Source organism: Typha angustifolia, chromosome 15, assembly GCF_048772165.1.
Source record: "Typha angustifolia cultivar Huaian chromosome 15, ASM4877216v1, whole genome shotgun sequence".
In the NCBI taxonomy this organism is placed as follows: domain Eukaryota; kingdom Viridiplantae; phylum Streptophyta; class Magnoliopsida; order Poales; family Typhaceae; genus Typha; species Typha angustifolia.
In genome coordinates, this window is record NC_133253.1 from 14169583 (window position 1) to 14241671 (window position 72089).

Sequence of the window (72089 nt, forward strand, 5' to 3'; positions counted from 1 at the left end):
ATTAAATGCTTGATTGTTGTCGGTTGGTGTTCTTTTTGCTAGTAGTGTATAGTTTGATACATACTTCCTGGTTTACTCGAAGAATAAAGTTAATTCTAAAATGGGTATTTCTTTATGTTTTCTTCAAAATAAAATTTTTATTATAAAAATAATTATTCTTATTTTTACTTATATTTTAAAATAAGAGTGTAATAATTATTTATGATATGATATAAAGTAAAGGATAAGATACCAATGGATTAGGTCTAATCCCAATGTTTTGTTAAGATACTGAGGGAAATGTAGTGGAGTGGATAAAGAAAGTTTCCTGGTTTGATGCGCAGAGAAGAATACGATAAAGAAAAGAGTGAATTAGCACGACTTTTAAAGTGGTAAACGGGGAAAGTAGTGGGAATCCGTTTCCTTAGATTTTGATCTATAAAATATGGATCCGGAAAATGCCCAGGGTGTAATAAAAGAGTTCTGTTTAAGATTCAATTGATTATCTTCAATTCGAGCATAACCTAAAATATTAAGCTTAAATTAATAATATTTAATTATAGTATATTTTGAGCTCGAGCAGGAGCTTATTTTTTGATAAGCAGATTCAAGACTATTTTAAATTAAGCCTAATTTAAGCATGAATAAGCTTGAGTTAAATCTAGCTTGACACTCTGTCGGACAGAATAAATTAGAAAATAACTTTTTCTTATTTGAATTGAAATTTTTGGCGAGAAAGGAAGTAAAAAGGAAATAAAAAATTCAAAGGAGAGTGATTACATATTAGATATTATAGCTTGTGCATGATATTATAGCTTATTTATTTTAAAGAGTAATCTTATCAATATTATAGGTTGTGTTGGTTTATTTTAATAATAAAATACTAGATAAAAGGGTATAATGGTAACTGTATTATGTTCACTATTTTTTATTTATTTTAAAACAAACAGAGAAAAATCCTCTCCTCTCCTCTTCATAATGTAAACCTAGTTTAAATTAACTTAGAAGGTCTATATTTTTAATAAAATAAATAAATAAATATGTAACCAATTAAATAATAATATAATAGAAAAATAAGAAATAAATATTACTTATATATAAACTTTAAAGACTAAAAAAAAAATTCACTCAAAACTATCATGAATTTTGACTTGAATTAGATCAATTTTATACTCGTAAATTATTATTGCAGAACAACATGAAGGGAGATCTCTCTCTTCACTATTATTTTATAGCAGTAAGTAAAAAGGAATTAAAAAGTGGTGAGAAAGAAGAAAAAAAACATCATCAGAGTTCACCAAAGTGTGGACTAGCCAAAAGAGCTCACCGAAACGACTACTAAATGAACTCAGTGAAGCGTGAGAGTGAGAGGAGAGTGTGTGTGAGAAATAGAAAGTAAAAACTGAAAATTTGAAAAGAAAACGGTTGATGATATTAATTATTAATATCTCCTAAGTTAGATACATTTTAGATTCAACCTGAATCTTAAAAAAATTAATTTCAGTCGATATTGTTGTTTTCAATCGATACGGCCGAGATGGATCAGCTGATATGGCTCGAACTGGCCGATGTCGACTGATATTGGCCGAAATCACTGTGATCAGGATCGATTATGGTCGATCTGACTCGAGATCGATCGATTTTAGGATTCATGATCCTGACCTTTGAGAGTTTTACCAAAGTCGCTCTCAGCTACACTTGACTGAGTTATTTTTCCCACCCTGAGAAAGTTAGTGCAGACACCAAATTTAGACACATATACTCGCACAAACGCAAGAGGGCAGCCCCACCCAATGACGCTTTGGTTGCACGATGAGTCCTAAGGGAGAGATTTCACATGAGGGTGTTTTAGTCTTTTGCTTGAGGGGCTTTTTGTTCTTTTGCCTTTATTAGGGTTTGCCTATATAAATGCGAGTTATCACTTGGGGATTTGATGATTATTATGATACTTTGAAATTTTTACTTTTCCTTTTCTTTGTTGTTGGATTCCAACACCTTGTAGGTGGATCCCATGGTTTGCTATTATATTCTTCTCCTTGTCTTCTTCATTCTCCATTGAAACCATGGTTCTCCATCAGTCACCAAGTGGCAAAAGAGCAAACTTGGATGAAAGAGAGAAAAAACATCTGGCTTGTAAGAGAAAATCAAAATGGGTTTAAGTGACAAAAATAAAAACCGTATGTTTTTCATGCAAATCACCCTTTACAAAATTAATCTAAGAATAAAAAGACTTTAATATATATATATATATATAAACTAAAAATTAAAGATCAACATATTAAGATCCAAAAATATATCTAAATACACTATTTTTTTTATTAAAAGTGTGTCAAGGGCGTGCCAACCAGGATCGACATAACCATTGTTGTTTAAAGGATCCTTGGTACTGAAACATGATTACAACTTTGTACTGGACTCATATAACAAAATGCCTTGTTTTCTTCTATCTCCTCACACACGACACACCACTACCTTTAGAATCACCATCATCTCCATTCTCCACTACAGCCTCCACCTCCATAATGTACTTTTCACCCTATCTCCTTTTACTCCCTTCTTTCCATGATCTGCTCTCTATTGCGGTCTAAGGGCCAGGAGCAAAACTACCTATGATCCAGATTGGAAGGGGGTGGCCATGTGGGTAGATGGCCAGCACAACATGATGAGTTGGTGCTTGCTAAAGTAAGGAATAAAGTTGTGCAAGAAAAGGGAAGGAATGAGTAGGGCTAAGAGGAACAAAAATAGAGGAAGACTTAAATGATAGAGATATGGAGAAGATTAATCTAACTCAATTCATTATTCCATACATACCTAAGATGCAAGCATAATGCCCTATTTATAAAGAAGTAAAGTAAAAAAAAATCTAACTAAAACAAACTAAGAATTAATCATATCTATCTAGCTCCTATCTTCCCTTTGATTAGACATAGTTATGCCCTAGATAGAGCCCAAATATATAAAATGTCTGAATACGAAAAGCATAGATCATATACTAGCCTTGAGCAAGACTAGGGCACACTCAATTTGGCCTGCCCATGGTTGCAAACTGGAGGGTGCCCATGTGCTAGGGCTATGGTTAGACTAAGCCACCAAAGGAAAAGGGCTCATCGAGGTAGGCTAGTGCTTATGGCCTAGGCCGATCCAGCAATAGGAGCGTCTTCAGCCTATGAGATTGCATCCAAGGTTGGCATCAGGTTGCGCACTAGCGTGGGCATCACAATCATGCTCGGCGATCCACTTTCGTTTTTTATCTCACAGAGAAGACAATTATTTTCCAAAATCATTGTTCTTCAACTCGGTAAGGGTAGAGCACATCCTGGCCATCAGAGACATAATATCAAGGTCTAATGTGATAGACATTCTTAAAAATGTCAGCTCTAATACCATTGATGCAAACCCAGATAGCAATGATATAAGTTGTAGACCAAAGGCCTCTACTCAGATCTAGACTGAAAGTGGGTGGCCGTGTAAGTAGATGGTCGGTGCAGCTTTAGCAGGGAAGAAAGTTATACAAGAGAAAGGGATGACTAAGACTAATAGAGACGACAAGGGAGGAGACTAACACGATAGAGTAGGAGAAGATTAATTTAACTCAATTTATCATTCCATATATACCTAAAATACAAGATATAAGGCCCTATTTATTGATAAATAAAATAGAGTTCTAAGGTAACTAAAACAAATCAAGATTTAATCCTATCCATCTAGCTCTCATCTTCTCTTAAATTAGATCATGGTTTTGTCCTAGATAAAATTCTAATACGAACCGGATTAGATCGGATTACATCAAAGGGAGATTAGGCTCAATGGATTGAGTCTAATTATCTTATTTGGTTATTTGGTTTAGTTAGAGGCTTAGTAGGTTAGGATTTTATTTAATTAGCTAAATCCAACTCTGCACATTTTTGGAAAAATATTTGTAGAATATTCTACACATATCCAAATGATATCAAACAAGTTGGATAAAGTCATCAACCTCCGGATCTACAACTTTGATATTCATGACTTCTCTAGATTCGGAATTTATCTGTGACAAAACGAAAACTTAATCCGAGAGTTAATTCGAGAAGATAAGGAAGACTGGTTTAGTTGGTTTGTTAGGGTTTTACTTAGTTGTTGATTTGTTAGGATTTGTTAGAGTTGTTTAATTTAGTTGATGAGTCCCTAGGGTGAGCCTCTATATATATGTGGAGGAAAATCTAATTGGAAGATGATGATTATATTGGAATTGGCTTTGGCCTTTATCTCCTTCTCTACTTGTCTCTAGCTATTTGCGCCCTCTTCCACCTCCCTTCTTCCACCGCCCAAGTCTTTGATTGGCCTCTTCTAGCTTTTAAACTCCCTCTTCTACAACAACTTCTCCCCCTTCACACTAAGAACTAAACTTAGCATCCATCTAGCCATTGGAAGGCTATCAAGGTAGGATCTAATTGAACTTTGGCTACTGTTTGGTTGATATCTTGAAATCTAATCGTCCGAATTTCATGATCTTAGATTTGTTAGAAATCTCTCTTCAAGAACAACAACATATCCAAAATTTAGGAAGATCCGTTGATTTAAGATCTAACCATCCGAATTATCTGATCTTAGATTCGTCGGAAATCTCTCTCTAAGAGCAACAACATATCCAAAATTCAGGAGAATCTGTTGGTTAGATTGTTCGCAGATTCCCTTGAAAGTTACGTGCTTTATTGAGTCCAAAATCATTGTGGATCGGATTAGGCCGGTTCATAACAAATTTAAATTTGTAAAATGTCTTAATATAAAAAACATAATCAATCACTCTGATTTAATACTTGGACCATATCACTCTTTCCATTTCCCTTCCCGGCATCACCGACAACAACATCACCATCTCCGGTATCACCCACCTCCCTTATCTCCCTATCTTGCTTCTTTATTTTCTTACCAATCTGCCTCCACTTTGTAGCTTCTAGAAGCCTTCATCATCGTCCCTCCACTATCACTAGCATTACAATTATTATCATTAGATTGCAGTCACCACATCTACATAGTTGACAACAAACTTCTTATTGTTTCTCTATGTAACAATTTTAGTTGTAGCAAAATGCTTGTTATATTCTAGTTAATTCTACAATTCACAATCCAAACTCTTTGAAATTTTATTCTTTCATCATTATAACTTCATGCTTGGCCCTTTTGATGTATCTCATTATTGTTTTGGAAGTTTCTAAGGTGAAGTAGACTTGAAGTTCAATTAATTTGTTTGTATTGACATTATGTTGTCTTGCCTTTTGATTCTTTCTTTCTTCTTCTCTGTTCTCTGAACATGTGTTTCATCTTCTTATCTCTAGTAATAGTCAAATAGGGCTGCTAAAAGGGCCACTGGCCCATGTTCTACTCATATTTTCTAGGCCAAAGATAGACTTGGGTTGGCATTAGGTTACACTGACTCAGATCAAAAATTCCTTATGGGCATGGCTCAGGTCAAGGCTTCTCAGCCTGATCTGTGGCCTGAACCTAGAATCCACTTACATAGACCAGCCCTCATTCGGTCCCCATATTTTTTCCTTTTTTGTTCTTCATTTTCTTTATTTTTTCCTTCTTCCTCCTTATATTAACCGTCATTCAAGCCTACTAACCATAATCATTAGAAATTGTTTGACAGAGTAGAAGGCACCAAAAGCTCAAAATATATCATCTGAAGTTATTAAAAGAAAAAGGAAATTAAGAGGTCATATAATAATTGCACCAGTTATTCAAGTTCAATTCCATATTGAAAAGTAGATTACATAATGGATTGATTATTAAATATCTGCACGAATAGATCAGCAGAAAGCTCTGAATATGTAAATGAGGGGCACCAATGGGCTTTGCTTGGTTTGATGCCTCATTTTGCTAAGTTAGTATATTGACAACATATATCATGTGTGGTGTTTAATAGCACATCACACACTAGCCTATGAACACTGTTCACTTGTTAGTAACTAAATAATAAGACTTATTAGTAACCAAACAATATCTTATTTTATTCTAGTATATCAATCCAATATTCTTGCTCATCTTATTTTATACAAATTTTTTAAAAACCATTTATTGATAATCTAAGATTATCATTTTATCCTTTGAGATGACAACACATAGTCACATTAGCTATAGTTGTTATCTCCTCCTTCTCTCTCCTCTCCAAAAACAGCACTGAATGCTCGCATAGTACGGGAGTGCATAGTTATAATTCTGTATTTTTTTTCACATATCAACGCAATGCAGAGTTATAACCTTTACATACTCGCATAATGCGAGAAAAATTTACAAAAAAATATCATTTCAAAAAATACGACTCTAACATATACTCAAAGATATTTTTGTTATTTGGTTTAAAACATCACAAATTACTAATACAATTTGTTATTTTTTAATACTTTAATATCAATTTTCTATCACATCAAATATAATTAGTACTTATTATAAAATATTAAAATAACTTATACTAGTATTATCTCTCTTCTTTGTGGAATTAAAAATTAGAATAGTTATATATATTCCACCCTTATTCCACAAATAAACAGGGGAGAGGCTAAATGATGTGATACAAGTTGATGCATCAATCCTTAGACGAGGAAAAATAGATGAAGGTCATTAATTTCATGTGCCTAATCTTCAAGTTTGAAACACTAACAGATTGAAGTTCTTACACAATTACCACAAAAGAACACTTAAAAGCCACTCATAGAAAACGTTTATTTATGTGAAATGCTTCTTGTGTTTGTCGCATCCTTCCTCCCAGTTTACACTTAACACTATGAATAATTTAAAACAGAAATAGAAAGCCAATTAAGTTGATGGAAATAGGGTTGATGCAAATACAATAATGAGTTAAATTTATAAGATACAAATTTTCCGGATACTATATTGATATATGATAGAAGACAAATGGACATTACTGTTGTGCTAAATGCCAAATGGGTGATGGAAGCGGAAGCAAAACCTTCACCCCCAAATATGACCAATGGAATAGTAATCACAAAACCAACCAAGTAGGGAAAAACTCTCATATGGTGTTATTAGTAGAAAAATAGCAATAAATAATTTCTAATAATGTATTAGATACCCTAATGAAAAAAATCTCAAAAATAGAAGCAATAGAAACAATAGAGAGAAAAGGAGAGACAAGATTTCTATATTTCGACAATATGCTTACATCCACAAGCGAAGCAATCTTTCTTTATTATGCAAATCTCCGATTACAAAGAGTTTCTCAACTCTAATCCTTCTTTATACAATGGTGGCTAACTCTCTTCATTTTTCTTCTTAAACATAAAAATCATAAAATCCCAATTTCAATATTTATAGGATTGATTTAAGCTAAGAAAATTCTACGAGGTGCTCGAACGCTCATAGGCCTATTCGAACGCCCTCGGAATTCAAATCTAGAATACAGAAGAGCATTCAAATGCCTATGGGGTCCATTCAAACATTTGTAAAGTGCAAATCCTCTCAGATTTTTGCATTCGGACGTCTCTAGGACTCGTTCGAACGCATTCGGCACAGCAAGATGAAACGCTTGATTTGAGTCAAACTTCAACAACCAGTTTAGAAAAGTGGTAACAATCCACGATGTTGCTGCGTTATAGCGTCATATCTTGCGTAGTTTTGACATCAACCCAGCCAAACGACCCCTAAAACAAAAATGATCGAGCGGTGTTTCAGACAATTACGAGGTCTAATCTTTTGAAAGAGAAAAAGTAGCAAAAGCATCACGAAGCTTGCCTTCGTAAGGTCAGCATTTCTATTTTCTGCTTCTGAAAGCTCTTGCTTAAGCTGGAGAGTCTGCAATTTTTCCTAGTTAATTGTGGCTTCTAATTTCTCTTTCTCAGTCTTAAAGAGCTTCCTCACGCACGTTTCATAAAGCATGTATAGTGTGGAAAGTCTGACAGAATAAGATCTTCGTCTCCCAACTAGAACTAGTTATACGAACAAATGTGTAGTCAAACTCTCTCTCCATATATAATAAACATACTTGTTCAGCAAGGTTAGAGAGAAAATTTCCTCTAGGAATTGAACCTATGACTAAATATATATTTCCAACGCTAGCAGAGAGAAACCTATGACCTTTGTCGTGGGCTATTATGATCTGACCATTAGGTGATAGTAGTAGCCTAGCTTATCTATTTTATTACTAGTTTTTAAAAATTAAGCTTATTTTACTGAAAAAAATGTCATAAATAACAATAACACCTCTTTTAAAATAAATTGCAGATGAAAGCATATGCACTGATAGGCTCTTGTATGCATCTCATATATAAATTACGTGCATCCATTCTATCATAGAAAAATATGCATCCAGGGAAAAAATATGAATTCATTTTTCAAGAGCCCAATTTTTAAATTACCAAACTTTAAATTTTTTATTTTTTTTGGTACAAATTACCTATTGCTGGTTAGGAGCGAAAGGAATAGTGTATATTTTGCCTTAGTTGAGCACCTTCTGTGATAATTTGCAAATTCTCAACTCCCTACAAAATTTACTACAAAGTTCCAGGGAAGCTAATAACCAAGGTTCGCATTGGCTAGCAAGCCCTTGCCTCCTCTCAATCTTTCCCTTTGGTCTACGAGGTACAATGCCACCAGACCTTACTTTTGTATCGGATGCCCTAAGGGCCATATTGGAATACCTGAGGATTTTGTCCTTTTTTGTGGTAATATATTTATTACCTAATTTACCATAAAAATGGAATAGTGTATTATATTTCTTTTTGATCAGATACTGTGCACACAAAAGACAAAAGAAAGAGAGAGAAGACGACAAGATAATATTTTCTTTTGGGGTTTACTTTATTTACTTAATTATAGAAAAATTCAGAGAGTTATAAGAGTTTTACGCTCAAAAAATTTGTGTAAAATATAATATTTTTATTATTATTTAAAAGCTTGAAAGCTAGATATCAGTTAGATAAAAGACTAATCTTATTTAGATACAGAGACATTTAGACTCTACTAAGTTCTAACCAACATATTAAGTCGTCTAGTCTAAGCTTTATGTCACGTGTATCATCAAGATATTGCTATAGACTAAATGCCGCTGAGATATCATTCTAAGTTCTCATACTCCTAAGCTGCTTTTTAAATCACGGCACTAGTTAAATCATTAAATCAAACTACTAAATCACTAAATAATTTTCTTCATGTATCTACTGGCTATACAAGAATCGTGTAAAATCTAATAATTTTAACAAAAGCATTATCCGGTACATATTCTCCTTTCTAATGCAACGGAAACGGCAAGAAACATGTAAGGCTTGACCACAGAATGATGTTACTTTAAATTTGATGATCAAAGCCTTCTCTTCTGCATCGTCATCTCACTGCCCTTCTAGTAGTTCCGTAACTAGATTTGATGTTTGATCGGATTAGGTCAACGATTGACAACATCCATGACGAAAGCTTGAAGTTTCTCTTCATTATCGGATTACCTCCTTGCAATCGTTCCATTGTCCTTCTAGTAGTTCCGTTACTAGATATCAGGTTTGACCCGATTAAGTCAACGATTCGACATATGACTGACCGACGACTTCCATTATCGAAAGATTGAAGGCGAGATCGAATTACGTGGACCCCAAGGAAATCCCCTAATAAGAAGAAGGAAATGAGAAGGGTCAAATAGTTATAATTATACATCTCCTAGGAACCGCCACGGGAAATTACTGAGGGGGGCTAAAAATGTCACATTTGTAGGTAATAACCTGTGATTTTCTGCGTGCTCCTTTTCCCTTCCTCCTCCTCCTCCTCCTCCTCATTAATTAAAACGTGGCTTCACGTTATTCACAAGGAAAACCCAGTCGCGTAGACCAGACAACGAAAGCGGTCGCGTTCACGCGGCTCTCCTCCTTTATAAACGCCGCCCAACATATCCCAATAAATTAAATCTCCCATCGATTTCAACCAAGATAGCTAGATTGGAGAACAGAGAAGAAGGGAGAAATCGAGAAATTCTCATGGAGGAGGAACGCCAAGAGGAGCAGAACACGTACCTTATCAACGACGACGATTTCGAGTTCGTCGTTGCGGATAACGGAGAGCCGTCCATCACAGCGGACGAGCTCTTCTTCGACGGCAGGATCCTCCCCCTCTTCAACGGCGACGACACGAGGAACGAGCGATCGGCGTCGACCTCGTCGTCGTCGGAGGCGGCAGAGGCTGGAGAGTACTGCGAATGGTCGCCGGAGAGGTGCCGGAAGAGCGCCTCCACTGGATCGGTGCCGCGGCTTCGGATCCGGGACTTTCTCGCGGAGATGCGGAACCACAGCGATGGAAAGAAGAAGTTTGGGTTCTTGGAGACGACGACGAACCCTAAACCTAAAGCTAACGCCGCCGACATTAATAAGAAGGCGTCTAATTCCAAAGATAAGAAGACGGTGACGGAGTTGGATATGGTCACCGCTCACCGGCTCTACTACGGGAAGCTAGGCGGAGGCGGCGGCGGCGGCGGCAAAGGGGCGAATGGAGCGAGGCGGTCCTTCTTACCGTATCGGCAAGAGCTCTTTGGCTTCAGCCGGACACACCAACCCTTCTAATGGAGCCATTTTTTTTTTCCCTAAACAAAAAATTTACACATTTGTTTGTTCTCATCTCAGTAGGTTGAAAGTAAATGGTAAAGAATTACTTGTTTAATACACATTACGAGCTTTTAGCCTTTTCTAATAATCAATCTATTTTACAAGAAAAGGTATGATTGATAGGGATAAAAAAGGACGAAGAAGAAGTCCTGATCGACGTCAGTAACCCAAAATGGACAAATGAAACTTGTTAGGATACTACTACTTATTGATGTTTGACCGGGGGGTTTCGCCGAAAATTCTCTCACTGGCAATTTATTTAGCTGACCTTTTCCAAAAGATTTGAGGCAAAGAATGTCAAAATGTTCAGCATCACTTACTTGGTTCCTACTCATGTGCAGAAGTATCTATCGTTGGGAGTTGCATGCTCCCTAAGAAATCTCATAGCCAGAAGAAGCAAATGGCAAGGGGCTGCTCTGATGATAATATATGATTTACTACCACTCTGTATTATAAAATGAGTCCAAATTGTGTATATGTATGCATAACTGCGAAAGATGAATAAGTTTATGTACTATAGGCATACAATGATAAGCACATAGGCTGCATACGTCTTAACGGCTAATTATATTATATAGGTTTAAATGTATTCTTTATATATATATATTTTACTTTAGATAAAATTACTTTTATCTCTTCTAGCTTTATTTTATATCACTATGTCTCTCTAAACATCAATAACAAATATAATGAAATAACTTAAAATGACACTGCATCTATTAAAGTACATATTCAAAGATAAATTTCAGAATAACTTAGTACTAGAAAAAACTTAACGTCTCGTTCGTTTTTATGAAATAAGGCTATAACTAGTGGTATAGTTATTATAATTTCTTATATTAGCATTTATTATATTTTAATATAAAATTAAAATAATAATTTGAAAATTGAGTAAAATATTAATTGTAATAAACGAGAAGAAAAGAAAGATGGTAGAGATAGGTTAAAATATTTGTTGATTGAAGCGATATTTTTTAAAGGTAAATTAGTAATTGATAAATATAAATATATTAGTTGATTAAAGTGATATTTTTTAAAGATAAAATAATAATTGATAAATATGATAATATTATATAAAAGAAGAAAAGAGACAATAAGTAAGTATTATTATACTAGTATACATCTAAGTGGTTGCTTACTTATTGTACTAATATAAAAAGATTTGCACTGTTTGGATGAAGAGAATAGGAGTGAAAGAAAGTTAAGAAAAGAAAATTTTTCTTTTGTTTGAATTTAATAGAAAGGAAGAGAAAAAAAAAATCTGGTTGTAAATATCACTTTTTCTTTCCAAAAGTAGAGAGAAAGGAGGAGAAAAGATCTCTTTTTATATTTTAATATTCCAGATATGTCCCTATATTATTATACTAGTTATCTAAATCTAGATAGATTGTATATGTTACTTTATTTGTATTTTTTATCATAACTTTATTTATTTAAAAGATAAATTTTATGAATACTATAGTTTGTGCTGATTTATTTTCAAGATTAAATATTAGATCAAGGGTATAATGGTAAACATATTATTTTCTCTTCTCTTCTCTTCTCTTCTCAAATTAAACAGAGTAAATTTATTTTTCTCTTCTATATATATCCAAATAAGATGAGAGAACATTATTTTCTCTTATATTCTCTCCTTTTCACTCTTTTTTATTCTCTCCTATTCTTTCCTTTCAAATAGGGTTATACCAAGAATAAGCCAATTCTTATGGAGGATTCTGTATATCATAATGGCCGATTATATATCTTCTTCCAATAGTATACCAAATATTATAGACAAACTTGACTGACCATAGAATCGTATAATAATTTAAAGGTGATTAATAATTCTTCGCTCCCTTTATCTAATCAGGTTACTAAAAATCTAGGTCTCAGTCTGCTACATTGATCTGAATTAATATCCACAATGCTGGTGATGAATATGATGCGAACCTACATCCAAATAAGGCACTAACTGGTCCACAAGATAAACATTTAAATATTTCACAATGTACCAATATTTGAATTTTAACAAGAGGTTCACTAACAAGTTCTGCAAGTTACTTTTAGGGTAGTATTTTGCATCACTTTGAAAAAGAAACAGAAGATATGCCTAGAAATTCAAGAATCTCATCCTATCACGGATTGTCTATCCAAATATATAAAGCGCCCATTGGTAAACATTTCTACGATATGCACACATAAATATATGATCACATTGACACTGGTCTATAGGCCAATATTTATCCCTTATTCTCATATAACTGAGTAATTCAGTCTCAAAAGTACATCCATATGAATTGGAAAGAGTGGACTCATACATAGAAGAAGATATTAGAACTATTTATGCAAGTTGTTAATGTAGCCTGATTGGATAGTGAAAGTAATATGACTGTTTAAAGCATAATAGATATCTATTTACTTCAGTGATGTCAGATTATTCTTCTTGGATCTCACCGTGATATGTATCCATGGCAGCACTACCAGAAGCTTCAGCCTCAACAAGAGAGTCGGAAGCTTTTAGCGCTCTCTTCTCCTCTCCGTCATCAGAGCTAACCACTGACAGCTCATCCCCAGATTGCTGCTGTGAAACAGATGGTTTTGGGCGTCGGATGGCGGCTGCAGCTTCTGGCACAGCAACTGTCGGTGGCTGCGGAGGGACCCATCTGCGCTGGCTCAGTCTTTCATTGGTGCCGGACCTGTAACTGAATTGCCTTATTTCCTCCTCTTCAGTTTCTATTTCATTGATCTTCGCTGTCTTTCCTTTCCAGAAAGCCTCTGAAAGATCATGAGCCTTCCCATTTGGCCGAAATAAAGGGCCATAGTTCTCTTGATTTTCAGGATTCAAACTTCCATCACTTGACTGTGACTGGGGACCATAGATGGACCTTTGCTGTAACTGCTGAGAAGCTTCCCATGGCTGTTCAATAAGGAGACATCAAATATAGATGAAAAATGTCCGTCATATTGAAGAAAAGAAATCCTTTTCTATAAACTGGCACACACTCGTCCTTTTTCTTGTAATACAGAAGATAGGAATTAAAACTTAAAATATGGTGTCAAATCACATAACGACATGGAAAGTAAGAAGCTATATAAGAAACATTAGTGTCACTCTGGAATCTGGAATATGAAAATTTTGTTAGAGAATGGGAAATTTAGAAGATGAAAGCTCATTCACCCTAAATGGCAGATAAGTAACTCTTACAATGGAAGAGGAAGGCATATAAAGTTGTCAAGGAGGAAAATTTAGCGGACAGAACTGGAAAAGAAGCCATATACCTTGATTCCAGGAGGCTTCTCCCCTCTTTGTCCCATACCCATGATCTGCAAATTACAGAAGTGCTATAAGGCAATTTCAGTCTCTAATCAACAGGTAAGGCTAGCACTTCATGTTCTAACATGAATATCATTTGGACATGTAGCTTAAGTACAATGTGTCCATAGCTAAGGGTTATACATGGCCTACAACTTAGACAACTGCTGGTCCATTCAATACAACGGTCTAATAATAAGAGATGTGGTGATTTACTTTTGCAACTTTTGAAGTCAAAAGTTCAACTTTGAACCATTTCCTGTATTCAAAGTTGATTTACCTGCAATTCACATATTCTGGTTAACTATTTATAATTTACATGCCAAAGAAATAAATGTCTTCAATGGATTGAATGAAGTTTGGAGATTGTGAAATAATATTGTATCCATAATTGCTATTACCCAAAGAAAGCAGACTCAGCATCTTACCTAACTTGAAGTTACCTATGCCTGCTAAAACAAATAAAAAATCATTTCTGAAAAAGAAACAGAAGTGATGCATATATACATAAGTTCTGACCCAATTTGGAATACTAGCCAAATGATAAGAAAATATATACAGTTCAAGAAACTCATATATAGAGATAATATTGGGCAACTGGAGCCCCATTCTCAGGAACTAGGGATGCATATGATGGACATCCAACTACCGAACTAACAAGAGGCAAACAGCATAAGACATTGCAGTCTAAACTAGATGAATTAACAACCTTCCACGCAATTGTGATACTGCGTAGGGATGCCAAACTTAACCTAAACTAACATAATCTCAACTCAATCTATTTGTCAGATCAAGATCATATCATAAATAATTGACCTGCTAGTAGGCTAGGTTTGGGTTGAAAACTTGAGCAGCATATCTTTAGGGTACTCAACCTAAACTAGCTATGCCTAAAGACCCAACTTAAATTTACTTTGAGACAGACCTCTCTAATTTATGAGAACTAACAGAACCTGTGTATCACCCAAACCCAACCCATTGTTAAAAAAATAATAAAGAAAAGTGCGACAAGCCCAATTCAGGGTAAAATGAGCTAGTCGAGTTTTAGTTCACTCATGTGTTACCTTGATAGTAGAGGTTAATTCAAGTTAAACTGGCTTAGTTCACTCATGTAAGTTCCTTCCCCTTCTTTTTCATCAGAATGAAGGGTTACTGAAACTCTGAAAGCAATCATTATGATTTTGGATGTGTGAATATATATATTCCCTTGATAGAGGTTTATATATAGACTTCACTGTTTACAGTACATGAAAAGCAGTAGTAAGGAAGGTGAATATGAATATGAAGGTCAAACTTGCAAAATCATATATGCAAGAAGAGAACCTTACAAAAATGGCATTTTACAAGCTCTAGCGGTTAGCTTGCTAAAGAAAGTAATCAAGTCAACCACAAAAAAAAACTAAAGATGGAAATCTTGGACTGATGTTCTAAACTATACAATTATCAGATTGCAAATTCAATGTCGATACCAGATAAGAGAGATTAGCATCTGATTTGTTTACCTGTGGATTTGCCAATGAATTGCTATAAGGACCTATAGAAAAGCAGAAAGAACAGTAATCAGTAGATGGATCTCAATGTTGTGTTAGCAATCAGAATCTTGACTTTAGATAAACTTTCAATAATAAGACATTACTATATGACATTATGACTCACTAAGACAGGGAGACTGGAACCACATACTAATTTGCTAACAGAGAAACTATAAAGACTAACTGTATAAGCAAAATCTATCAGAAATACATGCATCTAAGATCAGGAGTAAAATGATTTCGAGCATAAATTGACATGCACCCACATTTATTGAAATTGGAATTCAAGTAGGTATAACTTTATTGCAGTATACAGTTTCTTGTCTTGGTCTAGTTTTTTGCAAATAAAAACATGGAAAGCTACATGCACATGCTGGTTCGTATACACCCGAGTATCTTGCTAGCTAGATAATGACCAGAATAATGGCACAAATTTCAGCAGGATTGTTGAATCGTCTCAGCTTTTTCCAACACTACAAAGGTAACACCCATCAAACACAGAAGATGAGGCTCAAAACAAAGGTTGTAAACCTGTTTTATTTATGTTAAAAGGGTTGTCAGGTTTGTTTCAACATTCAGAGAGTTCAGTAAGAGAGGAGATCTTGTAACCTTACGTGAACTGCAAAACTGGCAAATATGTGGATACTGAAATTTGCAACAATTATTAATAAATCGACTCCCTGAAGCTTAAACTGCATTCTCGCTGAGACAAGATTCCATGACCAGTCAACTGCATGAAAGGACTGCTGCTTTTTGAAGGAGTATTTCAACTAGTAAGTGTCAACACACTTTAGAAAGACTTATTTTGTGAAGATTGGCTACCTTTTTGGCACAAGGCACTGACAACAAAGTTCTAGGGTCTTTTCAAGTTAACTTGCATAGCAAGCTGCTTTTCACTAATGTTCTAAGTATCAAAATTGAGATCGAGATTGGCCATCCTTAAAAAACAATATGTATTGGCAGTATCGATTGTCCATATCGACCTGTATTTTAAAATACAATTAAAAGTCTAAATATTTTAGAAAAAATAATAATAATATATAAATATGAATTTTTCATATATAAATTTCAAAACTAAAATGTACATATTATTTTCTCAATTTTTATCTCTCCCCCTTTCTACTATCATTCACACTCTCTCCTCCCACACAAATAAAGAAAATTCTTACTTTCTCTCCCACTAATTCTCTCTCTTATCAAACTCTCTCCTTTGTTAAACTTTCTCCTACTAACTCTCTCTTATCAAACTCTCTCACTAATTCTTTTTTATCAAACTCTCTCCCCCGCTAACTCTCTCTCCTCATCCTCATCCTCTCCATATGCCTCACCGATTACCACCTCTCTCTCTCTCTCTTCCAATATAATCTTTTTATTTCTTGTTTTTCTTTCCTCCACATCTCTCTTCTCTTCCCCTCTCTCTTCTTCCCTCTCCCTCTTACTGCCACAACCCAACTCTCTCTCTTCCTCCCTCTTTTCTCTTTTCCTCCCTCTCTTACCCTCTCTTTTGCTCCCTCTCTTTCTCTCTTATCCATGTCTCGGGTATCGGCCAATCCGGCCAAAAATCTGGATTAGGATCAGCTGAAACTACGAACCATATTTTTCACATTTATCACTGAGAGAAATAAATACTAATTAGTTGATTCTTTTGATCAAAAGGGGATGCTACTTAACCACTTGACTTTAAAGCATAATTGAACAACCAACAATGCATAAAATCCCTTAACATACCCTTTCATGTATGAGCATTATATATCACATGTGAACAAATGATAGATAACAGGATGTGCAACCCCTCTTTACAAAACCAAAACAGATAATAGAAATAGGGAATAAAAGTGGGTTGGTGAGGTTGGAACTTATGACCTCCAAGAAATTTGGCTCTAGTACTATGTCAGAAATTAATTGACCTCCAACAATGTTATCATGTCTTAACAAGGGGAGGATAAAAGAAAACAAAGTTCAAGCAACCTAAAACAACTACGTATATCTTTAGCTCAGGGAAACAGCCAGTGAAGATTTTGTAAATGTCATCAACCCTTCATCGTTCTACTACACTGTTTAAATAGCAATAGCCATACTGTTACACTACTTAAATAAAAACAACTTATAAAGGATTTTATACTCGCCATTAAGATTCACAATACAAAAGTCTAACCAAGTTTACAGATCTATGTAATGTGTGAAGACACCAGTGATTAGGATAAAAATCATCTAAGAAGAGGAGAAAGGTAATATGCATTTGATAACTAACCATTCCTTGTGGACTGAATGTGCTCTTCTGTCATCCTGTCTTGCTGGTAAGTATCCTCTCTTCTCCTCTCCAACTTACGTATAGTGTCAGTCATGGATTTCATCTCCTTCACTTGCACATCTAGGGCTTCCATGAAAGCCTCAAAGTACTTTCTCTCTAATAATAAGATGATGCTTTTGATTAGGATGACAAAAGTGAGGGACAAGAATAGCATGAAAAACTCAAAAGGACAAATTTTATGGAGCATTAATGGACCTTCATTCTTGGCACTTAACAACTCCTGGCTTGCGTTAGCAACAACAGCAGCAGCTGAGGCAGCTGCCTTTGCAGCTTCTGCTGCTTCCTCAGCAAGTCTGGAATTTGGTTCTTCTTCCTTGTCAGATTCTTTACCTTCAGATACAACTTTAAGAATCCAACCTTTCAGCCTAGGAACAACCACATTCTGTACAGTAGACGTGTAGGTAGGATTATATATGTATATTCAACTAAATGTTTTGACAATATAAGTCGGTAATATTAACAATCAGCAATAAAAGAATTATTTCACATATGCAAAGTTGATGAAGAGTGGAGAAAGCATCAAAAGGTACCTTGAAAAGAACAGCAGTACCAGCACCAGAAGCAGCAAGCAACCCTACAGCAGTAAGTGCATGATACCAGTGAAACCTTGACTGCGCTGTGCTTGGAACCATTGGAACACCACTAACAGGACCAATTCCTGACAGTGGTGCTTGCACTGAGCTTTGAGGCTGCAGGACAGAAGATGGTTTTGGCTCGGTGGCTGATGATGTCAAAACAAAATAACCATCAAAGATAAAACTAGAGAATAGAAATATCAGTTTCCAATATAAGTTCTTTCCAAATGTTTGCCGTTATAACTTTTCACTTTCATTAGCAACTATGAGCATAAGAAAGAGATATTAAATTGGTGATCACTCCAAACCACGTAATATCTGTTGCAACTTACCTTTAAATAGGGACAAACTTGCAACATGCCAATTGTGGGGGGCGTTAAAAACCTCCTAAGAGATTGTTTTTCCTCGGGTCCCTTTCTTCTACGAACTTTTAGAAATATTTTTCCATTAACTACTCTCTCTCTTTCTCTCAATCTTCTTTTTGAGATTTAAGCACACCATTTTTAGTCAATCGAGGACGGCGAGGAGAAACAGTTCATAGCCAATTCGATGCATCAGTCTACCACTTGGAAGTTGGATCACAAGGACTCGCCTGGGTTGAATCTTGGAGATATACCAGCAGTCGATCCTACATGAGAGGATGTCTAATACATTTAGGAGAGTGCAACACACACCTCACAAGCCAGGATACTATAATCCTAATTTTAATATCTCTTTATTGTTTAATATACGTGATTGTTGCATATTTTTCTGTATTAGAATTAGATTAGTTTAAATATGATATTCATTAGATAACTAATATAGTAATTAATGATTTTAATTGACTATTATACCTTGTAAACTATAATAGTTTAAATAGCAACCAGATAGTTAAATCTGCATAGCTCCTAAATTTGTTATGTCAGAGTTCATTCAATAAAAGTGGATTTATTTGTGAATGACGGATTTAAACACCAGCACAAGGATATATTACCTTGATTTGCAACAGCAGCTTCAACCTTTGTCACATCTGATACTGGATCCTTGAGACATGAAAAATTACTTGCATTTACTAGCAGGAAAAAACTTATAAAAGTTGCATTCCCACTTCCACAAATAACAAGAAATCTTCAAATTATAGCATCTGCTGAAAAACCAAACAAAATTCTTAACTGTTGAAAAACCAAAATAAATTCTTACAGGTACACGGCGGAATGCTTCATCAATTTCCTCCTTTGTCAGACCTTTCTTTTCCAGAAAAGAGCGCCTATAAATGATTGGGGAACCCCTTACTCTTGGATGTGATAGAAAATTGACAGCATTCTGTACTTGGTCCTCCCTCAGTGGCTCAGGGCTTTCAAATTTAAATTGTTCTGCAGATTCATTGGCAGCATCTCCATTGAAACCTTTTTTATCCCCTTCAGATTGTTTCGACAACTCAGCCACTGTTATCATTACAAGCAATGAGAAAATGTTGTAAGTTTGGCTAACCCTTCAAAGGATAGGAGGGGAAAGATGAATAAATTGCATGCTCTTCACAAATTATAACACAAAGTTCCTATATTAATTATTAAGTACCAGCCTACTCTGTACAGGTGCATGGTCAATATGGTGTCACACGAGTAGCATCGTCAAGAGCAACCATTGTTATCTCAATCATCACAGGGAATGCCGAGTATATCCCTTGCCCTTTTGGGTATTGAACTTAATAAAGAAGAATTAAGAGAAAACAGTGGGAGATCATCAAACTCGAGCTTAATAGTTGGTATATCTACTCCATGTGGGTTGCTCTTGTAATTTTGTTAACATTTCAGCTATAAATAAAAGGCTAGGGTATTCACAATTTTTGAGAAGTGTTGGAATATAATCTATAAATAACACCATACTTAACAGCTTAAACTTTTAGAGCTATTGGTGAGTTAACATATTATCAAAGCAGAAGTCCTTAGTTTGAATCCTTATCTAGCCTACAATGTCAATTAAATTAAAAAAATATTAATTCCACTTAGAACCCTTAAACTATTACCATTTTCTACATACAACTCTTGATTTTTTTTTAATCAACATAGACCCTCTGAACAAAATTCTTTGTTCAGCAAGTACATGTAGTTACTTTTCTTCTTAGCTCAGGGGTCTATGTGGATTGAAATTTTTTTTTTCAAATGGTGTATGTGAAAAAACGGTAATAGTTTGGGTGGTCTATATGAAATTATCCCTAGAAAACCCCACTTATTTAAATCAAGTTCACTTCTTAGGCCTACCAAAAATGTCTCAAGCCCTATAAGTGGGAGTGTTAGAAACTTATAATTTATCAAAATCATTGTTCTTTAACCACTTAAGGTTTTAGAGCAATTTGTGAGCTAATAGTGACAAAGTAAGAATTCTTTAAATTGGAGTCTACTTGGTGTAGTATCCAAGTAAATCTACTCCACATGAGTAGATCTTAATTTCTTAACCCTAATTATACCATTTTTTAGTTGAAATTTCGGCTAATTGTTGTCTCCAATCTTTTGTGTATATATATATCATGGAGTGATGTAATGACCGATCCCGATTTATATTGCCAAAATAGATCAGTTGATATGGCCGATCCTCAACCCGAATCATCCGAAATGAAAAGCCGATACATCGATATCGATATAGTCGATACATATTATTTTCAAGCTCTGAAGCACCGACACCTCTCCTAGGAAGAGGTGTCCGTGTCGGACACGGACACGCGTCGGACACACATGGGACACGTGTCCAGAGTTTCCTAAAAAAAAAAACAAAAAGAAAATCGGACACTGTCGGGACACTGGCGGGGACACGGGCGGTATTTTAGATATTGTTTAACGGGTCGGGTCGGGTTCGATCGAATGTTATTAACCCAGATCCAAACCCGATAATAAAACCTTACCTTCACTGTTGAGCGATGGAATCGTTCGATTCGATCGAAGCCCTAAAACCCTCGAGCAGCTGCCGAGCGATGATCCGAGGCGCGACGGGCAGCTGAGCGAGTGAGACGGCCGACGGAGCGAGTGCGACGGCCGACGGAGCGAGTGCGGCGAGCTGAGCACGGTGAGGACGCAGGTTCTTCTCTCTCCCTGTCTCTCTCTCTCTCTCTCTCTCTCTCCGTCTCTTCCTCCCTCCCTCCCTCCCTCCATGCCCTCCCTGTCTCTGTCTCTCTCTCCCTGTATCTTCCTCCCTCCCTCTCTCTCTCTCACATTCTGTCTCTTCCTCCCTCCCTCTCTCTCTCTCTCTCACATTCTCTGTCTCTTCCTCCCTCCCTCCCTCCCTCTCTCTCTCTCTCGCTGTCTCACTCTCTCGCTGTCTCTTCCTCCCTCTCTCCTTTTCTCTCACTATCTCTCTCTCTCTCTCTCTCTCGGTGTTTCACTCTCTCGCTGTCTCTCTCTTTCTGTCTCTCCCTCCCTGCCCTCCCTGTCTCTGTCTCTCTCCCTGTATCTTCCTCCCTCTCTCCCTCTCTCATTCTCTGTCTCTCTCTCTCTCTCTGTCTCTCTCTCTCTCGCCGTCTCACTCTCTCTCTGTCTCTCTCTGTCTCTTCCTCCTCTCCCAATCTCTCATTCTCGCTCTCTCTCGCTGTCTCACTCTCACGTGTCTCTGTCTCTCTCTCTCTATCTCTTCCTCCCTCCCTCCCTCTCTCTCATTATCTCTCTCTGTCTCTATCTCTTCCTCTCTCTCTTTCTCTCATTCTCTCTCTGTCTCACTGTCTCTCTCTCTCTCATTCTCTCTCGCTGTCTCTGTTATTAAATTGTTAAATTATATTAAAGCTTCTTTAATCTCTGTCTGTTAAATTATTAATCTGCTAATACATATCTCTTTACTAATGTAGTTTTATTGCGGTTGAAGAAAAATGAATACTGAAAATAATCCTGATTCTAGTCAAAATACTGTATCTTCTATGGATGATAATGCTCCCTTGTGGAGATATGTTACTAAGATAGAGAAATTGGGAGAAGGTGGAGGAAATCATAATTTTAGATGCAATTATTATCAACAAGTCTACAAGGGATCATATTATAGAGTAAAGGCTCATTTGCTGAAAATTAGTGGGCATGGAATTAGAGGTTATCCAAAAGTGAGTAGTGAACATGTTATAGAAATGAAAAGGGTTGTTGATGTTGCCGAGATGAGAATTAAAAATTCGATGCCTAAATAAATTCCTTTGCCAAAATTTGGACAAGCGGCATCTTCTAGTAGCTCAGTTGGAGGTGTAGGTTTTGATATGGGAGGGACATCAAGAAAAGAAAGAGCAACAGGAATGACACCTATTGAGAAGTCATTTAATTATGGTGCTCGCAATCAATTATATTGTGAGATTGCAAGAATGTTTTATTCAGCTGGGTTGCCTTTTCATCTGGCAAGAAACCCTCACTATGTTAGAGCCTTTCAATTTGCAGCAAATAATAATATTTCTGGATTTGTGCTCCCTGGCTACAATATGTTGAGAACTACACTACTTCAACAAGAGAGAGCAAATATTGAAATATTGCTAAACCCTATTAGAAGCACATGGGGAGAAAAAGAGGTGAGTATTGTATATGATGGTTGGACTGATGCACAGAGGAGACCGCTTATAAATTTTTTAGCGGTGACTGAGAGTGGGCCTATGTTCTTGAGAGCTGTGAATTGTGAAGGAGAATATAAAGACAAATTTTTTATCTCTAATTTGATCATTAAAATCATTGAAGAGGTTGGACCTCATAATGTAATCCAAGTGGTTACAGATAATGCACCTATTTGTAAGGCAGCAGGGATACTTCTTGAAGCAAGGTTTTCTCACATTTTTTGGACTCCATGTGTAATTCACACTCTCAACCTAGCTTTGAAGAACATATGTGCAGCAAAAAACACCGAGGCAAATGAGATTGTGTTTGATGAGTGTAGCTGGATTTCAGTAATTGCAGGGGATGTAATGTGCATAAAAAATTTCATCATGCAGCATTCAATGAGGTTGGCTATTTTTAATGAATTTGTCAACTTAAAATTGCTTGCTATTGCGGAGACTCGCTTTGCTTCGGTGATTATAATGTTGAAAAGATTTAGAAAGATCAAGAAGGGTCTTCAATCAATGGTAATCAGTGATAAATGGAGTTCTTATAGGGAAGATGATATTGGCAAAGCAAAGTTTGTCAAAGATAAAGTCCTTGATGATATTTGGTGGGATAAAATTGAATATATACTTCCTTTCACAGAGCCTATATACAGTATGCTACAGGTTGCAGACACAGATAAACCATGCTTACATTTGATATATGAAATGTGGGATACAATGATTGAAAAGGTGAAGACAATCATATTTATGTATGAAAACAAGAAAGAAGGCGATGAATCTATTTTTTATTCAGTGGTGCAGAAGATCCTAGTGGATAGATAGGATAAAAGCAATACACCATTACATTGCTTAGCACATTCTTTGAATCCAAGGTTAATTTAATTTCTATCTTATGATTAAAAGTTTTATTGTTCTTTCATTGCTATTGTTTACTAATTATATGATTATGTTAATAGGTATTATAGCTCATCATGGATTCAAGAGGATCCAAATCGTGTACCACCGCATAAGGATTTGGAAATTTCTAATATGAGAAACAAATGCTTAAAAAGGTTATTTCCAAATGCAGAAGAACGAAAAATGGCATACCAAGAGTATACTAGTTTCTCCACATCAACCAAAAGTTTTACTGAGTATGATTCAATAGCAGATAAAAATAAGTTTGATCCAAACATGTGGTGGGTTGCTCATGGTGCTTCTGCTCCTATTCTTCAGAATTTAGCACTTAGGTTACTTGGGCAACCTTGCTCTTCTTCAGGTTGTGAGAGGAACTGAAGCACTTATTCTTTCATCCATTCATTGAAAAGGAACAAGATAACTCCACAAAGAGCTGAAGATTTAGTATATGTGCATACTAATCTTCGCCTTCTATCAAGGAGGTCTCCAGATTATTTAAGAGAGGAGACCAAGATGTGGGATGTTGGAGGAGATTCTTATGATTCCTTTAATGGTGCAGGAATGTTGGAGTTTGCTGATCTCTCAATTGATGAACCGGATTTAGAGACTATAATGTTTGTTGATGAAGGCAATGAGGCAGTTGAAGATGAATGATCTACCTTATGTTGCTATTTTGTAATGATTATTAGTTTTTAAACTTTTGTGGAACTCAGTTACTTAGACAGTAGGACATGTTTTGTTGATGAAGGCAATGAGGCATTTGATTGTCTTTCAATTTTGTTATTATCTTTAAATTAGTTCTTACAGCTTGATGTGTACTTCTTTTTGAATGATACTTCTTAGTTCTTATAGCTTGATTTATGTATAACGCTATTAGATTGCAAATTTTTATTTTAGATGTATCAATTTTTTATTTTATTTATTTATTTATTTATTTATTTCGCCATGTCCTATGCCGTGTCCGTGTCCTATATTTTCAAAATTTGCCGTGTCGCCGTGTCCATATCGTGTCGTGTCCGTGTCCCGTGTCCGTGCTTCATTGCTTGAATCCAATCCCGATACCAAAATCAATACTTTTATATATATATATATATTTCTGTGTGTGTGTGTGATCACAAAAGTAATTTATCTATATTCTGGTCAATTGAATACTGATAGGAATGATTAACTGTTACATGCTTCACTAGTTTTCTTTGAGGATTAGTATGTAGACTCCACAGTTTTCATATTAGATATTAAACAGTATGTCCTTGGGATTATGCTTCATGAGGCTCATACACATGGAGATGACAGAGATCCCCATAAATCAAAATTTCAAAAGATACACAGCCTAAGTTGCAAATGAGTGAATGACAAGGTGGTGGTCTCCTTATAGTGTAAACTGAACATACATCTACTAACAAGTATTGTCTTCTGCCATGAACTGAACTTTCTACAAACTAATTTCTCGTGACTTTGTGAACACTAGACATTTAGGACGTTATCTAACTTATTCCAAGAGCCTCGTCAATCTAGGTCACGCTCTACAGACAAGACACATACCGATAGAAAAGGATGGCAGAATAAACCTTGAAGGAAGGAAAGAACATAATAGGTAGCAAACATAAAGATTCTCTACTGCACCAGAAAAAGTGGGCACAAACTTCGAAATCCTACTATCTTTACAATACAAACCCAACAATCTACAAACGTTTCTATAAGTTTCTACATGCCCTTGGATTACTAATTACCATAATATCAATCTGAGAATGTTTAATAAATGACCTTGGATTACGTAGCAACATCCTTTCTTACATAATATTAGATGCGTGCAAGATCAAACATATATTATAAGTTGGCTTTGACTAGAAAATCGACATACTTGCCTGAACGTGTGTTATTACTTACAAACTATATAAGTAAACCTTAAAGATTATCATGGCATTCCATGCAGTCTTGCTAGCACATAATTTTCTCAAACAAGTATTGAGGATGGTTAAAAAATAGCCTTTAGAAAACCCTCTCCAAGGCTATGGATGAAAAATCACTATTATTAATTTACTAACTGCTCTAAAATCTTAAGTTGTTATAGAACAATAATTTTATATTTTATATTCTACCACTCTCCCTCATTTTTGGATTTAAGACATTTTGATAAACTCAAGAAGTGGACTGTACTCAAATAGATAGAGGTTTTATATTTTAAACAAGAAAAAGATCTAATAAGATTCGAACCTAAAACCCTGACTCTAGTACCATCTTAATTCGTAAACTATTCTAAAAGCTTAAGTTGTTAGAGAATGATAGTTTTAATATTTTATATTTTAATAGCTATGGACTCTTGCTTTGCTTGGACAGTAAAATAGTTCTTCCATAGCCCCCTCTTGCACCATTGATTTGAATGGATACACTAAAATGAAGTAAAATTAGGACTCAAGAAGCTAACCGCAGATAAAACAACTACTATAACAACAACCATAACAACATAAACACCTTTAGTTTGGGTCTGCCCTGGATTCTTTTCTTCTATTCATCTTCATTCGTTATAAGGATTTGTGTTAAATCAAGAGCTGATTGATAGAAGTGTTCATTGTTATTGTTATCTGTGTTCAAGTAGTTTTACTAAAATTACTATTACATTTCTTGTTGTAATGCAGGCTCATACAAAATAGTAGTAGTAAATGAATTGAAATAATTCAATAAAAATTGTTCATAATATTGACCTTAGAAAAGAAGACCCCAGCTTTCAATCCCTGGACTACTGTAGAAGGCTTTACATCCCTGTCCTACCAACAGTCGATGGATTTGTAATGATCAGAGAAGAACCTATGCATACCAACATGTACATGGGCTGTGCAAGGGGTGGTTACTGATGGCACACTTTGTGCCACAGATTATAAATTTTATCTCATTTACAGAGATTCTGAATCGACAACTAGGATTTTTCAAGTTCCTGAAAATAATACCAACAATCATGAGAAGCGGAAACAAAGACAAGTGCTTAAAAGTTGGCATCTTATAAACAACTCCAAAACACTTTCCGAAAAGTTGGTCCTCAAAGCATTTAATATAGAATGTACTGTCCAACAACCATCAATTGGAGCACACATGATCAATGCTTACTCGTTTCGAAGCAGTACCCAAGTATCCAACCGATCAATGTCTGGAAAACACGGATAGTTCCATACTCTCACCATATCTTATCAGATACCGTATCAAATACAATATGCATTGGATACTCTCAGATGCCTATCAGATACTTCCTTAAAGTATATGAATTTTGAAAATGATATTAACGATGAGGAAACTTCTTAGATACTTTTTGAATACTTTCGATATTCCTATCAATTTGAGTCAAATCGAAAGTGACTATTATCTTTCATTTCTTATCGGAACTAGAAAGTTTCTCTTTGTGAAAAAGATTGAATTCACTTATTTATATTATTAACTATATTAGGAAGTCATGTTACAATGGACAATTTCTTTTGATTTATAGATTGAATTCACTTACTTATTTTATGAACACTTGCTTATCTTATGAACTACGTAATCTAGTAGTTCTTTGTTATGAATGGTAGCTCTTCTAATGAATAAATTGGAGGTCTCCTTATATAAATTATGCAACAATAATATATAATTCCTCATTTAAGAAAATGAAAGCATACAAGTTCACTATAGTGTGTGTGTAAGCTATGTATCCTTGGCGTATAGTATCCTTATTTTTCAAGATTTGTCATACCGACATATTTGCATCATATCATATCCGTCTTTACCACACTTCATAAATGATTTTCCTTTAATAGGTCCATTCAGTACACCCTATTTCAAAACCCTAAATCCATGTAATTAAATTGATTCATATTCTAGTTTTCTCCCTATCCAATTTTTCGATCCATGATGTTATGAGATTTCAATTGATTTTAGTTGAACTTGAATGGATTTTGGTAAGTATACTAAAATTCAATGACTGGAGGTAAAATTTGGGTGGAATTCATTCTCCACTTAAGTTAACTTCCAAAAAGCTCAAAGCTAACCCTTATTTGTTGATGGCCAAAGCATGAAATAGGAAAATGCATCAAATAGAATGAATTCCTATTTCCTTTCAAACAACAAAGATTGGAAAGATTTCGTTTCAATTTCTTTATTTTATGTACAAAGAATTTTTTTTTCCAAATGAAATCAACTGAATTCTACGTAATCAAATGAAATCCTTATCAAAATTGGCGTCAAACACAGTAAGCTGCTAGTGGAAGGCAACTTTACACGAATATGAACTATACCCCTCATTCCGGGCAAGAGATATTGTAATGAGCCTAAGACATGGATTTGTTCTACATGGGGATGGAACTTCTATATTAAATTGGCGAATAGGGCTGACAAGGCTGGAACAGAGAACCTCCTTCTTTGATAATATGTCAACTCTTCATCTTCTCTAAAAGCTTAAGATCTTTGAAGTTAACAAAGTTGGGCTGCTGGGAAGATTTCTTCTTCCAGTAAGCCAAAAAAAAACATCTTTGGCTAATTAATACTCATGCTATTTGAACTCCTGGAATCTGTTCCACGCTTATTTCATGTTTCCGGTATACAATTATATACTTTCTCCTACCCATCAAACAACAACAACAACAACAACAAGAGACAAACACCTCCACGAACTTAGGACCTCAGAGGCAATAAAACAAACACAACGCATATGTATACCAAAAACAACCACAGAGGATCAAACAAGAGAGATAAACATTGGATTTTCCTGAAAGCCGTCATAATTCAACTAAAAAGAGCATAATCAAAATAGAAAGATTGGCCGTTAGAGATTAGGGAGAAGAGATTATCACCTGGGTTTTGGGGATTCTGGCTCGCAGGAGACGCAGATTGGGTTGCCATGACCGCAACTCCCACCCCGCGCTGTTTGAGAGACTTTCTCGGGCCGAGGGAGAGTGACTGCTACGACTCAAGAAGCCACCGGAGTAGTAGCACTAGGAGACGAGGAAACTTTGGATAAATTCCTGACACTTATCCAAGCAAATACACGGACACCGCACTAAAACCTACTGAATTATTTCTGTTGCGAAATTACGGGCATTATATAAAAGTATTATTTATGACTAGAATATTCACTCTAAATCTTCGAGGTTAAATTCTCTGTTGGAAAATCATAATCAAATACAGAATTTTAATGTCATATATTTAATTATTAAACTTCACATAGGGGAGTGAATAAAAATTGGCTTAAAGTGGCAATTGAGTCTCAAGAGGTGCAACCTTTCATACGAAATAAAAATTATATTATTTATATGAAAGGATGTACCCTAATATCACCCCAAGCCATAACATACGGGTCATGTGTGCTCCAGTATTTTTTTTTTCTTCGTTGATGTTACAGCTTCTACATTTAAGAGAGACTACTGCATATTTTCGATTTGATAAGGCACCCATTTTACAGCTCTTTCGTATGTAAGGTAGTTGTTGTATTTTAGGAGACCAATGTCCATTATTTTAGAAGTGACCGATAGAAGGCGGATTGGTCTTAAGGAGATAGTATTTAACACTAGACTCTTTTATAAAAAGTATTTAATTTATTTACTTATTTTAGATTGATTATTTTGTGACTTTTGGAATGATACTGTTACCGCCAACACTCTGAAATATAACTTAACTAATATTAATCATACCCATAATAAATCTTAACTATCAATCAATCGCGATGAATCCGACAATTTCTTTTGCTTGATCAAATCTTACGATTCTTGTGTGTTTCTTTTGTATGCGATAGGATCCATAATAATTAAGCACTGAATGCCCCTAAAAAAACTTTACTTCGATTTAATCTTTCTCCATTGAACTTCAATAACGGAGCAGAGAGAAAAAAAATTAAGAAAAAGGAAGATGGGAATAAAGGATAACAAATAAACCATTAAGACACTTTTAGAGCAATCTGCACCATAAACCAATATAATTTATATCGTTGCATCCTTCTTCTTTTTTTTTGATAAAGATCCAAAGATCTATTCATTTAGATAAGGAAAGGTTACAATAGAAGTCACAAGGTGTGTTCAACCACACCTTGCTAACCCGATTTGCCAGGGCAAACCTAGCTAAATTATATGGGCCACAAAGTTGTTTTTTTTACTTGTGTAGCATATTTGTATTGATGGGAACTCCTTCATTCGTTCCAAGCATTCATTAACTAGCGGAGCCATTTCCCAGGGAATCAACTAATCTCCATGTTCATTGAGTATGTTAACCAACTCTTGGCTATCACTAAACAGCCAGACATTGCTTGCAGGCATCTTAAGGTAGGCTTCCTCAATTAGTAGACACATAGCTAACATCTCACCATGCAAACTATTATAGCAGTTACTGAGGAGAGAAGCTTTGCCCAAGTAGATATCTACCGAGAACTCTAAAATAATCAGTCCTGCACCACCTTCATTTGAGCCCTTTCATGTTGCATCTGTCCATCCCACCAAATCACCATAGTGAATGTCAATCCCGATTTTGTCGAGAGGAGTTAGCGAGACTGAAGAGACCGATGGAAACAAGGTAAGGGGAGGAGAATCCTTTCGAGTGAGTAAGAGCTCAGAGTAGGATAGTATTATGTGCGAACAAGATTTTTCCCCTCCAAAAATTAGATTGTTTCTGGCTCTCCAGATGCTCTAGAGAACATTGAAGCAGAGTGCTAGAGCCTTGTAATCCTTCAAATGATCACAAGTTCTAAATATCCAGTCCTCCAAGTTGATGCCATCTGCATCAAATCTTATACCAAGTCTGCACGAGAACCACACTACTCTGGCAAAGTTAAATTGTAAGAGTAAGTGCTCAATGGACTCCGGCTCAGAGGAGCAAAACGGGCAAGTTGGGTCTATTTCCCTTCTTTTAAGGTGTATAACCGACCTCACTGGTAGGGCACCCACCACCATTTTCCAACAAAAAGTTTGACTCAAGGAATGCAGTATTTGTTCTGCCAAATAAGTTTCTAGGTAACTTTGGCTTGGGTCGAAGATGAGGAGCTTTGCCAGCTCCCATTGGAGAGAGAATAGTAGGCTGATTTAACAGTAAAGTTACCTTTCGTCATTGGTTTCTAGATGAGCGTGTCCTCTTTATCCCTGGAGCTACCATTAGGGTTTATTCTGCTGATAAGAATAGATTCCTCAAGAGTGAAAAGGTCATTGATTAGAGACAGATTCCATTGTCTACCGATAAGAAGATCTTTGACAGTAAGCTCCCAGGGAAAGGCGGGATGAAGCTAACAATCAAGAAGAGGGAGCCAAGGGTCTATCCTGGGGTGGATGGAGTCACCTCTACCAACAATCCATATGACATTTTTCCTAAACTCGACTCTCAGGCTGATGATGGCAGACCAGGACCAAGAATAGCGTTGCACTTTCTTTGCTTCCCAGAATGAGCAGTAGGGGAAGTATTAGGCTTTGAGCGTTTGCGCCCATAGAGTGTTAGGATTAGATAGGAGTCTCCATGTAAGTTTAAGTATGAGGCTTTTGTTGATTAGGTCCAATCTTCTGAAGCCTAAGCCACCTAGCAAAGTAGGGCCGCATAAAAGGTCCCATCTTCTTAGGTGGAAAGTCTTTGAGTCTTTGCCATGCGACCACTAGAAGCTCTTTATTTCAGATGTGATTTCGTTTAAAAGACCTTTTGGGAATAAGGTAGCTGCCATGAAGTAGGTCAGGATGGCCGATATACCATCAATTTTGGTACCGTATACCATCAATTTAGTATCAGAGCTAGGTGAACCTCAGACCTCCACTAATGGTGGAAACAAGAAAGATGACATCAACAAGGAGACTAATGGAGAGCACACCGATAAGGGAAGACTTAACCCACAATAATCCTAACCGTGTGGTAGATTCCTTTAGAGCGACTACGGTAGGACTGAGTCAACCAACGTCTATGGGTGTGAATATAGGTTTGGCAGATGAACTTAGGGTTATGTTCCAAATATTGCTACATAGAGTTGATGCAATACAAAAGGATCACAATGATCTAAAGGAATATGTCATGAACCGATCGGCCTCATCATCTCCTCGATGAAAATCGATACCTCAAGAAGGACCAACGGTGAAACCACACTGATTCGATACCCCACAGGTCCAGGTGCGACATGTTAGTATCAATGATCCCCTCTTATCTATGCGTACACATCATCCTCCACCTCTATTGCAAAACCCAAGACTAGCGGTGGTGGAACTCGAAAGGTGTGTCGCATCGGTGCGCTTCATCGATGAGGAGGATTGGCACTTTGAGGATGAGGTTGATCCATTTGGAGATGGTGATAGACGTGCTCGAGGATTTAAAGAAGGTGATCAATATGCACAAAGGTTCAAACCCGAACCACGGATCTTTCACGAACCCAATAATGCTATTCGTAGGAGAACCACACTCTTAGACTTCCTAAAATTCCAAGGCGATGATCCAATGGATTGGGAGTTTCAAGTTGAACAATACTTTGATTGTCAAAGGACAATGGAGGACGCAAAAGTCCAAATGGCAAGCTTTTACCTCCAAGGAACGGCATTGTATTGGTATAGATCAGTTATTCGTGGTGGAGGATTTACAGGATGGGCTGACTTTTGTAGGAGGATTACACGCAGATTTAGGACAGCGGCATATAAAGATTTTGCTGCCACATAAAGCAAGATGGTTCAGAGGATGACCATATTGGAGTACCAAGCTGAGTTTAAAAGAGTTAGTAGTCGTTGTGAGCCTCCTTGGCCTGAACCGACATTGATAAGCACATTTATTTCAGAGCTGCGAGAGGAGATACAGGCGGATGTTCGTGCTCTTTTTCCAACCACTCTTGAGGAGGCCTTTGAGAAGGCCATGAGGATGGAGCAAAAATATAAGACTCTAAAGATGGCAGCGAAAATCAATTAGGGCAACCGAAATTGGTGGTTTGCACCTAGAACGCCGGCTGAAAATTCTACGGGTTCAAAAACAGCGGCTGTGAGTACTAGACCACAACTATCTTTGAGACCTTCTGATGTTAGAGGAGGCATAAGACCCTCGTTCGGACTCTCACACCTACCTAGGTAGAGGAGCGAAGAGCAAATGGCCTTTGCTTTCAATGTGATGAACGTTTCATCCCTGGTCATCTATGTTCTAAACTGATCAGGAGTGTGATGCTCATTGATGGTCTCAAGGAGAATGATGAGGTTGTTGATGATGGAGAGTGTCAAGAGGAGGACCATGAGGAGGGTGCGGAGGAAGACATTCAAGCTGAAATATCGATGTATGCATATTCGGGTACTTCCGTGCCGAGGATGTTACGGGTAGACGGACTCATTAAAAAGCATTGTGTGCATATCCTCATCAATTTAGGGAGTGCACACAACTTTCTAGACGAGAGGTTAGTGAGGAGATTAGGTTTGGATGCCGAATCGATCACGGGATTTGACATTGCTATTGGAGACGGCATGAAGCTTAAGGCAGAGAGCTTGTGTCGTCGGGTCGGTATACAGGTACAAGGACACGACATCATTATGGACTTGTATCCGTTGGCGTTGCGAGGAGCGGACATTGTCTTAGGCACTCAGTGGTTATAAAGCTTGGGACCCGTCATTTTTTATTTTCGGAGCATGTGGATGAAATTTAAACAAGGAAACAAAAATGTGCGGATTGATGACATTCAATCTTCGCCGATTTCTATGATGCAGCCTATGGTGGGGCTGCCTTATGCATATGATTTGGCTTACTTCTTCAGTTAGAACTAGTAGGAGATGAGCTTCAAACAAGTTCAGCTTCTACCATTGAATTGTACCTGGGGCTGCACCGGCAAACGTGAGGCCATATTGGTATCCATATATGCAAAAATAAGTTATCTCCAAGATGGTAGCTGAGATGTTAGAGCAAGGCCGCGTACAACTAAGTCATAACTCATATTTATCCCCCGTGCTATTGGTGTGAAAAAGGATGGGACATGGCATTTTTGTGTCGATCATCAGGTACTAAATGCTACTACCGTCAAGGACCGGTATCCTATTCCGGTTATAGAGGAGCTACTAGACGAGCTTATAGGGGCGACTATATTCAACAAGCTTGACTTGAGAGCTGTGTATCATCAAATTAGAGTTCACCCGACAGATGTGCACAAAACTGCATTTTGAACTCCTGATGGGCATTACGAGTTTCGAGTGATGCCTTTTGGTCTTAGCAATGCTCCAGCTACCTTTCAAGGCCTCATATATGATATATTTCGGCTTCTCTTGCAAAGGTATGTCTTGGTATTTTTTAACGATATTTTTGTGTATAGTGAGATTAAATTGAAGCATTAACGACATTTGGAGGACGTGTTGAATTTGTTGAAACAAAACCAATTGATATCAAAAAGTCCAAGTGCTTATGGGGAGTACCACAAGTAGAGTATTTGTAACGCCCCCGCCCGGCACGGGCACGTGCATGCCCACCCGCGGCGCACGCGACAGGTCGGGCGGGGCCTATCACACACAGATACACTCCTATACACATGTAATCATGACATTATCAAATAATACATACTAATATATGCATACTCACATAATCCAACACCAAATAAATTATATTAATCAACTAAATAAACTTGTTAATATCTGAATATCCAAGTTCACAATAATATACACGAGACCATTACCTAATCTAGTAGGACCCACACAGGCCACAACAAACCATCAAGATACAACTAAACAACTGATACACGAGTGCTCTATAATCTGACATATACTATACAAATCATCATCTGATACAATAAGGTACAAATATAACAAACAACGATACAACTTAATGTCTGGTTAAACTATCTTCAATACCGCTTCACGTCTATTGTTCACCTCATCCTTGCTTTAAAATATCTCATTAGGATATCTCAAGTCGCTATCACGTATCATAATATCTGGGGGGTTAGAAAAGAAATAAAAAGAGAGTCATGAGCAAAAGGCTCAGTGAATAGACCTTACCCCGAATTAGTGATGCCAAACAGCGAGTAAATCATGTACTGAATAATATGAATAAGAAAGCAGCATGATGCCATATATGAGCATTTATATATGTATCCTCAACAACTTATATATGAATGACCATATTATATCCTCAACCAAAAATATATAACATAATGAAATTACCATATAACATCACTGAATATAACACCATATCATGTATTATGATCCAATAATACTAGTCACGTCAATGATGATGCATGATGCATGCCAACCACTAGATAATTATATATATCAGAGCCAGATATAATTCATAGATCTTTCACTATCACAATCATCCATCTCAACTCTGAATATCATCCACCATGCTAGACTACGGTACCCGGCCCCAAACTCGATACACATCATGTCACAAGCTCAGAGCATACCCTGTCATACGTTAAGAGTATCTCTATAGAAATAATACCCTGCCATATGCTAAGGGTATCTCTGTAGATAAATCATACCCTACCATGCGCTAAAGGTATATCAATGATAATTATACCCTATCATACGCTAAGAGTATAACTATCAACCATCACCATACTCTGCCATACGCTAAGAGTATGTCTAATACCAGTCCGGACCAAATACCATTCTAGCCATCACATCACATCATATACACAACTATTGTCATAATTTTCTATACATGATAGATCATATGTATATATCCAGTACTGTAACAGATTATGCAACTTACGAATTTAGGTGCTGAAAAAGTCAAGAGAAAAATGATGCAATACCGACTCCAACCATGTATCTAACACATACATACTCCTACTAGTCTAACACATGTATACTTATGATAGAGATCATCCTGACATAAAACCATAACAGTATAATCATCTCCAATCATCTCTATATATCACCAATGTACTCATATTTCAGATTAGCCTAATCAAATGCATGATAAAATATACTTGACTGAAATCATCTCTATATAAAGTCATATAGTCATACTAGAGGCCAAAACATGCATATACATAATATATAATATATCCTAATTTGAGAAAGGTGTCTAGGGGATAAGACTACTCACCACCACTGCAAATACCAAACAACCACTCGTTCACGTTGCTACGACAATGATCAAGCCTCGATAGCTCAATCCACGGGATCCTGAACAGAGGGGGTCGGGATCTGAAATTATTTAATTAGTATGATGTTAGCCGTTTATCTGATTAAATCCGTTCACATATATTATTTAAAAGGTTTTAGAATTTCTACTTATCTTTATTACTAGCTAGATTTTTAATTACAGATAAAAATAAAAATAAGAATAAAAAAATAGATGAAAACCTAACTATAATTATATCTTGATTAATTAAAGATTACTTTATAAAATAATAAATAAATACATAAGCTTGGTATTTTATTTGTTACAAAAATAACAATATATAATAAATTAATAGAATTACTTAAAATGTATATCATAAGAATATTAGAATATAAATCTAATAATTATAAATTACTAATCTATCTATTAATCTAATATAAATATAAGTAAATAAATAAATAAATATAAGTATTACCTATATCTATGTGTAATAGTTTATAACCTAATTAATCATCAATAAACTTTAATTAATAATAATCATAATGATGAATATGTATTATAATTAAAATAAATAATGTCTAAATCTATTTGTATTAATTAAGATAGAAATACCTAAATAAATAAATAATAAAATTAAAAAGGATAATGGATCACTAGTACTAGTGCTGGGCTTGGCCCAGCATTGGCCTGCTACAGTGCTGGGCCAAGCCCAGTACTGGTAGAAAAATAAGAAGAGAAGAAGCAGCTGAGGAAGAAGAAGAAGAAAAGAAGGAAGAAGAAGAAGAGAAGAGAAGAAGGGAAGAAAGAGGAGGGAGGTGCGGACCTGGGCCGGCAGGGAGGGCACCGACCGCTGCTGGCCAGCCAGCAGCCGGCCTCTCGTCGGTGGCTCGGCTCCGACGAGCCCGAGCCCGAGCTCGAGCTCGGGCAGAGAGAGAGAGAGAGAGAGAGAGAGAGAGAGAGAGAGAGGAAGAGCTTCTCACCAGCGGCGGCGACGACTTCGGGAAGGTGGCGGCGGGCCGACGTCTGCAACGAGGAGAGGAAGGAGTGCGAGAGAGTAGATAGATAATAGAGTGAGAGAGTGACCGAGAGAGAGATAGATAGATAGAGAGAGAGATTTAAAGAGAGAGAGAAGGCGGTGGAGGAGGGGTAGCGGCGACGCTGGGGCCCGCCGCGGCCAGCTGGTTGCAGTCGGTTGGCTGCGGCAGTGGCAGTGGACGCGTGGCGCCCCACTACGCAAGCTACTCATGCAGCTTGCATGGGCACGAGGCCGGCCACAGTGTGGCCAGCTACGTCGTGCCCAAATTTTTTTTTTAAGGTTGGGTTGTTACAGTATTTAGGCCACATCATCTCAACGGAAGGTATAGCGGCAGATCCTCAAAAGGTAACATGCATGACCGCTTGGCCTATTCTTGCTATCACTACCGGATTGCGAGGACTTTTGGGGCTGACCGGATATTATCGTCGATTCATCGTCGGATATGGTAAGATCGCTGCTCCTCTCACTTCATAGTTGAAGAAATACTCTTTTAGATAGACGGATGAAGCCTCTATAGCCTTTAAAAAATTAAAAATAGCAATGACGATGACGCCCGTTCTAGCGCTACCGGCTACCGGACTTTATCAAGAGTTCATTGTGGAATGTAATGTGTCGGGAGTTGGCATATGAGCTATACTAATGCAAGGAGGACGTCCCATTACCTTTCTTAGTAAGGTTTTATTATAAAAATCTCAGCAATTATCGACTTATGAGAAAGAGATATTGGCAATTCTGCATGCGGTGACAAAGTAGAGGCATTATTTGATCGGTAGACGATTCATTATCTGAACCAATTAAAGGAGCATTCTATACTTTATGGGACAGCGTATACACACTCCGACAAAGTAGTGATAGGTCACAAAATTATTGGGGTATGATTATGAAATACAATATAAGAAAGGAACGGAAAATAGAGCAGCGGATGCATTATCGTGCCAACCCAATACCACCGAGCTTGCTGCCTTTTCTTTTTCTACCTTTTCCTTCCTTGATGAGATGAGGCATGCATGTACATTTGACCCAGATATTTTGAGATTGTTGTAGGAGGTGATGGATGATCCAGAGCGCCATCCAGAGTTGGAGAATCGAGGCGGTTTGCTGTTGGACCGCGGATGAATCAAGTGCCCACAAATGATGGATTGTGGCAGAAATTATTAGAGCACTTCCACCAAACTCCAGAGACTGGTCATGAGGGTGTCTTGAGGACTTATAGGAGGATATCTCAGAGTTGTACGTGGCTAGGATTAAGGCAGGATGTGCGGAGTTTTGTTCGTGCTTGCGAAGTCTGTCAAATGGCTAAAGCAATTACAATGAAATCGGCCAAATTACTACAGCCTTTATCTATACCGGACCGTGTTTGGAAAGACATTTCTATGAATTTTATAGAGGGTCTTTCGCTAATACGTGGTTATTCCGTTATTTTTGTGGTGGTTGACAGATTGAGCAAGTATGCACACCTTTCGGCATTGTCATAACCGTTTTTTGCCAAGTCGGTGGCTGAAATTTTTATTAGAGATGTTGTTCGGTTACATGGCATGCCACACACGATTGTCTCGGATTGTAATCGTGTATTTATGAGCGACTTTCGGACAGAGTTTTACAGATTGCAGGGGACTTGATTGAACTTCAGTTCGGCATACAATCCACAGACGAACGGTCAAACTTAGGTTGTTTATTGAGGCATTGAGTAGTACTTGAGGTGCTTTATTGGAGAGATGCTGAGATGATGGTTAGAGCTCTTATCATGGGCGGAGTGGTCTTACAACACCGCATACCATAGCAACATTGGCATGACTCCATTTGAGGTGGTGTATGGATGCACGGTTTCGACGTTACGCGTTTATGATCCAGTGGCATCTGTAGATCAGATAGAGGTGGACTTAGCTTTGATGGATGGAGATGCCACATTGAGGAGGTTACGTGCCCATCTTAAACTTGCTCAAAACCGCATAAAGCAAGTTTATGATCGCAGCTATAGAGAGCAAGAGTTCGACATCGGTAATTGGGTGTTTGTGAGGGTGCAACTGTATCAACAAGTGACCTTGCATCCGATATGAAACTAGAAGTTAGCATATCGCTACTTCGGTCTGTTTCGAGTGTTAGAGCGTATTGGTCCGGTTGCATATCATTTGGAGCTATCAGAGAGGTCGAGAGTGCATCCTATCTTCCATGTTTTATTGCTGAGGAAACAGATTGGAGATCATGAGATCATCGGACCAGTTTTACCGGAGCCATTGGAGGAGACAGAGATTGTGAAGCCAGTTCGTGTACTTGCTAGACGCCATCGACGACATGGTACCAGATTAGAGATGGAGATTCTAGTTAAATGGCTTGGCAAGCCATCCGATAAGGTGACATGGGAGTTGGAGACTAACATTTTGGTGTGTTTTCTCGACTTTTCACCTTGAGGGCAAGGTAGGGAAAGCATGGTTGGTTGATACACTTAGTTAAGATCTTTTCTTATTGTATTAGTTGTTTATTTTTATTAAAATAAAATTTCTGTAGGTTGCGTTCGAATGTAGTAGGGATCGTGTTCAAACACCCTTGCGAACGCCTATATCAGGTTCGCAAATATAGAGGATGCAAAAAGTGCGTTCAAACGTGGTCGAACGAGTTCAAACACCTGCATCGCGTTTGCACATACAGAAAATGTCTTTTCTACGTTTAAAACACGCCGAACGCAATCAATAGGAATCCTCTAGAATTAGGGTTACTTATTATTTTAGGACTTGTTGGCTAGCCTTTATAAATATGTGGATGGTAGCCAAATTCATTATGGAATTGGATTATTGATATTTTACCTCCTATCTTCTCTCTAGACTCTCTCCCTCCTCCCTCTTCACCAACCTTCCACATCTACCGTTGGCAAGGTTTTTCCCAACTTTTAATCTCCCTTGACTGTCGAGCCACCTCTCTTCTTTGGGATCTCGACCACTTCTTCACCCTCGTCTATATCCCTTAATCGCATCCACCATCCACCTTTATCTCCATGCCCATCCATAGCCCTAACATCCACTCCACCCATCATCACCACCATCACCCATATTATTCCGTATTTTCGTCCCAGTTTCAGTTCAAATCTATGAAGGATGTAAATACAAAAGTTGTAGATAAGGAAGTTACAAATCTAAACCACTTGGTTTCGTAATTTTTTAACTACAGAAGAATATTTGACGAATATTTTTCCACAGTTGCACAGACTATTTTCTGTAATAAATTCAGATCTTGAAAGAATTATTCCGTAGCCGACCTTTTTGGGTACCGTATACCATCAGATAGTTACATGGGTTCTTAGGGCTCATGGGATATTACCAGCGATTTGTCACTCACTACAACAAGATTGCTGCTCCCTTGACATCTCTACTATGTATGGGGAGTTTCCTATGGACGAACAAGGCGACAAAGGCTTTTGAAGAGCTTAAATCTGCCATGACTACTGCCCCAATACTTGCATTGCCCAATACTTGCATTGCCCAATTTTAGCAAAACCTTTGTGCTGGAATGCGACGTGTCCGACGATGGCACTAGAGTGGTGTTGATGCAAGATGGCTGACCCTTAGTGTACCTAAGCAAGGCCTTATCTAGAAGATACCAACAATTATCTACATACGAGTGGGAGATGCTCACAATCTTGCATGCCGTCAACCGTTGGAGACCATACTTGATCGGCGGACATTTCACTATACACACTGAACAACGAAGCTTACTATACTTCATGAGCCAACGAGTGCACACTCCAACATAGTAAAATGGGTGACCAAGCTTCTTGGATATGATTATGATCTTGTTTACAAGAAAGGATCGAAGAATCGGGCTGCCAATGCCCTTTCATGCCAATCGAGTGCGACGGACTCGGGTGAGTTGGCTTCATTTTCTTCACCGGTGTTCCCTTGGTTTACAGAGTTGCTAAGGGCTTGTGCCACAGATCCAGAAGCCAAGAAAATTATAGAAGACCTGGATAAGCACCCAAGTAGCCACATGGAGCATGAGGTATGCGATGGACTCATCCTTGCGTGCGGGCAATTCCAAGGGATTTCAACGGTAGAAGGACTTCAACGGCAAATGATTGGCCACTTCCATGATCTTCCCACTATAGGTCATGAAGGGGTGTTTCGCACCTTCAAAAGGTTGTCTCAAAACTACACATGGCCTACCATGATGGCAGATGTCAAGAATTACGTGCGATAATGCTAAATTGTCAACAAGCAAAATTTGAGCTGCTAGAACCGCCAGGGGTGATGATTCCACTTGCTATTCTAGAGCAAATTTAGGAAGACGTGTCCATAGATTTCGTGAAGGGATTGCTAGAGGTGGTAGACCGATTCAACAAGTATGCGCACTTTGTTTTGCTCTCACATCAATTTTTAGTGAAGAAGGTTGCAGAAATTTATGTGCGTGACATGGCCCGACTCAATGGAATGCTGCGATCTATTATATCCGATCAGAATTGAATTTTTGTGAGCAAGTTTTGGTCTGAGTTGTTCAAACTCCAAAGAACTTGGCTCAGCCTTAGCTCTGCATATCACCCCCAAACTGAGGTGGTGAATCGATGCCTCGATCAATACTTAAGGTGTTATGTTGCAGATCAGCCACACGATTGAGTGAAATTTCTCCCTTGGGTTGAGTGGTCCTATAACATGGTTCATCACTCTAGCATTAGCATGAGTCCATTTGAGGTGGTATATGATCGTGCCCCACCCGTCCTACGCTCCTATGACCTGGTGGTGATGGTGGATCAAACTAAAGTGGACTTAGAATTGGCGGATCGATATGTGACATTGAGGAAATTGAAGACCCACGTTGCTATAGCCCAAGATTGGATGAAACAAGCTCATGACAAAGGAAGAAAAGAGGGATTTGAGGTTGGAGATCTAGTCTATGTTTGGGCTCAACTCTACTGTCATAGCACCCTATGGCTAGTCTTGAATCAAAAGTTAGGATTCAGATTTTTTTCAGCCCTACCAAGTTGAGCAACGTATTGACCCAACAACTTATAGATTGGCCATGCCCACAGACTCGCGTATTCATGTCTTTGTGCTTAAGGTCCACATCGGACCACATCAAGTAGCCAAGGCCAATCTACCTGAACCAGTCTGGGTCTTAGGAAGGCGAAGGAAAAGACATGGGACTAGATTGGAGACTAAAATTTTTGTGTAGTGGTTAGGGCGACTAACGGATGAGTCGACTTGGGAGCTCGAGTCTAACATTCTAGCCCAATTACTTGGTTTCGTACCTTGAGTCTGATACACTTAGAGTCTTTTCTTATTATATTATTTATTTATTTTTATTAAAATAATTTTTTTATAGGTCACGTTCGAACGCGATTGGGAGCGCATTTAAACGCCTTTGTGAACGCCTGCATCAAGTTTGTAAAAATAGATAACGCGAAATATGCATTCGAACATCTGCATCACGTTCGCATCGATTAAAAATGCGTTTTGTGCATTTGAATTCGATTAGGCATGTTTGAACGCGATCGGCGAGAGTCCACTAGAATTAGGGTTAATAATTCTTATTTTGGTTTATTGGCTAGCCTCTATAAAATTACGGATGGCAGCCAAAATCATTATGCTATTGGAATATTGATTTTTTACCTCTCTATCTTCTCTCTACCCTAATCTCCCTCCTCCATCTTCACCAACCTACCCACCTCTACCGTTGGCAAGGTCTCTCCTAACTTCTAATCCTCTTCATCTGTCGAGTCCTCCCTCTTATTTGGAATCTCGACCACTTTTTCCGCTTAGTCTTTATCCCTTAAACAACATCAACCATCGATCCTCATCTCATTATCATCCATAATACTAACATCCACTCCACCTGTCACCACCACCATCCTCCTCACCATATCATATTTTCATCCCAGTTTTGGTTCAAATCTACGAAGGGCATAAATACAAAACACGTAGATTAGGGAGTTATGGATTCATCCCACTTGGTTTTATAATTTTTTGACTATAGAAGAATATTTGGTGAATATTTTTCCTTGATTGTGCAAACTGTTTCCCACAATAAATTTAGATTTTGAAGGAATCGTTTCGTAACCTATCGTTGGTATCAGAACCAGGTGAACCTCAGACCTCCATTAATGGTGGAAGCAAGGAAGATGTCATCAGCAAGGAGATTAATGGAGAACACACTAACGAAGGAAGACTCAATCCACGATAACCCTAACCGTGAAGCCGATTCTTTTGGAGCGACCACGGCAGGACCGAGTCAACGAATGTCCATGGATGTGAACATGGTCTTAGCTGATGAACTTAGAGGCATGTTCCAAACATTGCTGCATAGGGTTGACGCAATGCAGAATTATCATAATGCTTTAAAAAAATATGTTATGAACCGATCAGCTTCGTCATCTCTTCGACGAAGATCGGTGCCTCAAGAAGGACCAGCGGTGGGACTACATCGAACCAATACCCCACAGGTCCAAGTGCAACATGTTAGTGTTAATAATCCTCTTTTACCTATTCCTACACATCATCCCCCACCTCCGATACACAATCTAAGACCGACGATGGTGGAACCCGAGAGGCAATTAACATCGGTGCGCTTCGTTGATGAAAAGGATTGGCACTTAAAGGATGATATCGATCTTTTTGGAGATGGTGATGGGCAAGCTCGAGGATTCAGAGAAGGAGATCAACAAACACATAGGTTCAAACCTGAACCAAGGATCTTTCACGAACCCGACAATGCTATCCGAGGGAGAACCGCACGCTTGGACTTCCCAAAATTCCATGGTAGTGATCCGACAAATTGAGTGTTTTAAGTGGAACAATACTTTGATTGTCAATGGACAGTAGAGGACGTAAAGTTTCATATGGCAAGCTTTCACCTCCAAGGAACAGCATTACATTGGTATAGATCGGTTAGTCATGGTGGAAGATTTACCGGTTGGGCTGACTTTTGTAGGAGGACTACACACAAATTTGGGGCAGCAACATATGAAGATTTTGCTGCCACATTAAGCGATGGTTCAGAGGATAACCATGAGGAGTACACACATTAAGCTAAAATATCAATGTATGCATATTCGAGTACGTTCGTGTTGAAGACATTACGGGTAGATGGATTCGTTAGAAAGCATTATGTACACATTCTCATTGATTCCGGGAGTACACACAATTATCTAAATGAGAGGTTAGTGAGAAAGTTGAGCTTGGATGTTAAACCAACCATGAGGTTTGACGTTGTTATTGGAGACGGCACGAAGCTTAGGGTGGAGAGCTTGTGTTGCCGGGTCGGTATACGAGTGCAAAGACACAATATCATTATGGATTTGTATCCATTGGCGCTGTGCAGCAAACATTATCCTTGGCACTTAGTGGTTTCATAGCTTGGAACCCGTCACTTTTGATTTTCGGAGCATGTAAATAAAATTTAAGCAAGAAAAAAGATGTGTGGCTTAATGGCATTCGGTCTCCGCCGATTCGAGTGATGTAGCTAATGGTGGGGCTGCCTTGTGCGAGTGATTTGGCTTATCTTTTTCAGTTAGGACCAGTAGGAGATGAGCCTCTAATGAGTCTGAGTATTATAAGTGAATTGTCTAATTTATTAGATAAATTTGTTGGACTATTTGAAGAACCAAAGGAGCTGCCACCAAGGCGAATAACAGACCATCGCATAGAGATTGTGCCCGGGGCTGTATCGATGAACGTGAGGTCGTATCGGTATCTACATATGCAAAAGAAAGTTATCTCCAAGATGGAAGCCGATATGTTGGAAGAAGGTCTCATACAACCAAGTCATAGCTTTTACTTATCGCCTGTACTATTAGTGCGAAAGAAAGACGGGACATGACGTTTTTATGTCGACTACTGGACACTAAACGCTATGATCTTCAAGCATCGGTATCCCATTTTGATCATAGAGGAGCTACTAGACGAGCTTGCAGGGGCGACCATATTCAATAAGCTTGACTTGAGGGCCGGTGGGTATCATCAAATTAGAGTTTACTCGGCGGATGTGCACAAAACTGTATTTCAGACTCTAGATGGGCACTACGAGTTCCGAGTGATGCCTTTTGGTCTCACTAATGCTCCAGCTATTTTTCAAGGCCTCATGAAAGATATTTTTTGGCCACTACTGTGAATGTATGTTTTGGTATTCTTTGATGATATTTTGGTGTATAGTAGGACTAAAATGGACATTGGCGGCATTTGAAGGATGTGCTGAATTTGTTAAAGGAAAATTAGTTGAAGATTAAGAAGTCCAAGTGCCTATGGGGAGAATCACAAGTGAAGTATTTATGCCACATCATCACAGCGGAAGGTGTGGCGGTGGATCCTCAAAAGGTGGTATGTATGACCACTTGGCCGATCCCTACTACCACCACAGGATTGCGAAGATTCTTGGAGCTGACCAAATATTATCGCCGTTTCATCGCTGGTTATGGCAAAATCACTACTCCTTTTACTGCTTTGCTGAAAAAGGACTCTTTTAGATGGACGGATGAAGCCACTACAGCCTTTGAAAAACTAAAAACAGCAATAACAACAGCACCTATTCTAGCTCTACCAGACTTAACCAAAGAGTTCATAGTGAAATGTGATGTGTCTGGAGTTAGCATAGGAGCTGTACTGATGCAAGGAAGGAATACATCCCATAGCCTTTCTTAGCAAGGCCTTATCGTAAAAATCCTAGCAATTATCGACCTATGAGAGAGAGATGTTGACAATTCTACATGCGGTAATAAAGTGGAGGCCTTATTTGATCGGTAGGCGATTCATTATCCGAACCGATTAAAAGAGCCTTCCATATTTTATAAAACAGCGTATTCACACTTGGAGAATCGAGGCGGTTTGCTACTGGACCGTGGGTGCATTCGGGTGCCTACAAATAATAGATTGTGGCAGAAATTATTGGACCATTTCCATCAAACTCTAAAGGCTAGTCATGAGGGTATCTTTAGGACTCATAGGAGGATATCACAGAGTTGCACGTGGCCAGGATTGAGGCGAGATATGAGAAGTTTTGTCCGTGCTTGCGGGGTTTGTCAAAGGGCTAAAACAACCACATTAAAAATGGCCGGATTACTACAACCTCTATCGATACCGGACCGTGTTTGGGAAGACATTTCTATGGATTTCATAGAGAGTCTTCCGCTGGTATGTGGTTATTCCGTTATTTTTATGGTGGTTGACAAATTAAGCAAGTATGCACACTTTTCTGTATTATTACATCCATTTTCAGCCAAGTGAGTGGCTGAAATTTTTGTTAGAGATGTTGCTCGATTACATGGTATGCCACGCACGATTATCTCGGATTGTGATCATATATTTATGAGCGACTTTTGGATGGAGTTTTTTAGATTATATGGGACTTGATTGAACTTCAGTTTGGCCTACCATCCACATAAGGATAGCCAAACTGAGGTGGTCAATCGAGACATTGAGTAGTACTTGAGATGCTTTGTTGGAGAGATGCCGAGACGATGGTTGGAGTTCTTACCGTGGGCGAAGTGATATTACAACACCGCTTATCACAGCAGCATTGGTATGACTCTGTTCGATGTGATGTATGGGCGCACGGCTCCGACATTACGCGTTTATGATCCAGTGGTGTCTGTAGATCGGATGGAGGTGGACTTAGCATTGAGGAGGTTGCGTGCCCATCTTAAACTTGCTCAAAACTGCATGAAGCAAATTTATGATTGTAGCTATCGGGAGCAAGAGTTCGACATCAACAGTTGGGTGTTCGTGAGGGTGCAACCGTATCGTCAGGTGACCTTGCGTTCGATGCGAAACCAGAAACTAGCACATCGCTACTTCGGTCCGTTTCGGGTGTTAGAGCATATCGGTCCAATTGCATATCATTTGAAGTTGCCGGATAGGTTGAGAGTGCATCCTATTTTCTATGTTTCATTGTTGAGGAAGTGGATTCGAGATCATGGAGGTCGTTAGATCAATTCTACTAGAGCCATTGGAGGAGACAAAGAACGTAGAGCCAGTTTGTGTACTTGCTAGGTGCACGTCATGGTACCAGATTAGAGATGGAGGTTCTAGTCGAGTGGCTTGGCAAGCCATCTGATGAAGCGACATGAGAGTTAGAGATGGATATCTTAGAGCGTTTCCCTGACTTTACACCTTAAGGAAGTGGGGGAAGCGTGGTGGGCTAATACACTCAAAATCTTTTCTTATTGCATTAGTTATTTATTTTTATTAAAGTAAATTTTTTGTAGGTTGCGTTCGAACGTGATTGGGGGCGTGTTCGAACGCCTTTGCGGATGCCCACATTAGGTTCGCGAAAACAGAGAACGCAAAATACACATTCGAACGCGGTCGGGCACGTTCGAACGAAGTGTTTGAACGTCTACATCACGTTCGCATCAACAAAGAACGCCTTTTGTACGTTCAAATGTGATCGGGTGTGTTCGAATGCGATTAGACGTGTTCGAACGCGATAGGTGGGAGTCCATTAGAATTAGGGTTAATAATTATTATTTTAGCTTGTTGGCTAGCTTTTATAAAGGTGTGGATGGCAACCAATATTATTGTGTTATTGGAATATTGGTTTCTTGCCTCTCTATCTTCTCTCTACCCTAATCTCCATCCTCCCTCTTCACCAACCTACCACCTCTACCATTAGCAATGTCTCTCCTAACTTCTAATCTCCCTCGTCTATCGAGTCCTCCCGCTTCTTTGGGATCTCAACCACTTCTTCCCCTTCATCTTTATTCCTTAAACAACATCAATCATCCACTCTCATCTCCATTATCATCCATAGTACTAACATCCACTCCACTCGTCACCAACATTATCCTTTGTATTATATCGTATTTTCGTCCCAGTTGTAGTTCGAATCTGTGAAGGGCATAAATACAAAAAATATAGATCAGGAAATGATAGATTAATCCCACTTAGTTTCATACTTTTTTGACTACGAAAGAATATTTGGTGAATATTTTACCTTGACTGCACATATTACTTTTTGCAATAAATCCAGATCTTGAAGGAATCATTCTGTAACCTATCATAGTGTAACACCTAAACCATAAACACGTGCATGGCACGAGCCCACACGACATGTGCAAGGCACCTGACAACTTGGTTAGTTGTCGACAATCAAATAAACTTATATCAATATCATAATTTTATCCACAATATCTAAACTAAGAATAACTCAAGTTTGACCGTCAACAATATACAGATAACTCTAATAGGGTCCCACATAGGCTACAACACATCATCAAGAGTATTTTACTATTACATATACACAGCGATGATATATATATAATCAACAAGTACAAAGTTACTTGCTAAAATATAAGACAAGGATAAAGACACACTTTGAAATGTCAACTGATACATCATATAGCATAACGTATCTAGCGTACAACACTAATCATACTCTACTCTTCACCTGCTGGCAAGAACTCTAAGGGAGTATCCTACTCTCTGGGTTTTTGAAAAGGAGAAAACAAAAAGAGTCATAAGCTAAAAGCTTAGTGAATAGACCTTACTCCAAATCAATGATGCCAAATAGAGAGTAAATTATGTCCTAGATAATATGAATTAGAAATAAGCATCATGCTATGAATGAGCATATAAGCAAGTCCTCGATAATCTCAGATTTATAGTACATATCATGTTATAACTAATCAAGAACACAACTCTTGACAATATACAAATAAACATTTATGTCGTACTATTATCGTGTCACTCTCAAATATAATACATATGATGCATGTCAACTATGACCATATCATGATGTCAAATGTAATGATATTTGAAGCATGATAACTACTCGATAATCATATGCAATTCTCAATATCAATCATCATCGACATCTCAGTATAACATCATCATACTAGACCATTATGCATAATCAACATCTAGTACCCGGTTTCAAATCCAACCCAAAGGCTCAAAGCATATCCTGCCAACTATTAAGGGTATCTCAATCAAATAATCATACCCTACCAACCGTTAAGGGTATCATCATCATCCAAACTCGAGTACCTAACAAGTTGATAGAAACTACATGAGGATAACTTACCATATATACCCTAGCAAACGGCATGTGTTCGAATATCTACTATGCACACAAACTACTGACTTCGGACGTAAGGCTATAAGACCACAACTATGTTGAGCGATCAATTAAGTCTAAGCACACCCTAACCCTCGCACCCCCTCAGGTATCTTTATGCTTTCTACCAACTATCTTATCTATGAGAACTCATGCATTTTCTTCAAAATGATAGGTTATATGTATTTTATCCAGTACTATAATAAGCCGTGCATATCAGAAATTTAGGTAGTAGGAAAGTCAAAAGAAATATATGATGCGATAAAATCTCTAATGGTACATGTATCACATGCATACTCATACTACAGATCAACTTGATACAAAATCATAATAGTATAGTCATCTCCAATCATCTCTATATATTAGCAATATACTTATATCCTAAATCAGTATAATGACATGCATGATAAAATATGCTTGATTGAAGTCATCTCTAAATAAGATCATATAAACATGCTAGAGGCCAAAACATGCATATACATAATTTATATAATATATCCTAATTTGCGAAAGGCTTTTAGGGGATAAGACTACTCACCGCAATTGTAATTACCAAACATTTACTTGTTCACGTTGCTACAACAACGATCAATTCTTGATAGAAAGATCTATGGGGTCTTGAATAGGGGGTCAAAATCTGAAATTATTTATAACATATAATATCAGTCTTTCCACTAATTATAATTAACCTGACTAAAAGATACTTTCTCATTGTAATCATATATTATTAATCCCTATACTTGTTTTGTTATTTATTAACCATAATTATATTATCCAATAATATATTTAAGACATAATTATCTGCCTATTATTCTCTTTGATAATTAAGAAAATAAGAATTAAATTAATACACGCAATTACATATGAATATATGACCATAACTCTAATAATTATTATACTTAGCTAGGATTAATATAGTAAATTATGTTGCATGTATTTTCTAATCATGGAATAATTAAATTAATTTACTAATCATGATATGATTATATTTCATTCATAGAAATTAATACTTTAAATTAACTACAATAATTAATAATTTAAATCATTCTTAAAAAAACAAAGATCTATTTTTTACATAATGTTGGGCTTAGCCTAGCATCTCAAACCCTCAGGGTGCTGGGCTGAGCCTAGCACCACTGACCTACGGGCGCTGAGCTGAGCCCAGCACCCCAGGCACCACAAGCGCTAGGCCGAGCCTAGCACCCAAAGTGCCAACGGGTGCTAAGCTGAGCCTAGCACTCAAAGCACTGCGGACGTTGAGTCAAGCCCGGCATCAAAGCACATCCACACTCTACAGGATGCTGGGCCGAGCTCAACACCACTATAGCGAAGGGTGCCCAAGAGAGAAGAAGAAAAGGAGGAAAAGAAGGAGAAGAAGAAGAAAGGGGGAGGAGGGGGGACAGGCAGCAAGAGAGTGGAACCACTACTGGTGGCCACTTAGCGGCGACCTCTTATCATCGGCTCACAGCCCTGAGAAAAAGTAAAGGGAGATAGAGAACTAAAGAGAGAGAAGGAAGGAGAGGGAGAGGCTCACCGGTAGGTAGAAAGGTCGACGTCGGCTCTTTCCGATGGTCAAAGGTCTCTAGGAGACTACGGGGGAGAAAGAGAGATCAAGGTAATGAGAGGAGGAGAAAGAGAAGATTAGAGAGAGAGAGAGAGAGGTCGGGTTGGTCACATGGTGGCGGCGGAGTGGCCGGTGAGCTCAGTCCCACCTCCACGCGTCACCATGACACCAAGAAAGAGCGGCTTGGTAGAGGTGTGTGGCACCTCCACCATTGCTACAGTATGCAAAGCATGCTGGTTACGAGGCCAGCCATAGCGTAGTCGGCCGTGTTGTGCCCAACTAATTAATAATTTTTTTTACTACTTAGGCTATTATATTGAGATCAAGGTGACGGAAGCATGGTGGAATGTACAACTTGGGTCCGACCAAGCCATCTTGTATCTTAGTCTATTTCCTATTTTTTATGCCTTTGCTTATTTGCACTTTAGCCATTGTATTTTCTTTATTTACTTATAATGCATGGGTGATGTCAGTTGGGTTAGCCAAGTCAACTAGACTAAGAGCCACCTATATATTCTGTGGGTTAGCATTGGGTTAGATATGCTATGAACGACTTCGCCCTTAATCTAATTTAATCTCTTATTCTCTCTCCTCTCTCGTGCTCTCCTCACCTCGACCCATGACAACCCAAGGTTGTCGTCCCCTACCTCCTCAAACTGAGCCTTCCCCCTCCTCTTAGGGCGACTCTACCTTCTCCCCTCTCCTCTATCTTCTACAACTGATTCCTCATGCCATTTCATCCGTCTAACCGTATCATCTTTCACCTTCACCAAACTACTTTTTACCGCCATTGTCAATATCCACCCAACCTAAATCTTTCCTACTAGATACCTTATCAGTATGCACAATAGGGGATTGGCCAGATTTACCAACATAGGAGCCCAACTAGATACTATACCCATTCATATTAACCCTTTTCATTCTCACTTGATCACTTACGAGACCAGAATTATTACTAATGTCAGGTAAAGTGATATCAGGGGTACTAGAGTCGTGATATCAGAGATACTAGAGTCAGGTGAGGCGATGCTGGAGTTACCCCCAAATATCATATTGTATCATCTTCTTTATTTAGAGGAAAGTGTTAGATGCTGTCACGTATATATAACTATATGTATCGGCTGTCTTGAATCTTGACCACTGTGAGCTATCATATAGTACTATGTTAGATGCTTACTGTAGATGCTCTGACGACTTTGGAGTTTTTGACTAAACTAGATTATATCTCAAACTTAAAATATCAAAATGGGTCTAAGTTACTATAGTCCTACATAAAGTTTAGATGAAAATTTTATTTTATACAATAATAAACTGATCAACATTTTATATTTAGAAAATATTAAAAAGTTGAGTGTTTTATCAAAATTTTTTTTTTTAAATTTAAGTAAAATTTGGAGGAGCTAAGATCATTTTTTAACGATTATTTAGGTGGAGGGAATGACTATACTATTTTAACTTATAAACTTTTTCTATAATTTCACAATAATATATTTCATGACTAAATGGATAATTAAGTATAAAGTTATCGCTATAAATTTTTTCTTTATATTTTTATCTATATCAAAATAATTACATTCATTTTTCTTTTATCTTCATAACGTCATATCATATATTTAAAATGGACTATAGGTTAGAAAGTTATGATCTGTAAAAATGAGTAGTTTAGTGTCTTAAAAAAAATTAAATAGTTTAGTAATTTTAATAATAAAATATTTAACTATTCAATGCTTTATATGTATTTCCTTTTCCTAGTAAAGCATTGGATTTTTTTATTTTAAATGAAAACATTGATCATTTCAAGTTTTACTTGAAACAATGCTAATTATATTAGTGTTTTAACATTTAACCATTTTTATTTAGGATTACAGTCAAATTGACCTCCTTTGATATAAAGTTTGAGATCTAATCTATTTTAATAAATAAAATATAAAAGAGGTTTAGTTTGGTAAATAAACAGCGATTTTAAAATTATCTCATGAGATGTAGTCTTGAAAATGCCGTCACCCTTCTCCCCAAAAAAAACAGAAAAAAGAAATCGATCAAGTATAATTTGGTAACTTTGATAAACAAAAGAGTTGTTAACATTCAAACAAATCCTTTTCGTCAAAAGCATTTTTAACTATTTCTCTAATGCATAACGAACATAAAAATTAGGATTAAATATATTTTATCATTATGTACTTATGTCTAAAATTAATGTACTCTTTGATACTTAAAGTCTTAAACCATTATGATTAAAGTGAGATTGCTAGTTTTTTTTTATCAAACTTAACTGAGCTTTAGCTATTTTAAATTTTTAGCGACATTATCTTAAAAATATATATATCTTATCTAACAAACTGTTACGAACTGGTCTAATTCGATATGCAACGGTTCTGAAACTTAGATCCTAGCTTGATAATCCTCTAATGGCTAGATGGATGCTAGGGTTAGTTCTTGGTGTGAAGGGGAAAAAGTTATTATGGAAGAGGGGGAATAGAGGCTAGAAGAGGCTGACCAAAGACTTGGGCAGTGGAAGAAGGGAGGTAGGAGAGGGCGCCAATGGCTAGAGACAAAGAGAGAAGGAGATAAGACTAAAGCTAATTCTAATAATAAGATAAAATCTCAATTAGGGTTTCCTCCATATATATAGAGAGAGGCTTACCGTAAGAACTCCATTATTAATTTAAAACACTCCAAACAACCCTAACAAAACCCACACTTTCGCTACGGTGCATTTGAACGCACCCGATTGCGTTCGAACGCGGAATTTTTGTTCTTTATCGATGTAAACGTGATGTAGGCGTTCAAACGACCGTGTTTGAACACGCCCGTTTCCATTCCAATGCGCCAATTCCGTCCTCTGTCGATGTGAACGTGATGTAGGTATTTGAACCACCTCGTTCGAACGTAGTCCTTGCGTTCGAACACATCTTGGCAAAAATTAATTTTATTACTTCTACATACTCAACTAGATAAATATGCTCATTCCCATAAACCCAATGTCACACATGAAGTTAATATAGATCGAATTGTATCACAAACATGGCGAGAGTATTTTAGTCATTTTATCATCTTTTGTGCTTTGCCCAAATTAAATAGAAAAAATAGTGGTTTTAATTTGGATATAACCATGAGGAGGCAAAATAACACATTTGAAACCGTAAATGACTCAAATAAATTTAGACTAAATAATAAGGGGATAAATATAATATCTCTTTTATATTATTATAAACTTCTAAAAAGATTATCAACGTATTTCATCTTTACCCTAATAAAATATAGTTTTTCTAGAGGAATGTGTTTAATTAGGTAATAAATTTAGAAGGTAGATTATTTAAATAAATAAGTTTGTAAAGAGAGTAGTTTAGCCAAATACTCATATATTTGTCGGGCAACAGGAGCTTTTAGGTTTTAGTAATAAATAAGATTCAACTCTTATAAGACTAAAAGAGTTGCGTATAAAAACTTATTTTTGTTAGCCAAAATTTGGCAATCGGGTCGGGTTAAGCGGGTTCGGATCGGGTCAACATTACTTTGACACGAACACGACCCGATTAATAAACGGGTTGCATTTAGTAAACACGAACACGACCCGATTAATAAACGGGTAACACGACACGACCCGCCTAACCCGTTTAATAAACGGGTCAAGTTAACACGACACACTAACACGACCCGTCTAACCCGTATAGTTAAACGGGTCGTGTTAACCCGACATGTTAACACGACCCGTCTAACCCGTTTAATATAAATCCTATATAAAATTTAATATTTACTAATTTATTATATATAAATGGTGTATTACACAAATAAAATAACCTATTTTTAACTCAAAATTCATATAATATCAAAATTACAATCCTAATAATTCATCATAATAAAACCCATCCAATTAAGTTTAGAACAAAATTTCAATTTTCAAAAAGTGTATCATACATTCATACAAACAAAATAATACATTTCCAACTCAAAACTTATACAACATCAAAATTACAATCCTAATAATTCATCATAACAAAACCTATACAATAGAGTTTAGAACAAAGTTCCAACTCTCAAAAAATGTATCATACATTCGTACAAACAAATAATACATTTCCAACTTAAAACTTATACAATATCAAAATTATAATCCTAATAATTTAACATAACAAAAGTCCATACAATATAGTTTAAAATAAAGTTCCAACAAAGTCCATACAATCCCATGATAATTAGAACAAAATGTAGAGTTTACAATCCATTACAAATTACAAATAGTTTGAAATATGTAAACATTATCATTAAGCTCTCCATCTCCAAATATCACGACCCTGCCAAAAAGAACAAAAAGTAAACATCTAAAATATAAGATATATATATAAAAACTTCACTTACATTAGTTAATGAGCATTCACCGGATTTAGATTTATGCATTTGAGCATTCACCAGATTCTACAACTTCACTTGCATTAGCTATTAAGTCCAAATTTGTAATATCTTCCGTTAGCTCCTCCAATGCTACCAAATTGTCTATCATAATATGATAAAATAATTAGTAGACTAAACTTTTTGAATATTTATATAAGAAAATAATAATATACTTACCTCTAGTATGAAACAACCAATCTCGAGTACAAATTAAAACTTCTACAGTTCCAGGCTTTAAAGCACTTCTATATTGATCAAATACTCTACCACCAACACTAAAAGCAGATTCAGAAGCAACTGTGGAGATAGGAATACTTAATATATCACATGCCATGAGAGAAAGATCTGGATATCGAAATTGATTGGATTTCCAATAATTAAGAATATCCAATTTAGAACTTCGATCAATTCGAGGCTCTTCAAGATACAATTCCAATTGTGACTTTTGTGATTTGCTCACAAACTCAAAACTCTCAAATGAATCAAACTCCTACATAAAAAAAAAGAATTATTATTCTGAATATATAAAAAATATTAAAAAAATATAATGATAAGAACATATGAATGGTATTAAATTAACTTCATCATAGAGTTATTATCTTCAATATCATTTGAAACTTTACATAAAGTAGCTGAAGATGTCACATTGAAAACTTTAGAAGTATTCTAAACATAGTAATAAAAAAGTGCAAACAACTTCTCGCGGATCTTTATCATCTCATAAGAAGAGCCATAGAGTTTGTTGTATGAGAATTCCACAAAATGTATTTTGAATCGTGGATCTAGAATGATAGCTATCGCCAAAATAATACTGTATTGTTTCCAATATTTTTCAAACATCACATTCATTTGTGTGGCTATATGACTAATAAAATTATCTAAGCTTCGTATGCCTTCCATTATATTCAATTGGATCAAAACCACCTTAGAAAAATACAAATTTGCTGTAGGGTATATAGATCCAGAAATTAGAGATGTAACATCATAAAACAACTTCAAAAACTTGCAAATCTTTTCAGCTTTACCCTATTCTTCTTGTGATGGACAATACTTGTAATTTGAATCACTCAATTGTAAATGAAGAAATGCACGGCGGTATATAATAGCACTGTCAAGCATTAAGTAAGTTGAATTCCATCTTGTAAGAACATCTTGTCTTAATCCTTTACTGCTATTTAAAGAAACTTGTTTAACACACTCAGCAAATCTCTGTTTTCTGACTTGTGACCCCTTAACATATTTGATACTTTCTCTGATTTTGAATACGGAATCATCTATTTCTTTCAGACCTTCTTGCACTATTAAGTTAAGAATATGAGCACAACAACGAACATGAAAGAAATCACCATCACATAATAAAGCATCATTCAACATAAGTTGGCTCCTCAACAACTCAACAAACAAATCATTTGCAGATGTATTATCCAATGTTATGGAAAATAACTTTTTCTCTATACCCCATTCAGTCAATAATGTATAAATCTTATTAGACAAAGCTATTCCAGTGTGTGGGGTTGGTATTGCACAAAAATTTATAATTTTTTTTTGCAATACCCAATTTTCATCAACAAAGTGTGCCGTGAGACATAGATAACCATCAGTGGTTATGGAGGTCCACAATTCAGATGTTAAACTGATTCTTCCAGGAATAGAATGTAACCAATCTTTGAGTTTATTCTTTTCCCTTCTGTACATTTTCAAAACATCTGTTTTAGCTGTATTTCTACTAATATGTTTGACCTCATCACATAAGTAACTGTGCAATATTCTAACTCCTTCATAATCAACAAATTGAAAAAGCAATTCATGCTTAACAATTGTCATTGTCATCAATTCACGATATTTCTCCTGATCAAACTTAGAAACATGTAAAGCATTGATCCTTTTGATTTGGCAAGAAATAATTAGCCTATATCTTTAGTTTTCAACTTTGGGCATACAAGTATATGGAGTTTCATATTTCCAGTCCCATACTTACTATCTGATATGTATATAACACCACACAATTTACATGTGGCTCTCTTTAACCCATCTTTTCCTTTTGGTAGCTTCGTAAACACTTTCCAAACACTGGAGGTTTGTTTTCTTTTTCTTTTATTACTAGAATTCTCTCCACCAACTATGAGAGGAGAAACCTCCTCAGAAATATTTTCTCCATCTTTAGAAAATATCTCCATACTATCATCACCCATAACTAAAATGAAAGCAAGAAAAATAATATTATAACATGGAACCAAAGCTATGAAACTAAATTAAATTGAACTAAAATCAAGTAAGATGAACTTGACTAAATAGATCAAACAAGAAATTAAAAAAATAGATCTTTCTGAACTTGGCTAAATGGTGTGCTAAATCTGAATGGTGTGCTAAATCGCTAATTAATTGAAATTTTGAAATAGATCTTTCTGATGCATTTGCTACTATGCAAATTTTTTATTATAACACTAGAATCCTTCCTTCTCTCTGAAAAAAAAATTAGGACTATTGATCTATTTAAATAATATGTCAATTGAGCCGCAATTCAAAGCAGGATACGGTCCTGATGTAAAGGGCTATTAAAACAAGTGAGATCTCTCATATATTTATGGAGAAATGGCTAAAAATACAATAAGTATATGCATGATTCAACAATCAGCAATTGTACGCTCACTTTTGGCCACTCATAGTGCAGAAAAGGCCAGAGGAGAAAAGAATGTAATTGAATAAACAAATACAAATGTACACCAAAGCCAGAAAAGATCTTAATTCATGGACAAATATCAGACCTATACTTCTATCAGAGTATTGATCACAAAAGACTTTTTTCCTCAGTATCTCTGAAAATTGAGACTATTGTAATAGTGATATGAAAAGAATACATTGAATAAATAAAATCTTTGCCTATAGACTTTTCTCAAATTTTAAAAAAAACATAACAAAATGCATAAAGAAACAACATTGGGTAAATGGAGAAGTTTCAACCAAATAATCTAAGAGCATCTCCTGGAAGAAATATCAAGGAGTTGAAAATGGAGCTTCTAATCCTTCAGTCATTGTGATTCAAGTAAGATGATAAAATTTGCCACTGGCTTCATGCTAGCTAACAGCTAAATGGGAAACAACCAACATAAATAAAAGAGATCGTTTGCCTTTCCCAATCAAATAAGCGAAACTCATCATGTACCCAATAGAGAATAGGCAAAAGAGACATGACAGCAATAGTGACTTATCATCAACAAATAAAGGCCATCTATTGCAAGAGAAAAATATAAGCACATGGACATACTAAAACAATAGTAACAAGGTTCACATCAAGATAGAACTCTAGTGTTCACATTTTCTCATGCTTGAATAGTGAGTTGACCTTCTTTAGGTTTGTCATTTTGGTCGCTTCAGCTAAATGGCACAGATCTTACAGAGGTAAGAGTCCACTAATGTCTTAGTTGTGAGAACTTCCTACCAAACATGATCTGAAATATTTCATACAAGCAATGTGTAATTTCAGATGGTTGTCTTCCGGTTGACTATCGGTTATAAAAATATGTCAATTCTTTTTGAGTCATTTCATCTTTGAGTTGTACCCTAGCCAACCTATATTGCTAAAAAAAAGGTTCGGAGGCAGATGAGGAGATATTACATTTTCAAATTAACTGTACAACCAAAAATACCTTCGACAACAACAAAATATAACAACACAAAAATGTCGAACAGCACCTTTCTTCCTTCAAATTATTTGGAAGAAAAATGAACCCCATATATTTCGAGAAAAAACAAAATAAGAAAAAAAAACAAGTAGAAGAAGAGGAGGAACAGAGAGGAGACGAGATCGAACCTTGTCTCCTCTCGGGTGTCCGGCGGTGCGAGGGTCTCGGGTGTCCGGCGGCGCGACGCAAGGAGCTTGGGTGTAGATGGGAAGGGGGCGACGACGGGCTGGTGTGGGGATTGAGGAGTTGGGACTTTGGCCAAAGTATTTGGGTGACTTGAGTTTTAGGGTAGGAGGGTATTTGAGTAAATTAGAAATTTAGAATATATATGTGTGTGGTGGGTTCGCGGGTCGATCCGACCCGCCTAACCCGTTTACTTAAACGAGTTAAACGGGTCAAGCGGGTCAGAGGCATAAACCTGAACACGACCCGATTAATAATCGGGTTAGACGGGTTGACCCGTTTATGACCCGAACCCGATTAATCTAAACTCAAACCCGATTAACAGTCGGGTTATCGTGTCGGGTTATCGTGTCGGGTTATCGTGTCGAGTCAAGTTTTGTCACCCCTAAGCCAAATACCCTTGTTGTCTATATATATATTCATTTCAAAAACAGACCTACTTCTGTACAAAAATTTCTGGCCTTCATATCTGGCCAAAGATTCCCAAACCAAAAGTTGAGAATCTTGTTGCCCTTTTCCTAGAAAAACCTCGTCCACTTGGACATCCAATGGCAGAGAGTGTCACATCACATAATCTAACGAGGATCTACGAAACTTCAGCATCGCCGCCAATAATCGTGCGGTTCCTAGTTATTCAAAAAAGTACAAATCCTTTGACCACTTTTATATATAGATTCAATTGGAATAATATTAGCATCACAGTGGTTGGACCAAAGCTGGACTTTGCCTCCCACCCTACTACTCTACTGTACTTAAATAACAATCAGGAGGATACCAACGAATATTTGGTAGATCAGGGGAAGGGCACGGGGTTAGTGATTCTATAATTTTTTGTAACAAAATTTTGTTTATGTTTTTTATTTGTTTGGTTTCTTCTAACATAATTTTTTATTTATTTTTGCCTTCTTTTAATTAAAATCTTGTGTGTAACTAGTAAATAACTTTTCCTTATATGGGTAAGTTATCGGGTGCAATAATGCAGCCATAAATGTGTCACGGTGGACTTGAAGTAGAAAGCAACCGTGCCGTTTTGAAAGACCTTTCTCCTCCAACTAACTCCATCTCTCCATCACGTAGAAGAAATAAATAAAGATAAACAAGAGGACTATTTTCAAAAATAAACGGACGGCGAGGACGCCGATTGGGTGAGCTTCGCAGAAAGATGTGGCGCCTCGAAAAGAGAGGAATTTTCCTCTCCTCTCCTTTTTCTTTTTCTTTTTTCCATTTCCCCCTCGCTTTCCCTCATTATTATATCATACTTTTAATAGAAAGCTTTCGTCCTTCGAGTCCAATTCCAACCCCATAGATTACTACGACGAAAGGGTATAGGGAAGATTACTCGAATCTCCTTTTTTATTCTTCTTCTCGTCTTCTTCGATCTTATTGGGAGTTGTTAATACGAGGTTCAAGCTTTGGTTGTTCTCTCTCTCTCTGTATCTCTGTCTCTGCTTCCTTCTTCGGAGGATTCGAGCGCATAAAAGGTGAGTTTTTTTTTCACCTTTTGATCTGGTTATTACTTTTGGGCTCTTGTGGATTTTCATCCACGGGAGTGCAGATGAGTCGTGTGATTAAATGTTTGATTGGGGTACCCATGTTGGATTTTTGTTCTCGAATTAAAATAGATTGATTTCTATGATAAAGTTCATTTCTTTTTTTCATTGTATCTTGTGGTTTCTTCCTTTACTGTAACACCCGGATTAAAAAATAATAAATACATATTTAACGTTCGTAGACCTGCATGCTTTAACCCCTTCCGCCGTTTAGCAAATCTCAATCCATTACTATTCTTTACTGCCTAACTACTCAAGTGTTCTATCATCCATAGAAATTAATTTCATTTTTATTGAGTAGTTTGCATTTTGCCACCGTTTTTGTATTTTATTCGTAGGCAAAATTCGCCGGCCGGTAACCTCTGTTCGACGTCACATCTACCCAGGGAGTTTTTGATCCCACCGTTCTCATCGGGTCCGTACTCTTCACCGGCTTCCTAGACTTTCCATTTGATTGTCACCGTGTAGGTTGCTTCGCTGGTTCTCTGCTTCGTCAGTCGGCCACCGTCATCGATCTCATCACATTGCCGCCATTTGATCTCCCTCACCACCTCTTCTCTCTCTCTCTCTCTCTCTCTCTCTCTCTCTCCTAGAACAATATCCTGGTCGGACCCAAGCAGCGCCGGCGATGAGCACCTCCCAGGACGTTGAGTTCCTCAATTTTCTTCCTCTCCTTTCATTCTTTTCTTCTTTATTTCCCACAGCAATCCTTTTCTCTTCGTTCTGGACTTCTGGTGATTATAGTATGTTGGGCCTCCTTTGGCCCAACAACCCATATGAGGTTTGGTTCTTTTGCAGCCCATCTACTTGCGTTAGTAGGTCTTGGTATATAATTACCATTATTTCAGTATTATATAGTATAAAATTAACTTAGTAATTCTTATCTATTACTGTTGTTATAATTAATAAAATAACTAAGCAGCCTTTTCCTTGGCTATCCTATTTGTTTCATATATACTATTATTTATGAATTTGAAATCACTTTTATTATCAATCCTAGATACTATATCAGTGGTAGACATACTAAGTAAACTGTTTAGGTAAGGGAGTTTACTTTTATTACACCGTACATCATTAGTTTTGCCATTTATTTTGAGTAATCATTACATAGTTGTCAACAAGAATTCATATATTAGTTACTTGTAATAAGGCTTTAGATCAATATTATCAATAATTACTTGCGCAATGAATGAAATAGCCTCTAATCACATGGCTATATGCAATTGAAGGGCACATGTATTTGGTGGTAGATATTTCATTTGTACTTGGCTTGTTCGATTATTTCTTACTCTGATATAAAGGTGGCTACTTTTTGTTAGCGCTCTTTGTTTTGTTTGTCTAGTTATTCTTATTCCAGTAATGTGACATATTTTCTTTTTTTGCTAAATTTTGTAAACAAATTAAATTCTTTCATCTCTTGCATAAATCTATGATAAGATAAAGGGATGTCTTCCTCCCAACAAAGCTATAGAGCTATATATTCTCTAGTATTGCTCTGTTGGGTATTTCATTTTGATTCTTTTTTATGCAGAAATAGTTCAACAATGGCTAGTTTATTGAGTGGCTGTGCTAACATGCATTGCCAAGGGATGTTATCTTTCGAGAAAGGCCACCTGCAACCTTCAAGACTACCAGGTTTTTCTTTCAAGAGATGCATCCAATTAGATATTTCAAGGTACAGTTATCAAGTTATAAGTAGGTGCCTGCAAAAAATTTCTTCCACTGTGCTTCAGGACTCTTGTTTCTTGGCATCCTTTTCGAACTTTATGTGCCTAAATGTTTGCACGAATTGCATTTGTGATAGAGAAATATGGGTTATATGGAATCTTAATTGTACAAACTTTTTTAGAGCCTGCTGGTTGTTTAGAATGGTAAATGATTTTTTCTTTTCTTTTCCTGTGGTCAATAATCTCAACATAAGACAAATAGTGGGTGGATGCATGTGGTGCTCTTCATTAGCTTCATCATGCTGTGACAGCTGCAAACTTTTGAGGATGTGATCAACCAATTCTATCGTTAATTATCTTCATTGTTCTTTCTATCTTCAAATCAGTTTTTTTCATGATTTATTTGCATCGGTGAAAAATGTTTGATCTTCAAAATGCTAGCTATTAAATGTGGTCTTCTCATAAATATTTTTACTTAAAGCAGTTCCTGGCTTCCACTTTTGCTTTTCTTTTTTAAGTATGAGGTCATCACTACTTGACAGTGTCCTCCATAATACAACTTCACAGTAATTTCTCAAATCTGAATGTCACTACAATATCCTTACTACTAATAGATCATGAGTCTTTGTTCAAATATTTTTCAACTACATTATCTGGTATGTGCACCTAAATGAACCATGATTTTCTCAAGTTACATGAGATTCTACTTTTACATTTTCAATCTCAGTAAAAGATTGGGCTTTGAATGGTAATGTTTACTGTATTTAACACTGTGTTTCAACTTTCATGTGGCAGGCTACATATGAGTTCTTAATTCCCAATGAATTATGATTTATTTATCAAGTTCATAAATAAGTATATATTCTTAACAACCAACAGATCATGAGTCCTTGCTTACATATATATTTTCTTAGCTGCACTTTTCTGATATTTGGACTTGAATGAATCATAATCTCCCCAGATTGCTCAAGTTTCTTGTTTCATTTATCGATCACAGTGAAATAAGCTTAGATTTTTCATATGTAATGACTTTCTGGACTCAAGGGCGTGTATTGCTTCCGTGTGCCAGGTTCTCTACTATGCCTAGGTTCTTATATACAAAGACTAGTGGCTTCTCTCAAAATCCTTTTGGTTCCAGGAACAGTACCATCAGGAATGTTACTGTGTCATGCTTGCAGGACAGTATGACAAAGTATGTTGACTTTGTGGTTATTGGAAGTGGTGTTGCTGGCCTAAGGTATGCACTAGAAGTATCCAAACATGGATCAGTTGCTGTTATTACTAAAGCAGAGCCACAGGAGAGCAACACAAACTACGCGCAAGGTGGTGTTAGTGCTGTTTTGTGCCCTTTAGATTCTGTGGAGAGTCACATGCAAGATACAATTGTTGCAGGGGCTTATCTCTGTGATGAGGAGACTGTAAGGGTAAGTTTCTTCATAGTCTCCTTGTTAATGTCTTTTCATATTTCAGCTGGTGGGATTTTTTCGGTCTTGCACTTGTTTTAAGTTCTATATCTTGCACAAGTCCATTATAGATTCCTGGAGAGGATATGATGTTTTATAGTGAATTACCTTATGGGTGTAAACCTGAAGTAAGACCTTGTAAGTGATGATTTCAGCAACCTATAATTCAAATAACCTGATACATAAATAATTTGGTGATGACTGGCACTAATGGATGCAAAACACTACCCCTGGGGCCTTGATATTTAATTGGAACGCAAGCCCAAAGGAACTAATTATTGAGTAACCAATGCTTAAGGAAGTTAAGAAAGAACTAAATCAAACTATTAAAATCAGATTCTGTCCTGCAAAATTTGAGAGAAAACTGAAATTTAGGTTTCTAGTAATGGACTGGATTGTCAGAAAGGCTAATTGATTATTGGACAGGTTTACAATTAAGTTTAGGTTAGGCCTAGGGCTCAACGAAACTTTAATTCAGCCATAGAGCACTTGGGCTGTGTTAAATATTGAAATAGGGAATAGAGGTAAGGTTGGTCTTGTGGCAGTTCTTTCAATTAGGAACCTAAATTAGGGGTCAATAGGAAACAATAAAAGTTCCAAGTGACTTAATACGGAAATTCTAAACAAATTTCCCAGTAAAGTCAGCTAATTTAGTTTATCTTCCTTTAGAAACCTAATTCTTTCTAATTCCTGATAGAATGGCTGATATCCGGCAGCTAATTCTGATAGATGAGCACAAACCACACACTTAGGCTAAATCAAATAAAAAATTTCTAATTCCTTGAAACTCCAACCTTCTTTTTTATTTTGTATGGATAAATTTTGTAACTTGTCTAGGAGTTTCTGTCTTTTTATATTTGCATGATCCTTATTGGAATTTGGAACAGACCTTGCATAGCATTCTCATCTAAGGACTGATACTTTTAGTTCCTTAAGAAAGAGAATTTGATTTTATGGTCTGATTTCCATTTGCTAAATTCATAATAACCCTTGCTAAATCTTGAGCATAAGTACCTCGCAAATCATTTAATATTAATATTGTTTGATTGACTTTGTGATGGTAATACTTGCTTTCTTGCACCCAAGTGATTATGGCTTTGAGTCATGGAAAGTTGGAAGCGGCCTTTTCAGTATTGGGTTAAAACATACTGCATCTTGACCTCCCTAGACCCTCATGCATGGGAGAGCCTCATGCACTCGAACTACCTTTTTGGCATATAAGTGGCTTTCTTGGTAATGATTGTGAACTATAGAATAGGTAAAATTATCAAGTCTCCATATGTAAGCTTCCGACAAGTAAAACCAGTGCTTTGGCATAGTCAGGCAAGGATTGGGAAAGTAGGGGTATGTGGAAGGAAACAATGTTTATTGCAGCAACTTGTGTACAGATGTTGTGGGAATTCCTGACAATTAATAGTACTCTGCATTACTTGGGTTTCAGGTTACTTGAGGTCAAAATTTTCTTAATGGTGTCTGATTGCACATATGTGGAGCAATGCAAGTTGCAAGGGTTAGTACCTTGAGAGAATCACAATTTGGTTCCCAATGCTGCATAGAGATGGTGTATTTAATTCTTTTCTGTAATTTCTTATTCCACAAGTTCTTTCCTGAAATATGAATTGGACAATCCTATGATTTTTTTATTTTGATACTTGTCTGCAACCTTATCTGTAATTTTATTGATTTTTAAGTTATAAATATCTAGTTAATTCCTGCATATTGCTCTTTCATTTATGTTCAAGCCACCTTATATATTACACCTTCAGGTAGTGTGCACAGAAGGTCCAGACCGTGTCAAGGAATTAATTGCTATGGGTGCATCATTTGATCATGGAGAGGATGGAAGACTGCATCTTGCTAGGGAAGGAGGACATTCTCACAACAGAATTGTTCATGCTGCTGACATGACTGGTAGAGAGATTGAACGAGCACTGCTACAAGCTGTAGAAAATGATCCTAACATAGCTTTGTTTGGTCACCATTTCGCCATAGATTTACTAACTTCTCAGGTTCTTTTTTTCTTTTTCTGTTTAATCTCTTCGTTTATTGTTTTTTTTCCATTGTGTTGCAATTCTGATGGCCTTACTCTTGTTGTTAATGGCATATATCTTTATGTTATTTATATATCAGATAATTTTTGCCATTTTTCTTTTATTATTATCGAACTCGAGAAATTATGTGTGCAAGTGCTAAGTGGTTTAGTATGCTGTGATCTACTATCTGTTTCACTCTAGATATGTCTAGCAGGGTTAGAAACATGATTAGTGGTGTACATTGCCACATGCCTAACTCATATAGCATTTGTGTCATTTATGCTCAGTTTGAAAACCTGGATTCTTGTTATGCAGAAACTCTTCTTTTTAGGATTGCGTGTATAGGAATCAGCTCTTGAAAAATGGGCTTTCTTAGTTTGTCAGTAAATGTAGAGGTAAGATCACCCTGAAGGTACCGTGCAATACTCCAATATTGTGTAGCCTCTAGCTTATTTGGAAATTTCGAAGGTTAGATCTAACAGGTGACCAGTTGGCTGCAAGTTCCACTCTATCCCTCTCCATATTATATGAGTTTACGCCCACGCGCGCGCACGCACACACACACACACACACATATATATCCAAGCTAACATAGATTCTTCATAATTTGGAGGTACATAAATAAATATATGAACATCAGGATTCAACTAAAAGTTTTGAGAAAATGAACATCTCATAAAGATGGTCTTGAAAAGTGAAAACACATTTACCTTATTTAATCAGATTTAGTAAATATTCAAACATGGTTCTTTAGATATTCTAAGTACTTACATCAAATTCTTTTCAGATATGAGTGTGGCTCAGATCCCATATGTAATAATTTATCTACATCAAACAATGTCGATATTTGGTGTTCTGATTTGGAGTTATCCACTATTTAATCTTCAAATAGATGTTGATTTGGACAGCATATCAATATCATATTTAGCACTATGATATGCATATGTTTGCTCAATCTGATCAATTGTAGGGTTTACTTCTGAACTTCTGTTATATTAGCTCCACCTGATGACCTAAATATAATGTACCAGTACTATATCTGTGCTCTGTAATGTTATATGCAAGTTTGCCTTTCCTGTAGGTCTAAACTGATGTAAGAGAGTCTCCTTTTAATCAAATTAGTTGATTATCTTGCAGGATAATAACGAGATATGTTGTCAAGGAGTGGATACATTGAATACAGAAACTCAAGAGGTTCTATAGCTGATCTTATACAGTCTTTTGCATCATTCCTTTTGTTAACTTTTGGAACCTCCTATTGGATGCTGTTTTACATGTATAATATTTGTGTAATTTCGGGTTTGGCAACATTCAGGTTGTCCGTTTCATATCAAAAGTGACATTGCTTGCATCTGGAGGAGCTGGACATATTTACCCCACAACCACTAATCCACCGGTATTGTAAAGCAAAGCGTGTGATTTGACATTTTTATCTCTTCCTTTCTGATATGCCCTGTTGTTATTTGGAATCTTTTTGAATTTTATGTGTGTTCAATAGCATTCACTTGCACACAACCAACCATCACTGATGCAAGTAGAAGTATGCGTCATACTCATACAAGTAGAAATACACATCATACTTCTAATCCTCTGCACTGTCCTTTTTCCAGAAAAAAATATTTTCTTGTCAGATACAATTGACATGCTAAATAAGCTCATGTGATTCTTTGAAGAATCATTGCTTGACAAGTAAAAGATGCAACTACCGGAAAAATGTCTTATCTTCTTAGTGCAACATAAATATTGAAAATAATGCTTGTGATGCTCATTTTCCCTTCCACTGATACATCTAGGACTGTGATACAGGTAGCCACTGGAGATGGAATTGCAATGTCTCATCGTGCCCAGGCTGTGATCTCCAACATGGAGTGAGTTCTTCTCTCTGTGCCTCTCTGGAGATTGTAATAATCTTCGAAAAATGCTATAGCTGTTCTCTCTTTTTACCTTCTGATAAAATAATTACATTGGTTGTTACCTCCATCTGCTCATTCATTAATGTTTCAAATTTACACAGATCTGTGTGTATCCATATTTTAAGCATGTTTGCTTCTTTGACAAACACAGATTTGTGCAGTTTCATCCAACTGCGTTAGCTGATGAAGGCCTCCCAATGAAGCCAACTAAGAGAAGGGAGAATGCATTTCTTATAACAGAAGCAGTGAGAGGAGATGGAGGAATCCTTTATAATCAATCAATGCAAAGGTTCATGCCGTTATATGATGAAAGAGCAGAATTAGCTCCCAGAGATGTAGTTGCCAGGAGCATAGATGATCAGTTAAAAAAGCGTGGAGAGAAATATGTGCTACTGGACATAAGCCATAAACCAAGAGAACAAATTCTCTCTCATTTCCCTAACATTGCTGCAGAGTGCCTCCGGTGTGGGCTGGATATTTCACGAGAACCGATACCTGTTGTCCCTGCAGCTCATTACATGTGTGGTGGGGTTCGTGCTGGGCTACAAGGAGAGACAAATGTGAAAGGTTTATATGTTGCTGGTGAGGTTGCATGCACTGGATTGCATGGGGCTAATCGTCTCGCAAGCAACTCATTGCTCGAAGCATTAGTCTTTGCCCGACGTGCAGTGCAACCTTCGATAGATCATATGGTGGAAACAAATGTAGACATGCATTCCTCCACCAAATGGGCTTGCCCAATGCTCCCTGTGTCCCTTGGAAATGATGTGTTGGATGATATTATAGAGAGGACGAATGAGACTAGGGAGGAGTTGAAATCCATTATGTGGGAATATGTTGGTATAGTTCGGTCTACTAGTCGTTTGAAAACTGCAGAATGGAAGATTGGGGATTTGGAGGCAGAATGGGAGGGGTTTTTGTTTAGGAGAGGGTGGAAACCTACTATGGTTGGACTAGAAGCATGCGAAATGAGGAATCTCTTCTGTTGTGCAAAGTTGGTTGTGAAGAGTGCACTTGCAAGGCATGAAAGCCGAGGTTTACATTTCACAGAGGACTTCCCTTATTTGGAAGAAAGCAAGAGGAAGCCAACAATAATTTTTCCCACGACTCCATTGAAGTTAACATGGAGTTCACAGCAGGTGCATAAGCAATTGCAGTGCTGATATCATTGCATTCATCATTTCCGATTCTTTTAAACGATAGATGGTATAGCGATACAAGCATTGGATGAAAGAGCAAAAAGCTCTCATATAGTATGTTGCATATGAACAGAAAAGATCTTTGATTGAATTAGGGTAAAGCTGCCGAATTTGCATTAGTCTTGACATTTATGTTGTTCTATGGACTTCATTTTCTGATTTCATCATATTTATGGGTGCAAATTTCTATGGTTTCTTTGTTCTTCTAACTGCTCTATCAAGTTAGATTATTTCAAGGAGCTAAATAAATGGTTATAGACATTAAGCAGAAGAAGAGTGATGAGTTGCAGGCCAAACTGCAGACTTATATGTTGTTGGTTATATGCATAAATCATTTTTTTTCCTCCTCTCCACAAGAACACTAAGCTTATTGCTTGATCTACTGTTTTCTATTGTTTCTTTAGTATAATTGAAACTTAAATAAGAATTATGATCATTCTTGTATACTTGCACATATTCTTTTCTGAACATTTCACCGTGTTGATCTAATCCTAGTCCAGTAGTCCGCCTTCATCAATAGTCTTGTTCGTGTAATGCATCTTGAGCATTCACTATTGTAACCGATGTATTATATAACAATTTCTTTCTTATGCCTACAAGTTGTTCCTTCTAGCTGTACGTATGTCTTATATGAGAGTGAAAAGAGTAATGCTGCAATAAATGAAGTCTCCTGTCAAGTCTCTTGCTGCTTATGGAGCAAAGGAGCTAACAATTCCTATATATTCCGATGAGTAATTCAAAAGGGTCGGGGGAGCAGCAAGCAAACTTTGCATCACCATTTTAGAGACAGGGCAACGGGGGAGACGAATAAATAAGACAGGGAGGATAGAGAACTTAAACATAGAGAACTTCAACGTAGAGGCAGTTCACATTCTATAAAAGAAGACATGCTTAATAAAATCTTATGAACCTCTTCCACCTCTTCCACTTTCAGTAAGCCATCGCCTCCTTCTACAATTAGGCTCGGACTGGCTCTGCTTGGCTCAATTTAAAATTGGCTTGGCTAGGTTCAATTTAAAATTGGCTCGGCTAGGTTCAATTTAAAATTTTAATTGAGCCGAACCCAAATATTAAATTAGATTCAAAATTAATTTCGAGCTAGGCTCGACTCGGCACGTTAAAAACGCTAGTCAACAAAACTCGGAATTCGAATTCCAAGTCCTTAACTGGGAATTGGAACGTGGTTGGACGCGGTCGCCCGCATGGTTATTTAAACAGGACCAGTCAGTAATTCAAACAGAAAACTCTTTTTCCAAGTTTTCCTCTTCTTGGTTCTCTCTTCTTGTAGGCAGAAGCCTCCATGCCTCATAGTTCCTCCTCTCGTCTGAGGGAGCTCTCGCGACGAGACTATCTTCGGCGGCGAATCAAGAAGAAAGCAAGAGAGATTGTTAGCCAAGAATTAGGGCAGAGATTGCCCGAGCTCGTCAACGAATTGATTGACTCCGCGGCCGAGATACATAAAAACGAGGACGGATACCGCATTCCTGTTTCGTATGATGCCGTCGGTGCAGTCGATCAAGCGAGACGCTTTGCCTGCGCTTCACAACGTGATGGCGATCACCATAGAGATCAAGATGGGCGGACAGAGTATGAATTGTGGGAGAGGAATCAGATTAGTAGAGCAACAACGTTTGGAGCAGAGGACACGACTCTTTTTATTCCAATTAAGGCTAAGGGAGAGATCCATGAAACTCGGGCAGAACCCATGCTTTCTAAGCTTAGGAAGGATAGGAGAGCTCTGCCCATCTACAGATATCGTGAAGAGTTCCTACGTGCCGTCGCCGACTACCAGGTTCTTGTGATTGTTGGAGAGACTGGCTGTGGCAAGACTAGTCAGATACCGCAGTTTCTTTACAAAGCCGGTTACACGAACCACGGTAAAAAGATTGGGTGCACGCAGCCTCGCCGCGTCGCAGCCATGAGCGTAGCCACACGGGTCTCCAACGAGATGGGCGTCAAACTTGGCAACGAGGTTGGCTACAGCATCCGATTCGAAGAGCGCTGCTCTGAGAAGACGCTGATCAAGTACATGACCGACGGCATTCTGCTAAAGGAATTCCTCAGGAGTCCCAATTTGTCGGACTACAGCGTCATCATGCTCGACGAAGCACATGAGAGGACTGTCTCGACCGACATCCTCTTGGGCTTGCTCAAGGACATTACTCGATTCCGTAGCGATTTGAAGCTTATCGTTTCGAGCGCCACTCTCGACGCTAAACGCTTCAGCGAATTCTTCGACTTAGCCCCGGTCTTTACGATACCTGGGAGGCCGTATCCAATCGAAGTACACTACCTGCAGGCACCCGTACCAGACTACGTCGATGCTGCAATTGTGACAATCCTCGCGGTGCATGTCAAGGAGGCACTACCTGGTGATATCCTAGTTTTTCTTACCGGCCAAGAAGAAATTGAAGCAGTGAGTGATCTTCTCAGACACCGGACGAGAAATCTCGGAACGAAGATCAGTGAGATGATAATTTGCCCTGTTTATGCCAACTTGCCGACCGAGCTGCAGACATTGATCTTCCAGCCGACCCCGCATGGCGCTCGCAAAGTAGTCCTGGCAACCAACATCGCTGAGACGTCTCTAACCGTTGAGGGTATAACGTATGTGGTTGACAGCGGATTTGCGAAAATCAAGTCATATAGTCCAAGGCTTGGTATGGAGTCACTAGTGATTAGTTCTATTTCCAGAGCATCTGCGGATCAGAGGGCAGGAAGGTCAGGGCGAACTGGCCCAGGGAAATGCTTCCGCCTCTACACTCGCCACAGCTACGACCACAATATGGAAGCTAACACTTTGCCAGAGATACAGAGGACTAATCTTGCCAACGTCGTGCTCACCCTCAAGAGTTTAGGAATCAACGACCTGGTCAATTTTGATTTCATGGATGCCCCGCCGGCAGAGGCGTTGCTCAGGGCACTCGAGCAGATCTACGCTCTCAATGCCCTCGACAACCACGGCAACCTGACAAAGATGGGGCAAAGAATGTCAGAGTTCCCACTGGATCCCATGCTCTCCAAGATGATCGTCGCTTCAGAGAAATATAAGTGCTCCGAAGAGATCATAACCATTGTCTCAATGATGTCGCTAGGCAATGCTGTCTTCTATCAGCCCAAGGACAGGAAGATTCATGCCGACAATGCCAGGAGAAGCTTCTATGCAGGCGACGTTGGGGATCACATAGCACTTATGAATGTGTATAATGCTTGGAAGGAATCCAATTTTTCCGCCGCTTGGTGCTATGAAAACTACGTTCAGCTTCGCAGCATGAGGCGAGCCAGACAGATCAGAGATCAGCTGGAGGTGATCATGCAAAGAGTTGAAATAGAAAAGACTTCAAATCCGAATGATCATGATGCTATAAAGAAGGCGATAGTGTCAGGATTCTTTCAAAATTCTGCAAAGCTTCTGAAGAGCGGTTTGTATCAGACAGCAAAGAACTCTCAAACGGTCTTCCTACACCCAAGTTCAGGTTTTGCACAGAAAACTGCTCCAACTTGGGTTGTGTATCATGAGTTGGTTCTTACAACTAAAGAATATATGAGAGGGATCACAAAAGTGAGACCCGAATGGCTGCACGAGATAGCTCCTCACTACTTTAGAAGCCAATAGCAGATTTTTGCGACCTAGTTGTATTGTTGTTTGATTCGATAAATATGTGATTACTATTGTTGTTTG

General features: G+C 37.4%; 4 protein-coding genes and 1 pseudogene across 4 annotated transcripts in view; 4 read left to right on the forward strand and 1 right to left on the reverse strand.

Annotated features, from left to right (window-relative positions):
- The first annotated feature begins 9835 nt into the window (after positions 1–9835).
- On the forward strand, positions 9836–10644 carry LOC140778495 (uncharacterized). Its single transcript, XM_073123237.1, has one exon. It carries the CDS (start codon positions 9936–9938, stop codon positions 10512–10514), a length of 579 nt encoding a protein of 192 aa, XP_072979338.1. The 5' UTR covers positions 9836–9935; the 3' UTR covers positions 10515–10644.
- Positions 10645–12726: 2082 nt separating this feature from the next.
- LOC140777825 (peroxisomal membrane protein PEX14-like) lies at positions 12727–28703 on the reverse strand. The gene is made up of 9 exons (XM_073122206.1): positions 28512–28703; positions 19446–19690; positions 19240–19288; positions 18222–18412; positions 17887–18073; positions 17632–17787; positions 15351–15382; positions 13815–13859; positions 12727–13452 (listed from the first exon to the last, which is right to left on the reverse strand). Exons 1-9 carry the CDS (start codon positions 28558–28560, stop codon positions 12970–12972), a joined length of 1437 nt encoding a protein of 478 aa, XP_072978307.1. The 5' UTR covers positions 28561–28703; the 3' UTR covers positions 12727–12969.
- Positions 21991–24440, forward strand: LOC140779364 (uncharacterized; annotated as a pseudogene).
- Positions 28704–59723: 31020 nt separating the features above from the next.
- Positions 59724–68616, forward strand: LOC140778865 (L-aspartate oxidase, chloroplastic). Its single transcript, XM_073123758.1, has 8 exons — positions 59724–60063; positions 61664–61807; positions 62869–63223; positions 65029–65271; positions 66433–66489; positions 66611–66691; positions 67102–67163; positions 67360–68616. The coding sequence occupies exons 2-8, from the start codon at positions 61677–61679 to the stop codon at positions 68369–68371; spliced, it is 1941 nt and encodes a 646-aa protein (XP_072979859.1). The 5' UTR covers positions 59724–60063; positions 61664–61676; the 3' UTR covers positions 68372–68616.
- A 1053-nt stretch (positions 68617–69669) lies between these two features.
- LOC140778841 (pre-mRNA-splicing factor ATP-dependent RNA helicase DEAH1-like) overlaps positions 69670–72089 on the forward strand; it is a 2428-nt gene continuing 8 nt past the window's right edge. The window contains exon 1 of the mRNA XM_073123718.1: positions 69670–72089. This exon is cut by the window's right edge and continues 8 nt beyond it. Coding sequence (XP_072979819.1) covers positions 69708–72023 — 2316 coding nt within the window. The 5' untranslated portion in view covers positions 69670–69707 and the 3' untranslated portion in view covers positions 72024–72089.

Coding starts and splice junctions, on each gene's coding strand:
- LOC140778495 (XM_073123237.1), top strand. CDS start 9,936: ATGGAGGAGGAACGCCAAGAGGAGCAGAACACGTACCTTATCAACGAC.
- LOC140777825 (XM_073122206.1), bottom strand. CDS start 28,560: ATGGCAACCCAATCTGCGTCTCCTGCGAGCCAGAATCCCCAAAACCCA. Junction 18,413..19,239: donor AGCTGCTGTTGCAAATCAAG/GTAATATATCCT, acceptor TGACATCATCAG/CCACCGAGCCAAAACCATCT. Junction 13,453..13,814: donor AGAAGCCTCCTGGAATCAAG/GTATATGGCTTC, acceptor CTTATTGAACAG/CCATGGGAAGCTTCTCAGCA.
- LOC140778865 (XM_073123758.1), top strand. CDS start 61,677: ATGGCTAGTTTATTGAGTGGCTGTGCTAACATGCATTGCCAAGGGATG. Junction 66,490..66,610: donor TGAATACAGAAACTCAAGAG/GTTCTATAGCTG, acceptor GGCAACATTCAG/GTTGTCCGTTTCATATCAAA. Junction 66,692..67,101: donor CCACAACCACTAATCCACCG/GTATTGTAAAGC, acceptor ACTGTGATACAG/GTAGCCACTGGAGATGGAAT.